Genomic DNA, 71,707 nt, shown 5'->3' on the forward strand with positions numbered 1-71,707 from the left:
TGCAGAAAAAAACTTCTATTGAAGTATGTCATCTATCCCAAACAGACGGAGTATCACTCGACATGACTACCATCTATTTTATTTATGTATTTTAACTATGCTAGCAAAGCCACTCTTTCCTCAACTAAACTTGAGTGTCTAAAGTTAAACTATTTATTTTACACTAACTTTTAACCACTTCCAGACCAAGCCTTTTCTGGCACTTTTTGTTTGCTTGTAACAATCAGTATCTTTTTGCTAGAAAATTGTTTAAAACTACGAAATATATATATATTGTCGCGCGTTATTTGCGCAGCAGTTTTTCAAGCACAATTTTTTGAGGCAAAATACTTTTTAGAATTTTAATGCAAAAACGCCACAATACATATTCCTGTATTTTTATGTAAAATGTTATGCTGAGTAAATGGATACTATACATGACAAGCTTTAAAATTTGTGACAAATGGCATACATTTTGCTATCTATAGGCAACGCTTCAAAAGCCTTTACAGGTTACTAATTTAGATTTATAGAGGTCTACTGCCTATGATCTTTTGCACGGGGGGGGACTTTAAAAAAAATATATTCCTTTTTTAATTGCTGTCACGCGGAAAGTAAACATCCTTGTGACGGTAATAGGCATGTGACAGTTACTCTTTATGGAGAGATCTGGGCACCCCAAATCCCTTAAAAGCATTTAAATCCCCAAGATCTGTGTTTTTTTTTTTTTTTTGTTATGGCTCCGTTAATATTCGAGTAAAGGTCATCGCTTCAGGGCTACCATAGCGAGAGCCAATCCCGATGGGGCGGGAGAGTCTGCAAGCTGCAAAATGTGTCGGTAAGGACATCACCACCCACCCCCCACCCCCGCTTGTAAAAGCAGTCTAGAGGCTAGTTAGCTGCTAGGTTCTCTTTTACAAGGGATCCGATCGTTGGCTCTATAAAAAATGTACCTGGCTATGACTAAGCACTTGTTTCAGTGCGAAACGCGGCAGCAGTCAGGTTTTATTTTATTTTGCTGTGACTTGTAGTGCTGTCCTTTTTTTTTTTTTAATAAAAGGCTACAATTTGTTCAGAGTGCGGTTGTCCAGAGACAATCTTTGTTCCTGCTTTGCTAAGTGCATTGCCTGCACCTGAGTTGTCTGCAACTCATCTGGTTTCCCACCTGGAGCGGCTATTCCCTTTTTACCTGGCAAAACCACCAGAAGTCTGGAAGTGGTTAAATCATTGAGTTTTTAGCATTCTGCAGTATGTACTTTGAGACTGATGCTGTTATAGAATACATTTAATCTTGTGATCGCTGTCAGTTCTCATTTTATTGGCACTTTTTAAACTGTAGTCTTGCTTTGCATCCATCACACATACCATTTGCTCTTCTTTCAGGCCCAGGTCTCCTCTCTAGAGGGAATTGCCTGCGAAGACCAAGTTATTCTTCTTGCTGGTGCCCCCTTGTCTGATGAAGACACCCTTGGCCAGAGTGGAGTATGTGATCTCAGCACTTTGGATGTTGCTGCTCGTCTGTTGGGAGGTCAGTATTTCAGGCGTTTAAGTCTATAATCCCTAATGATGCTTCCCTTGGGCCTATTGGCACATTTGTTTTGGTAAGATAAAATGCATTTTTGTTACATAGGATTAATTTTTCAACCATGAACCAATAACCACACGTCTCTACCAGACATTAATTTCATGATCCCAGTTATACGTTCTCCATATGTTGTAAAATCCACCTTTCTCTAATAGTCAAACATCCATGTGCACAAATTAGCCTTAACACCCAATGAAAACAGGTAAACTTTTAGCAGGAAGATCTAACTGCATATGCTCTTTAACATGTGCGATTTTGGCATGAACATCACTTAAAAATCCCAGAACAATATATTTTTTTAAAAGCATTGGACCAATGGCATAAAGTATGAAAGTTGAAAGATACCCACAATTGTACACATGTGGCAACCATATATGATCATGAAGAAGTATGAAGGCTGCCAGTTTGACCTGGCTGTAATGCTTATTCTTTTTGTCACCTAAATTTATTCAACGGAACCCCCAATGCACTCAAAACATGCAATGTAGCACTGCACAAAAAGACACCTTATTCATCAAGAATAGGCTGCAATAATAAAACGTGCCTTAATGCATAGTGTGACTGGACCCCTAATGTGGTCAGCCCTCCATGTTAGGCATCAGTTGTTTAATTTGGCCATTGTCTTCAGAACTAGGTAAGGATCTGTTCTATGGAAGGTGCCTAACCCTGCTGGTTTACCACTTTCTGGAAGAGAATTTGATTTGACAGATTGGAAAACCCCATCCCTAGTTGGTGTCTTTCACACTGGGGCGCTTTTCAGGTGCTTTGGGGCTAAAAATAGTGCCTGAAAAACGGTTCCCAGACAGAGGGCTTTCACACTGAGGCTATGCACTGGTAAGGACCTTAAAAAAAAAAAACTCCTGCAAGCAGAATCTTTGGAACAGTGAAGGAGCGGTGTATACACCGCTCCTCCACTCCTGCCCATTGAAATTAATGGGCAGCGCTGCCAAACCGCCGGTAGAGTGTTTCTGCATGTTCCTGAAGACAGTACAATTGTCCTTTAATATTTGTCTGGCCTCAGTCTATGTTGACACTTAGGATGGCATTGTTCTGCAATGCAATACAGTCTTCTGAAGAGCACCCCTTCCTCACTAAATAAAATGTACTTATTTTTTAAATGTAATAAATGGTGTGTAAAGTCTACTTTACTCAAATCTGCAAAATTGAAATGTGCTCTGGTAACCTTTTTTATCTGAAGCTTCAGTGATCAATTTTTAGTAAGGCTATCGCTAGACTACTCGTTTTAACAAAATCATTCCTACAAGATCATATGTGCATGTATCTTATCCCTTTTAATTACTTGAACGCTGTCCCTGACTTGATGATCAAAAGTCCTGAGACTTCTATTTTGGATTGCCATCTTGGGTAAGATTTTGAGCAGCCCAGCAGAATATCTGCCACTCTATAATAATTCCCTTTTGATTTATCCCCCAACAGCTACATAAAAGGTTATGTGGGAAGGTGGAGGAGCTGGGCCAGCACAGAGTAATAAACACTACCAGAAGAAAGCTATGATGTGGAGGCAGGGTGGTGCTTGGAATGGACTCTTCCTAAAGTAGTAGTTCTAGTTCAAAGACATGTTAATACAACATTTATGGAAAGGAAAAACACCAAACCTGGGCTCTTAAAGCGGAGTTCCACCTAAAAATGGAACTTCCGCTTAACCCACTCCTCGCCCCCTTACATGCCACATTTGGCATGTAATTTTTTTGGGGGGGAGTGGGGGCTTCAGGAGAAGGGGACTTCCTGTCCCACTTCCTCCTTCCGCCGAGGGGCTGGAAAGGCGATTAGCTTAATCGCCTTCTTGCAGCCCCTCCCTGTAGGCGAACGCCTGTCCAATTGGACGGCGCCGCATGCGCAGTGCCGCTTGCGCATGTGCAGTGGGTGCCCGGCCATGAAGCCGAAAGCTGTCACTGCCCGGTGCCCACACTAGGAATGAAGACGCCGGCCGGCGAGGAGCGGAGACCCGGCAGGCGCGTCGCTGGAGCAGTGGAGCAGGTAAGTGTCTGTTTATTAAAAGCCAGCAGCTACACTTTTTGTAGTTGCTGACTTTTAATAAACTTTAAAAAAGGCTGGAACTCCTCTTTAAAGAGGAAGTAAACCCTGATGGGTTTTACTTCCTCTCACTGCAAATGAAAATCATAATGGGCTAGTATGCATTGCATACTGATTCGCCAGAGCTGTGTGACGTCACTCCTGTGCATGCACAGGAGCCGCCATTAACGGCACATGCTAGGAAAAAATGGCACAGAGTTTTGTTTTAGTTTTCCCCCGTGCATGCGCATTTAACATTTTCGGCGGACGTCTAGAAGATATTTCCACTACCTATAGGTAAGCCTTATTCTAGGCTTACCTGTAGGTAGTCCAAAAAAAGGGTTTTTGCGTATTCGATAGGCTATCATTTTGCTTTGTATTGGTGGATGGGTGGAACTGAGCTTGGAATTCTGGTGAATGTCTTGCCACAGGAATCTGAGATCCGATGATTTTTATTTATTTTTTCTGACTAGGTTTAGTTTTATATCCTTGTGTGATTGTAGTGAATAATGTGTAAAAAATGCTTTCTTCACACAGGTAAAGTCCATGGTTCTCTAGCTCGTGCCGGAAAAGTACGAGGCCAGACTCCAAAAGTAAGTGTTTTTTATCCGTGAAAAAAAAAACATTAGTCCGGTATTTTTTATATTGGCTGTGTGGAGCAAGACTGGAAAGCACTGTTGGCTCTCCAGTTAATACAGAGATTTGTACATTCTAAATGTATACATATAAACAGCTCACTAGTAATGTCATTAGTCTTGTATCTCCTCCTGTTTGTTTTTCAATCTGCTTACTATATATTTTTACTGTGTTTTACAGGTGGCCAAGCAAGAGAAGAAGAAAAAGAAGACTGGCCGGGCAAAGAGGCGCATGCAATACAACAGGCGCTTTGTTAATGTTGTGCCCACTTTTGGCAAAAAGAAGGGACCCAATGCTAACTCCTAAAATGTCACAATGGGTTAATAAACAGATGTAGAACTTCAACCTGTTGTAGTGTTTGAGTTGAGAAAATATTTTATCATAGACTCGTTTCATTGTTAATATGGTTGTAAACCTCAAACAATATTCCTGTTTAGTGCATGCGTGTCTCAATTCAGAGCACTAAGGCTCGGTTCACACCTATGTGCTTTTTGGTGCTTTTTTAACCACTTAAGCCCCGGACCTTTAGGCAGCTAAATGCCCAGACCAGGTTTTGCGATTCGGCACTGTGTCGTTTTAACTGACAATTGCGCGGTTGTGCGACGTGGCTCCCAAACAAAATTGACGTCATTTTTTTCCCCACAAATAGAGCTTTCTTTTGGTGGTATTTGATCACATCTGCGGTTTTTATTTTTTGCGCTATAAACAAATAGAGCGACCATTTTGAAAAAAATTCAATATTTTTTACTTTTTGCTATAATATCCCCCAAAAACATATACATTTTTTTTTTCCTCAGTTTAGGCCGATACGTATTCTTCTACCTATTTTTGGTAAAAAAAAAATCGCAATAAGCGTTTATCGATTGATTTGCGGAAATTTTATAGCGTTTACAAAATAGGGGATAGTTTTATTGCATTTTTATTTATTTTATTTTTTTTTACTACTAATGGCGGCGATCAGCAATTTTTTTCGTGACTGCGACATTATGGCGGACAATTTTGACACATTTTTGGGACCATTGTCATTTTCACAGCAAAAAATGCATTTAAATTGCATTGTTTATTGTGGAAATGACAGTTGCAGTTTAGGAGTTAACCACAGGGGGCGCTGTAGGAGTTATGCTGCACCTAGTGTTTGTTTACAACTGTAGGGGGGTGTGGCTGTAGGTCTGAAGTCATTGATTGTGTCTCCCTATAAAAGGGATCACACGATCGATGCGCCACCACAGTGAAGAACGGGGAAGCCGTGTTTACACACAGCACTCCCCGTTCTTCAGCTTTGGGGAGCGATCGCGAGGGGGTGGCTAGAAACGAATAGCCGCGCCCTCATCCCGGATCGCTCCCTGAGGCTTACCGACCGCCGCATGTACCGGAGAGGGTCCCGATCGGACCCCCGACCCGCGGAAAGGCAGCGACGTGCGGGCATGTCCTGCCTGCTCGTGCCATTTTGGCGATGTATATGTACATGCGGCGGTCGTTAAGCGGTTAAAGAAACACACAACAGTCCGTTTAACATGGTTTCCTATGGGACACGTTCTCATCTATGCTTTTTTCAGTAGCTGAGTTTTTGGAGAGTCAGATGTTTTTTTTTTTTTTACAGGCAAAAAGGTGCATTTTTGCTTCAGTAGACTTAAATGAAGGAGCTGCAGAAAGTGTCCTGAGCCATTTTATAACTTTATTTTTTCCACAAAAAGGTCAGCTTAGTTTTTAAAAACCATCAAATGAAAAGTTTGGTTTCAACTATCATGTGACTCCTCTCCACATCCCTTCCACCACTTTCCTTCTGCAGTTGGTGAATTGGACAGAAGAGGTTAAAGGGTTATTGCTGTGTATGTGCTGGGGTGCCCCCTCCTAGTCTGCTGCCCCTTGACATTGACCTTCCCGGGTCATCATGATTTAAGCTCTAATAGTATCTCGGGTGTTTTGGTGCTTTGTGATTAGCGCTGATGCTTCCAGGTCTGAACAGTGATGGGTTTGGTGCTGCTACAGTCAGACCCCAAGTGCAGCTCTTCATCAAGGCCAAACCAGAGAGAAACACTGTATATTATCCATAGTTCATGCACAAAGTATGATCACAATGTGGTTGATTGACTAAAACTAGAGAGTGCAAAATCTGGTGCAGCTCTGCATAGAAACCAATGAGATTCTAGGTTTGTCAAAGCTTAATTGAACAAGCGGAAGTTAGAAGCGGATTACCATTCACAGCTGCACTAGATTTTCACTTTCCTGTTGTAGTCAATTAAAGTGATACTAAAGTCTCCTTTGTTGTTTTTAAAGAAGAACATTTTTTTATACTTTCCTGCTCTGTGCAGTAGTTTTGCACAGAGCAGCCCAGATTCTCCTCTTCTCTGGTCCCTCTTTGGTTCCCCTGGACCATCCCTCCACAGCAAGCGGCTTGCTATGGGGCAGATGAGCCACACCTGTGTCCATCCACCGAGCTGCAGTTTGGCCCTGCCCTTTCTCTCCTGATTGGCTCCTGCTGCTGTCAGTCAGTTAGCCAATGGTGTTGCTGTCTCAGCTATCGGGGGGGGGGGGGGGGGGGCCTAGTTGGCCGAGGCAGCCGTGGACATTGCTGCATAGAGATGGTGCTCAGGTAAGATTTTTTAGGAGGGCTGCTACACGCAGGTTTTTATTTACATTAAAGTGGACGTAAATCTGATTCATGACATTTTGCCCTGGGCACATATCTGCAGTGCATTATGATCTCTCTTCAAAACCCTAAGGCCCCTTTCAGACTGGGGCGGGAGCTGTGGTATAACGCCACTAAAAATAGCGGCGCTATACCGCCAGGATTGCCGCGGGAATCAGCTGCTAGCGGTGCGGTATTAACCCCCGCTAGCGGCCGATAAAGTGTTAATTCTGCGGTTTCCCATTGTTTTCAATGGGAAGGAGTGGTGAAGAAGCGGTATACATGCCGCACCGCTCCAAAGATGCTGCTGACAGGAGATTTTTTTGTCTCCCGCCAGCGCATCGCCTCAGTGTGAAAACCCTCGGGCTTTCACATTGAGTCTGCAGTGAAGGAGTTTTTCAGGCGGGATAGCAGCGCTATTTTTAGCGCTGTACCGCCTGAAAAACTCCTCAATGTGAAAGGGGTCTCAGTCATGTGTCTTTCTGCTGCTCCGTTCTGTTATCGGCATAACTTCTGCCAAGTTCTCAAACAACTGAGATGACAGCTCTGCACGTTCCTGCCTCTGCTTATGAGGAGTGGGTGTGTGTGCCTTTCCTCCAATCAGCTGTCACACAGTGTATGCCAAGACTACACTTCCAGTGCTAAACAGGAAGAAAAAAAATCTAACACGATGTGCACTTTCTAGAGTTTATATGCTGCTGAAGACAGCAGATAGAAATGTAAAACTTGTGTAGGGAGATTTGTTTCATCCGTGTGTATCATCTGAGGCTGTTCACTTTTACATCCACTTTAATGCATTAGGCTAAAAAAAATGACTTTCCAACCACTGTAACGCCAGTGTGTCACTGATAGATACAACAATGTTTCAACAACAAATAGAACGGGGTGGGACTTTGATTGTGTCGCGAAAGGAGTATAAACAAAATAGGATACAATGTTCTAATTATAGAAAAATAGATACATTTTATTATTTGTCTGCCAAAAGGCAGTGCCTTCTAAAAGTAAAAAATCAAGTTAAGAAAAGTTGCAGACTTTGGTTTGAATTCGGGGTGTGCTGGTCCCATAAATTTACAAAGGTGTGGCCTATGTGTTTTGGACAGTTCCACTTCATCAGGGCCTTGAAAGTAGCACAGTAGGACATCACATGAGGGAACAAAAAGACCGAAAATTTAGAAGAAAAAAGGATTTTTTTTTGTTTCTATTATAAAACATTGTAAATAAGTACGTTTTCTCCTTCACTGATGTTATTGCACTGACGGGCACTGATGAGGTGGCATTGATGGGCACTAATATGTGGCATGGATAGGCGGCACAGATGGGCACTATTGTATGTGTTTTACTAATGGGTGCCAATCAGTGCCAAACAATGCCTGCCAATCAGTGATGCCCATTGTGGGCACTGATTGGCATCCATTTTTTGTGTACTCATCCCTGGTGGTCTAGGGTGGCATACCTTTATTTTTTATAATCCCTGGTGGTCCAGTGGGTATCCTCGGGGGGGGTGCTGATAATCGATCAGCACAAACCCCCCCCCCCCCCTGTCACAGGAGCAGCCGATCGGCTCTCCTACTCGCGTCTGACAGACTTTTCCTGTTTACATCGCGATCAGCCGTGATTGGACACGGCTGATCACGTGGTAAAGAGTCTCCGTGAGAGAGACACCATGCAACAACGATCGCCGTGATGCATGCCCCCGGGGGCGCGCAGCGGCTCAGAATCCTGAGGACGTCATATGACGTCTAGTCAGGATTCTACAACCACTTTGCCGACATCAATATGTCATTGGCGGGCAGCAAGTGGTTAACCAAAGACATGTAGCAGAATACATGTTGGCCAAACTTTATGAAGATTCTTTTTTTATTGGATTTGTTTTAAAGCAGAAAGTAAAAAAATATTTATATTGCAAAAAAATAAACCCAGAGGTGATGAAATGCCACCAACAGAAAGCTACATTTGTGTGACAAAAAAAATAGAAATATAATTTGGCTGACTGCGCAAATACTAGATCAAGCAGCACAGATCTAAATGACAAAACATGTTGTGGTCATAAAGGGGGCAAAACATGAAATTCTGTTACTCAGCAGCACTCGGATTTCCTCTTAAGGAGTCAGTAAATGATACAAGAATCCGCCATATGTTGTCATATAATGTATATTACTCCAAAGCCAACTACTGGAACCGCAGAAGAGTGTGAATGCGGATCAAACATACAGCTCACAACACGTGTAGAGAAACTCCCCATTCTGCGCGTCCTTGAGTGCTGAACTACCTGTCAGATGACCGACATCCTCAGCACATGCGCAGAATGCATAAAGAATGCAGCGGGAACCAGCACGCAGGTAGAGAATACCTGCGTGCTTACGTCGCCGCATCCCGTAGCATCGGGTAACCTCATTGGTTGCAAGTTATTAAAATGGGTACGTCATCTAAGGGCAACGTAAACGTAATGGGTCACTGCTACCTTGTGATTGGCTCGCTTTCTCCGTCGTACGGTCTCAGGTAACATTCCTGCGTGCCTACGTCGACGCAACCCGTAGCATCGAGTAACCTCATTGGTTGCAAGTTATTAAAATGGGTACGTCATCTAAGGGCGACGTAAACGTAATGGGTCACTGCTACCTTGTGATTGGCTCGCTTTCTCCGTCGTACGGTCTCAGGTAACCACGGTAACGTTGCTGCACCATGGAAGCTCCGGAGGCTGAGATTATTATACCAGGCCGCAGCAGTTCTCCCAGCCCAGTGATAACCCCAACACGGGAGGAAGACAGTGGAGGCCCCGGGGTGTGTTCATTGTGCCTCTCCGGGCCCGGGAAATACACGTGTCCGCGCTGCAATGCCCCTTACTGCAGCCTGGCCTGTTACAAGGGGCCCCGGCACACGGCCTGCTCCGAGCTCTTCTACAGGGACTGTGTGCTGCAGACTCTGAGGGAGGACAAGGCCGGGGGTCAGGAGAGGCAACAGATGGAGGAGATGCTACTGAGACTGAGAGAGGAGGAGGAGGCTGGAGAGGAGGCAGCTGTTGGGGAGATGAATGGAGAGGAGGCTGAGCTGTGGAATAGTCTCAGTGCCCAGGAGAAGGCTCAGTTCATCAGGCTTGTAGACAGTGGGGACATCGGGGCCTTGGTCCCTCAGTGGAAGCCTTGGTGGGACCCTGAGGGGATCAGACATGAGAAGATCATGGAGCTCCCGGAGGAGGACAAGTCCAGGAGAGAAATGTCCAATAAAGGCCCCGAAGACTCTCCTATCCCTGAAAATACCAAGGAAGCTGCGGGCCTGAGCGTCCGTGAGCAGACCTCCATGGTGCCCCCGATACTGAGCTCCATCCCACCCCTCAGCTCCCTCAGCCGTAATCCCTCCCCTCTAGTGAAGTACAGTGTGGTCAGTGTCATTTACGGCTACGCCTTTTCCCTTCTGCGGCACAATGGCGATGTGAGCGACCCGGACATCCTATTACACTTCACAGAGACCTTGTTCGCTGTCTCTCCTGCTCTCAGTACCAATGCTGTGTACAACTCCACGGCTCATGCCTTAAGTAGTGCCATCCGCGCCACCTCTGACACACAGCTAGGAGGCGATAGAAGCCTAGCCTGTTCTGCCATGGAGGCCACATCTCAGATTCTGCATGGTGATGAGTCCAAAACCTACTCTCTGGCTGCTCTCTCCCACTTATTCCGTTTGCTGGGAAGAGTACGTAAACAGGTAGCTGGTGATAAAGACATTCGGAAAGGTGCCTTCAATGCCAAGAAGAAATGCTTGTTCCTGGCTGCATGGGTGAAGGAGAATGAGGACTGTTTGGTGGTGTTGTCTAAGGAGATCATGGCGGAGTACAGACAGTATATTGATGAACTCAGTGGGGTGGCAGAAATTTCTGAAGGACTGCAGAAGGTCTGGGGTGGGAAAAGGCCACAGGAGAAGAAGAAACTCATACAAGAAGTTGATCCTCCAACAGATGAACTCTGAGTGTTCACAAATAAAATCTGAATGGCGGATTTTCAAAATGGAACTGCCATTAATGACTGTTTTACAAAGGTGCAAGCTCTGGAGCCATCATCCTTGCTTCACTACATAGGGGGAGATTTAGGCCCCTTTCACACTGGGGTGGCGGTATAGCGCGGCTATTTTTAGCGGCGGTATTCGGCCACTAGCGGTGCGGTTTTAACCACCGCTAGCGGTCAAAAAAGGGTTAATACCGCCGGCGGTATAGCCACAGTTTCCCATTGATTTCAATGGGAAGGAATGGTAAACACACCGCTCCAAAGATGCTGTTAGCAGGACTTTTGGAGCGGTCCTGCTAGCGCTCCGCTCCAGTATGAAAGCCCTCAGGCTTTCACACTGGAGAAACAGCAGCCGCTGTTTAGGGTCGGTTTGCAGGTGCTATTTTTAGCGCAATAGTGCCTGCAAACCGCCCCAGTGTGTAAGGGGCCTTACTAAAACTGGTGCACATAGAATTTAGTGCAGCTGTGCATAGTTACCAATCAGCTTCTAACTTCAGATTGTTCAATTAAGCTTTGACAATAACCTCGTAAACACAGGGCCGATTTTGATATGTCAAATCGCATGCCAAATTGGCGCGTATTGCCAGCAATGGCACCGTCCGAATGGGTACGACGCTCGCCTTGGCTCCACACCGATTCCAAAGAGTAGATCCTGCACTACTTTTGGTGACTTCGGTTGCGATTTCAATAGACATCTGTGCATGATCCCACACAGATGTCTCTCAAATCGCCCCCGAAGTCGGACTGAAATGCCGGCGTGAAATCATGCGAGTTCAGCTGAACTGGCACGATTTTTAACCCGCTTTCAGTGTAAACCTCGACTAAAACTTAGAAGCTGGCTACTATGCAGAGATGCATCAGATTCCGTGTGCTCCAGTTTTAGTAAATCTCTCCTATAGTGACATGACTTTTATCTGGAACAAACATATTCAGGAGTTCTGGCGGTCATGTTTCTTTTTTTTTTTCCTCCTTCTCACTGGAATTTCAGTATTTTTTGTGAATATTAAAAGCCAGCAGCTACAAAATCTGTAGCTCCTGACTTTTAATAAATAGATCCATACCCGTCCCAGGATCTTGGGCTGTGCTCACCCGAGGGGGCTCCGGGGACCGAAGTCAGCATCTTAACTGTGGGCAGCTTGTGGCTTCAAAGCTGGGTGCCCGGTCCGCATTGTGAATGGTTCCCCCCCCTCACAAAAAAGGAGGGGGGAGACGGTCTTTAAGCAGAACTTTCTCTTTTGGGTGGAGTTTCACTAAGTTCTTTCAGGGTCACTTGCTTGGAACAAGCAAGCAGATTAGTATACCGACTCCACGCTGATATCCACTTGCTGCATTCTTGTACCATGCAATTGACTGAAAGTGCTGAAGCTAGAGAATATCGGGCAACCTGCAGTCTGTGACCAGTAATGACACCTCCTGTATTTATTTCCTGTTAAGTTTCATTTAGCGCTGAACTGCAGCAAAAATAAAAAAAATAAAGCTCCCTTGCAGTAGGGCGGTGCTCTAGCAGTAATCTTGCTGGTCTTTTTCCAGTTAATACTGAAATGAAAGTGCTGGTAGCACTTCAACTAATGTAAGATGGTATGATTGTATTTCAATTCCAAATATATTTTTATACATGACTTTTTTCATACATAAATTAAATATATATACATGATTAAGTATCTTTTTCAAGGGTCATGATTATGTAATTTAAAAGGCATAGGCCTCGTCTATAAAAGTATCTTACAAAAAGGCGATGTCGTGGGAATTGTAAGTAAAGAAAACGGAGTACAAAATTCCATATATACTCGTACACACACACACACACATATATATAGGGTTTGACAAATTTGCTTGGAATCTAGGAGCCAGAAACCCGCCCCGTCGAGCTCACGCGAGGAAGCGAACGCATACGTGAGTAGCGCCGGCATATGAAAGTGGTGTTCAAACCACACGTGAGGTATCGCCGCGATCGGTAGAGTGAGAGCAATAATTCTAGCCCTAGACCTCCTCTGTAACTCAAAACATGCAACCTGTAGAATTTTTTAAAGTTGCCTATGGAGATTTTAAAGGGTAAAAGTTTGTCGACATTCCAGAAGCTTGACATGTTGGGTATCAATTTACTGTGCGTAACATTATCTTTCACAATATAAAAAAAAATTGGGCTAACTTTACTGTTGTCTTATTTTTTTTTAATAAAAAAAAAGTGTATTTTTCCCCAAAAAAGTGCCATTGTAAGACCTCTGCGCAAATACGGTGTGAAAGAAAGTATTGCAATGACCGCTATTTCATTGTCTAGGGTGTTAGAATAAAAAATATATATAATGTTTGGGGGTTCTAATTAGAGGGAAGGAAATGGCAGTGAAAACACAGGGGAAGCTCCATTAGTCTTGTCATGCCAACGGCCACCACAAGATGGTGCCAGATCACAGATGGAAGCATAGGCCTGCAGAAGGCCGCAAAGCCGTGGCCTCAATTACCGGCCGGTGCGGCCCAACGCGATAACGCGGTGGGGGCGCATGGAGACACAGGATGGTCCTTTGTCTCCGTGCGCCCCCGCTGTGCGATCGTGTTGGGCCACGCCGGACGGTAATTGAGGCCATGGCTTTGCGGCCTTCTGCAGGCCTATGCTTTCTTCCCCAGGAGCCAGGTTGCGAATTCTAGTCGCAATTGTGACTTGACGCCTGGATTTTGTCGAGCCCTGTGTGTGTGTGTATATATATATATATATATATATATATATATATATATATATATATATATATATATATATATATATATATATATATATATACACACACATACATATCTTTTTTTTATAAATATAAACCCAGACAGTGAGAGGAACATCTTGCACCAGTCTCTCTCTCTAATTTGAGCAATAAAAGTGCACACGGTGAGGGTTAATATACTTAAAACAGGAGAGTGCAAAATCTGGTGCAATCGCTGCATAGAAACCAATCGGCTTCCAGTTTTTTTTTGTGAAGGCTTAAAGAGGACGTGAACCCCTCTTTAAAAAAAAAAAAAAACACCCTGCAAGGCAAAAGGCATAATGAGCTAGTATGCATAGCATACCAGCTCATGAAGTACTTACCTAAGATCAAAGCCCCGGCAGCAGTGCTCGGTCACCTCCTCCGTCGGCGCCATCTCTCCACGATTCACTTCCGCATATCGCGGCTCCAGCAGGTCAAGGTGGTCCCTTTCACATTGGGCAGTGAAGGTGCGGTGACGGTATAGCAGCGCTATTTTTAGCGCCGATATACCATCGTATTTACCGCGATATTCGGGCGCTAGCGATGCGGTATTAACCCTGGCTAGCGGCCGAAAAAGGGTTAATACCGCCCGCAATGCGCCTCTGCTCTAAAGATGCGGCAAGCAGGACTTTTGGAGCGGTCCCGCTACCGCTTCAGTGTGAAAGCCTTTGGGCTTTCACATTAAAGCCTGCAGGGCATGATTTTTTCATGCGGTATAGCAGCGCTATTTTTAGTGCTGTACCGCATGAAAAACGCCTCAATGTGAAAGGGGCCTCAGGGGGCTGGAGTTAGAAGCTGATTGGCTACCATGCACAGCTGCACCAGATTTTTTACTCAGTTTTAGTAAATAAACCCCAGTGGGTCTTCTATATTTTTTTTTCTTTTAGCCGCTAAATGGCATGCAAAAGCCACAAGTGTTCATCCCAGACATGTGCAGTTGAAAGTTTCTACAGCAATGACAATTTTCAACAACAGTTGTCCATAAGAAGTGTGCGCTGCCATTGCTTCTGGCAATAATAACGTTAGGATCCAGTGATCGGTTTTCTGGTCCAGTTGAGAGTTCTTAAAAGTTCTAGTGAAGGCAGGACATCACACGAGGGATCACTCACATGTACCTGGGTGCTGCAGCCGTTGATCAAATAATTTGTTATATGTGGATGGACAACCCCTGGAAATATAAAATAACTTTTAATGTGGCAGACTGGAATTTATGTCCTGAATCCAGAAGCCAGTTGTGGGGGTGGGGGGTAAGGCCTGTGTCCAACCTTGTGTGATCAACTTCCATGCAGTAAACAAGGTTTATCTTTGTACATTTACTGGGGTTGGGGCAGGGCCCTAGTAAGCGTTGCCTGGGGTGCAGAGTAAATGGGCATCCCATGCCGACATGGAGAAACCTTACCACCGACATCCATATGAAACCATATGAAAGAATGTACCAGGGCGCAGATAAATTTCCAAAACATGGCTTGTTGGGGGTCTTCGAGGACTGAGGCTAAGAACCACTGATGTAGGTAATGAATACCTTCTAGAGGCCCACAACTCTGCACTACATTGGGGAGGGAGATGAGCTCTTTTAGTTGCCTAGTTTGCCACAGGGGAGTGAATCCCTGCAACATGGTCAATGCCAGGTCCCAAACCCATCGCTAATGATATCACCAAGCCCGACGGAACCCCATAGGCCATGTATTGCAGCACACAAGGGGTATGGCATAACATTTCACAACGTGCAGCAAAAAAATAAAGATTACAACCGTTGCTGATCCAGCTTATCAATGTGGAATAAATGAGCTACATAGTGACTGTTATACTTGCCACGTCACTGTCTGCACATCATATCTCGTTTCTCTGCTGCATACTGCCCTTTGTCATATGCACCGCATTTCTCTTCTGTCCATACTGCCTGCCTTAACACTTGCTGTGTTTCTCCCCTGCACATAGGGCCTGTCTTTACTCTTCATACACTCTGCACTAATCCATTGCACATACTGTCCACAGTCATAACCCTTCCCTGCCTGTCCTGCATAGACTATCATACCTGCTGCAGTCCTCAAGTGCTCACTGCCATTTGGGTCAAGGTATCAAAAAATACCCCAAATTGGTTACTTAAAATACATTTCAAGGCTGTGCTGCAATCAGCCTATAGGTAGAGAACCTGTGGGAAGTCGAGGAGCAAGGAAATATCACTGCTTCCTGGTTGTTCTGCCAAGCCCTAAGCTTCTTATTGGTCATCTGTAGTGTCTGGAGGCTAATCGGAGGATATACAGAAAGAAAATAGTCCCTGTATCTAGTGACAGGGAAGAAAAGAGTCTATAACTGTGACAAAGAATTGAACATATTGGGTAGAAAAATTAATACATTTTATTAGTAACAAAAATTCAAATAAAAAAATGTGTATACCTAGGGGTTCAAGCTCCCCTGACCAGGAAATACACAGTACCAGTTGGAAATTGCATGTTTGTGTATTTTTGTTGTACCCATTTTTGTGTTCATGTAAGCATGTGAGACATGCAATTTCCCAGTGGTTCTGTGTATTTCCTGGGGGGGGGGGGGGGAGCTTGGTATATTTTATTAATACTAATAAAATGTATACATTTTTGTACCCAATGTGTTAAATTCATTGTCACAGGTATAGCCTCTTTTCTTTCCTGTCACAGGGATTTTTTTTCTGTATGCATAGTTTCGCTATAGTGACAACTCCTAATAGGTGAGTGCAATATTGCGAGTACTACCCTTGATTTAAGGCCCCCCTTTCTGTTTTCCATAATCAGAGGGTATGAAGAGGCATCCCAGATGTATGATAGAATGCTGTGGGAATCGTTTGTGTCTTTTGGGATTCCAGGACACAGTGTAAAGCATTTAATGGTAGAATTCGACTGGAGGTGCCTGCTGTAAGGATCAGGAACTGCTTTGGGTGTTAAGAACTTCCCACATTTCATTATCGTTTGCTTAAAAAAAAGATTTATTGTAGTGTATATATACTGGTATTATACAAATCAAGTCAGTAAAATGTTTAAACAAAAATTCAAATTTTGAGGTATCCATGAAAATCACACACACACTATTGCCAGCATATACACTGCCTGTTTTATGTGTTGCTACGTTATAAAAACAGAACTCTCCCAGTCATTGAAGTCATGTACAGATGTTGTAAAAGCGGTTTCAGGTGCATTGACATTTTAGCCTCACACAGAGATTTAGATCTATGGAGAGGCAGCAAATTTTCAAATTGGGGTAGAGAGGTGGGTCTGTTCTGCAATTCACAACTGAAATGTCACTATTTTAGGAGAAGGTTGCAAAGGTTCCATAAATGTTAAAATGTCAGAACTGCAGCCCCTGGGGCAGATCCACGTACCTCCGTGCATCTTTCCGCCGGGCACAGCGTATCTAAGATACACTACGCCGGCGTAGTGTATCTTTGGAGGCGTAAGGGCGCGGGATTCAAATGGATGTAATGGGGGCGTGTTTTATGTAAATACGTTGTGACCCGACGTAAACATCGTTTTTTTTTTTTTTAACGGCACATGCGCCGTTCATGGGGGGTATCCCAGTGCGCATGCTCGAAATGAAACCGGAACAAGCCAATGTTTAAGACGGTGACATCATTGTACGCAAATCCCTATTTGCGAACGATTTACGCAAACAACGTAAAAAAAATTTAAAATGCGAGGCGGGAACGACGGCCATACTTAACATTGAGTACGCCTCATAATAGCAGGGGTAACTATATGCCGGAAAAAGTCGAACGCAAACGACGTAAAAAAATGCGCCGGCCGGACGTATGTTCGTGGATCGCTGTAACAAGCTAATTTGCATACTCGATGCGGAATTGCCACCTAGCGGCCGCCAAAAAAATTGCACCTAAGATCCGACGGCGTACTAAGACGTATGCCTGTCGGATCGATCCGAGATGCCGTCGTATCTTGTTTTGTAGATACAAAACAAAGATACGACGCGCAAAATTTGAAATAACATGGCGTATCAAGAGGTACGCCGGCATAAATCTTTCGTGGATCTGGCCCCTTGTCTGTATGTGGAAATTGCAAGCCTCTATACAACGTGTCAGTTCTGATCTGTTCAGGTTTAATGAGCATTAAAATGTAAAAACTGATAAACACCTCAGGAACAAAATAAAATCACCTGTTTGTACATTAGTTGCACACCAAAATATAGAGCTTGTATTACACTACCAAACAAATGAAAGCACCTTTTCCAACCTCCTAAGAACAACTTTTGATGAGCTTCTCTAGCAATTAAATAATTACAGATTTTAGAGTCCCCCCCCCCCTCTAAAAATTATCATACATTGGCTTATTACAGCTTCCTATTGAAAGGCAGTTGTTTATTTTCAGAATACTTTATGGTTGACTCCAAATTAATAAATATATGGAAATATCCTGTAGGGGACCCTCCTGCAATATTCCTGCCAGGCAAGTCCATATTTCTTCAAGCACTGGTGTTCATCCCTTGCTTCACGGTGAATCAAAAGGCCAGTGAAATAAATTACGTAGAAGTACGGTAGGATGTGAGAGACACCTGAGGCAACAAAATGTAAAATAATTACAAACATATTAATGTTTTCATGAAATGTGGTATCTTCATTACTGGGTCTTGTACTTGAAGAATATACATTTCCATATATCTGGACTTGGAGCTCTAAACAAGCATGCTATCCAAGCAGGTACATTTGATAAAACTAAGCACACCCATTTTATAATTCATAAAGAAAAAAATCCCAGACTCCATCTAAAGCAGAGACTTCCTTTGACTACACATCATTACAGATACTCACCACAAGGCAAGGACCAGGCTAGAGCCATAATTAAGTCTCCTAAGTAATTGGGATGGCGAACAAGACCCCACCAACCAGATACCAGCAGCCGTTTTCCAGTCGCTGTTGGGATGGTTTCAAGCTCTAAATTAAGGAAACAAATATACCAGTAGATGTGAAACAGGCATATCAACAGAAATTACCATATAGTGTGCCAACAGTAATAAAAACCTGACAGATTTTAATACTACTCCACTCGTTTCAAAACTAAAGATGGGAGAACACTATATACTGTAGGTTTTTCATAGCCAAAAGGGAAAGAATAGTGGAATAACTATTACATCTGGGTAGGTAAACCAGGGTAGATGGACTTTAACAGCAGCAGGAGCCAATGGCACCCCACTGCTGACTAAGCCAATGAGGGAGAGTCCCGGACAGCCGAGACTCTCGTGCAACATTGCTGGATCAAGATGGGCTCAGATTATGTAAAAGGGGGCTGCTGCACACAAAAGGTTTTTTTTATCTTAATGCATAGAATGCATTAGGATAAAAAAAAAAAAAAATTCTGCCTTTAATTGAACAAGCTGATTGGTTACTATGCACCAGATTCTGTGTGCTCCAGTTGTAGCAAATCTCCCTTATGGTTTCACTCATAGGGAGAACCAGACCATAGTACCTATGGGTGGTATATGTAGGGTGAGAGATGCTAAAAAGGTCCCAAGATGCCCATGTTTCAGAGGCACCCAGTATAGGTGGATTTGCATATCAAGTGACAATTAGAGAGCTCTTGTGTCCGTGGAAAATTGTATTTTGTTCCCAGATCTTAATTTGTTTACGTCTTCTGCTGTTCAGAATAAAATATGCCAGGTAAAAAAAAAAAAATATATATATATTACAATATTGTTCCAATTTACTGTAATTTCCATTGTCGGTGATAACGTCCGATTGGACGAACATGCCGGGGTGGAGTTTATAGTGCTGACGTAACGCCGCTGCATGATCACGGATCAGCAGCAGCTTTCAATGGGAGACGGCTCGTGGTGAGATTTATCTGCGCTCGCTGAAATTAATCAGACGGTGCCTTTAAATGCCGATCGCTGCACATACTCCAGAGGGATTTCTCATGTGTCACAGGCATTTGTGCTGTTGTAATGACAGCGAATGGTCGATTTCACTGTTCACGTTTCTAAGTTACTGTGAAGAAAGTTATTTTGGAAGTTTATACACTTATTATTGTTTATAGACTTTTTAGAGTTTGCACTTTGAGTGGCGCTACACACTTTGTTGAAATGTGGATTTGGGTTGTATTATACTGCCTTTATGTGAGAGCAGTCGCACACCATTTATTATTCACAGAGCAGATTATTCTATATCCATTTGGTTTGTTTTAAATCCCATGTGAACAAGGCCTTATGCAGCTTAAACATACCTGTCAGCTGTAAACATTGGGTCCAACAGTCCTATGACCTGGGTGTCATGACGTCACCTGGATCCAGCATGTTAGGGCACAGTTCAACAGCTTTGCATTATATGCACTAATGCCAGCATTCACTTTAAATACATTTCTCTATTGACATGAGTGCCCCAAAACGCTGCCTTTACTACTTCAGACTACATGACACTCACTCTTTAATGGACCTAGGAAGACATACTGTAGAAAGGTACAGCCTTTACAAAATTTATATTTCTTACCAGCTACACTTGGGTCTGAAGGATTTCTTCGGAAAGCATTTTTCTGTGAATTTGAGCCTCTGAAAATAATGTATCCTAAAGCTGGTAGAAATAAAAAAATATATATCTTAGGAATTTATATATTCATTAAGCCAATTATAAACACAAGCTAAAAATGTAACCACAGATTTGTTTTTTTTTTGTTTGACAGTATAGGGAAGCAGCGGTGCACCGAATTGAAATATTGGTGCCGAAAATGCAGAATGCACTTGCCAAAAATTACAGTTTTTAAAAAGAAAATACTGTATATTTTTATACATAATTGTATTATATTCTACTTTTTAATATCCTAAATTTAAATGAATATGAATTTTTTGTTGGCCATTATTAGTACATTTTGCGCAAGAAAAATGCATCCCTTTAAAAATTCTATTATGTCTTTACACTGGTCCGTTGCGCTTCCATTGTAGTGTTAAAAATCTTGCTTACTGCATTTTTGGTAAGTAAAAAAAAAAAAAACTGCACCAAAAAACACACCTCCCCATTGAAATGCAAAGAAAACAGAGCAAGAGTGCATCAATAACACACGTGTGTTAGTGTGTTTTTCATAGGTCATGTGACTCAAAAAACCTAACAGGGCTCGACGAAATCCGGCCACCAGGTCGCAATTGCGACTAGAATTAGCTACCTGGCACCTGGGGAAGGAAGCATAGGCCTGCAGAAGGCCGCAAAGCCGCGGTCTCAATTACCGGCCAGCGTGGCGGGGGTGCATGGAGACGCAGGAAACCCCATCCTGTGTCTGTGCGCCCCTACCTCCCCCGCCGCGTGATCGCGTTGGGCCGCGCCGGACGGTAATTGAGGCCGCAGCCTTCGGCAGGCCTATGCTTCCCTCTGTGATCTGGTGCCATCTTGTGGTGGCCGTTGGCATGACAAGACTAATGGAGCTTCCCCTGTGTTTTCACTGCCATCTCCTTCTCTCCAATTAGAACCCCCAAACATTATATATATTTTTTATTCTAACACCCTAGAGAATAAAATGGCGGTCGTTGCAATACTTTCTGTCACACCGTATTTGCGCAGCAGTAAAGTTAGCCCAATTTTTTTTTATATTGTGAAAGATAATGTTCCGCTGAGTAAATTGATACCCAACATGTCACGCTTCAAAATTGTGTCCGCTCGTGGAATGGCGACAAACTTTTATCCTTTAAAATCTTCATAGGCAACTTTAAAAAAAAATCTACAAGTTGCATGTTTTAAGTTACATAGGAGGTCTAGGGCTAGAATTATTGTTCTCGCTCTAACGATCACAGCGATACCTCACATGTGTGGTTTGAACACCGCTTTCATATGCCGGCACTACTCAGGTATGCGTTCACTTCTGCTCGCCAGCTCGGTGGGACGGGGCGCATTTCTGGCTACTAACTTTTATAGCTGGCTCCTAGATTCCAAGCAAATTTGTCAAAACCAACACTATAAGCACAGTAAAATAACAGAAAAATCGTGTGTGTTTTCAGCGCCATTATCGGCACCTTTTTCTCTATCGGAAAAATGACAAAAACTGTAGTTTTGGCCGCATAAAATTCAGTGCATCTATATAGGGAAGGATTGGAATCCCTTTCAGTTTTTACTGCTATCCTAGGCTACGTTATCAAGATTTCCCCACCATTTTTGTTCGCGGCAGACAGAAAGCAAGGAAAAATCTGCAATATGGGAGCAAACAATAAAAGACTCAGATACTGGCCTTCCTCTACCTAACTTGCTAAAACATTTTTACTTCCATCTGTGTTGCTGTTGGAGAGTCTCCTTCACTTTCTGTCTGGAAAAAAAAAGTTGTCCCCTGGGACAGGAAGAAAGGGGAAATGTATTTAATGGAGTAATATAGCTAGATTCAGAAAGAGTTAAGCCGGCGTATCAGTAGATACGCGGTCGTAACTCTGAATCTGCGCCGTCGTACATTTAAGTGTATTCTCAAATTGAGATACACTTAAATGTAGCCAAGATACGACTGCCTGCGCCGTCGTATCTTAGCTGTCTAGTTCCGCCGGCCGCTAGGGGCGTGAACGCTGATTTACGTCTAGAATGCGTAAATCAGCGAGATACGCCTATTCACGAACGTACGCTTGCCCGTCACAGTAAAGATACGCCGTTTACGTAAGGCGTTTTCAGCCGTAAAGTTAGTCCAACAAAAAGCTGGCCTAGCCAATGTTAAGTATGGACGTCGTTCCCGCGTCGAATTTTTAAAATTTTACGTCGTTTGCGTAAGTCGTCCGTGAATGGGGCTGGACGTAATTTACGTTCACGTTGAAACCAATAAGTTCTTGCGGCGTACTTTGGAGCAATGCACAATGGGATATGTCCACGTACGGCGCAAGCGCCGTTCGTTAAAAACGTCAATCACGTCGGGTCACGATTCATTAACATAAAACACGCCCCCTTGTTCCTCATTTAAATTAGGCGCGCTTAGGCCGGCACATTTACGCTAGGCCGCCGTAACTTAGGACGAAAGTGCTTTGTGAATACAGCACTTGCCTCTCTAACTTACGACGGCGTAGCGTAAATACGATACGCTACGCCGGCTGAAACATACGCCGCCCTACGTGAATCCAGATAATAGACATAAACAGTAGTAAATCCTGACAGGAGTCCTAAAGTTTCTGGTATAGATACACTTTAATGAAAAACTAGCTTTTAAAATAAAGCAACATTGCCTTTAAAACTATCCAGAAAGTGCCAAGGAGATAGATAAGGGGCAGTAAAAATAATTTGACAATTACAGTAGCTATAAATGCTTATTTTTAATCTGCATTATCTGCATTAAGGATTAAAAAAAAGCTCATGGTATTAGGACCCCTCCCCCCTTATACTTACCTGAGCCCAAGCTTGATCCAACACTGTGTCACCTCACAGGACAGAGAGGCAGCCATTGGCTCCTGCTGCTGTCAATCCATTCTTGCGACTTTGCACTTCTCTCTACCCCCAGTGACCACTTTCTAATCAAAGGGAAGAAAAAAAAAAAAGGGGGAGCGATAGCAAGCTGCATCACTCCCTGCAAGGTGACACCGCGATGGGTGTTTGTGCAGTCACTATGCAAAAAGAGCCTAATAAACAGAGGTCCCTTCGTTTTACTAGAGGCACTGTTGGCATATTTATGCGCACAAGTATACAAGGCATAGTGCAGGGCATATATTGTATATCTGGCCAATCATAGCACATGAAGGTCTCAATGCTTACAATACTTTAACTTAATTTGTCTATACAATAAACACAAAAGCGCAGCAACTGAGTGTTTTTAAAGGAAACCACAATGAGAGAAATATGCAAGATGTTCCTGCTGAATTATTTTATCTGGACTTTCATGGTATTCTTTTTTTTCCCCATGTAGATTTATTCCTGATCAGTGACTTGAGTAGTGAAACCAAGATCAGCTTGACAACCTAGAGCCAGCAGAGCAAGTCTGCAATGGCAATTCCAATATTTCCAATATCACATCACTTTCAATCTTAAAACACGTAGGGGTAGATTCAGGTAAGATTGGCTTATTTTTCTGCGGGCGTAGCGTATCTCAGATACGCTACGCCGCCGTAACTTAGTGAGGCAGGTTCTGTATTCACCAAGAACCTGCGCCCTAAGTTGCGACGGCGTAGCGTAAATCTGCCGGCGTAAGCACGCCTAATTGAAATTGTGAAGAGGTGGGCGTGTTTTATGTAAATAAAACATGACCCCACGTAAATGACGTTTTTGACTAACGGCGAATGCGCCGTCGGTGAAAGTAACCCAGTGCGCATGCTCCAAATGAACCCGCAAAAAGCCAATGCTTTCGACGTGAATGTAAATTACGTACAGCCCCATTGACGGACGACTTACGCAAACAACGTAAAATTTTCAAAATTCGACGTGGGAACGACGTCCATACTTAACATAGGATACACCCCATATAGCAGGGGTAACTTTACGCCGGAAAAAGCCTAACGTAAATGACGTAAAAAAATGCGCCGGGCAGACGTACGTTTCTGAATCGGCGTATCTACCTAATTTGCATATTCCTTGCGTAAATCGACGGAAGCGCCACCTAGCGGCCAGCGTAAATATGCAACTAAGATAAGACGGCGTAAGAGACTTACGCCGGTCGGATCTTAGTCAAATCTATGCGTAACTGATTCTAAGAATCAGGCGCATAGATACAACGCCGCACACTCAGAGTTACGACGGCGTATCTGGAGATACGCCGTCGTATCTCCTACCTGAATCTGGCCCGTAGCCTATAAATGACCAGATCTGAGAAGGTTGATTAGGTAATCATACCATCTATGAGGATTATAACCACTGCGACTACAGTGCTTAGCTCCTGTGGGTGACTGACAAGGAAATACGCCTGCAGGGAATAGGTAAATGGAACCCAGCACAAATCACCGAAAGCCAACATGAAACCAAATCCATCATGCACGATATCCATTGTAGTAAGGATCGCTTCCTGCAGAGGAAAAATGAAAATGTGTGAGGCTACAAAGGAAAACTGTTGAATGACCGAAAAACTTGGCAGCACTCTCTAAAGCAGGGATATTCAATTAGCGGACCTCCAGCTGTTGCAGAACTACAAGTCCCATGTGGTATAGCAAGACCCTGACAGCCACAAGAATGACACCCAGAGGCATGATGGGACTTGTAGTTTTGCAACAGCTGGAGGTCTGCTAATTGCATATCCCTGCTCCAAAGGAATTGTATAAGGTTATCCAAGTTAAAAAATGAACAGAGAGATGAAGACAGGAGATTGGGCAATATTAGAACTCACGATTCATAAAGAATGGATCATATAAAGGGGTTCAAATAACTGCTGGACCCCAATATCTAATCAACAATAACTAATGGTTGGTATGTGCAGTCCAGAGACACAGATACATGTGCTCATCACATACTGTACGTAGTTACTGAACCTTTTCTGTGCAAGAAGAGTATTTGGCCAAATCTTATAAAGATCCAGTCAGACAGCACATAGTGCACTGGTTCTGTTATGGTCAGGGATAAAGCGCCATCATTTGCTGGGCATTGTTGCTGCAATTTTTTGGTCTGAAAGAAACATAATTCCCCATTCCAAACAAACACTGACTGGATCAGCTTTACTTGTATATAGAAATGTTTGTAAGGAGTCAACATTGCCCCAACCTATCACTGTTTTCAGAACTTTTTTTTTTTTTACCTGGGTCCACTTTATTTCCATAGTCAGAAATGACTTTGCACACGTTAAATCAGAAGCGAAATAAATAGCCCTTTTAAATATAAAATGTAACCACGTAAGACCTGGACCTTTAGGCAGCTAAAGGACCTGGCCAGTTTTTTGCGATTCGGCACTGCGTCGCTTTAACTGACAATTGCACGGTCGTGCGACGTGGCTTCCAAACAAAATTGGCGTCCTTTTTTTCCCACAAATAGAGGGTTTTTTTTGGTGGTATTTGATCCCCTCTGCGGTTTTTATTTTTTGCGCTATAAACAAAAATAGAGCGACAATTTTGAAAAAAAAAATGCAATATTTTTTTACTTTTTGCTATAATAAATATCCCCCAAAAATATATATAAAAAAAAAAAAATAGTTTCCTCAGTTTAGGCCGATACGAATTCTTCTACCTATTTTTGGTAAAAAAAATAAAAAAAATAAAAAAAATATCGCAATAAGCGTTTATCGATTGGTTTGCGCAAAATTTATAGCGTTTACAAAATAGGGGATAGTTTTATTGCATTTTTATAAAAAAAAAATGTTTTACTACTAATGGCAGCGATCAGCGTTTTTTTTCGTGACTGCGACATTATGGCGGGCACTTCAGACAATTTTGACACATTTTTGGGACCATTGTCATTTTCACAGCAAAAAAATGCTATAAAAATGCATTGTTTACTGTGAAAATGACAATTGCAGTTTGGGAGTTAACCACAAGGGGGCGCTGAAGGGGTTAAGTGTGACCTCATTTGTGTTTCTAACTGTAGGGGGGTGTGGCTGTAGGTGTGACATCATTGATTGTGTTTCCCTATAAAAGGGAACACACGATCAATGACGTCGCCACAGTGAAGAACGGGGAAGCTGTGTTTACATACAGCTCTCCCCGTTCTTCAGCTCCGGGGACCGATCGTGGGACTCCAGCGGCGATCTGGTCCGCTGGTCACAGAGCTTCAATACCCACCTTGAATTGAGGGCTGTCCTCTGTAGGAATTACTATCTATCACTAGATCAGGGATCCTCAAACCAAGACCCTCCAGCTGTTGTGGAACTACACATCCCATGAGGCATTGTAAAACTCTGACATTCACAGACATGACTAGGCATGATGGGAATTGTAGTTCCTGAACAGCTGGAGGGCCGTAGTTTGAAGACCCATGCACTAGATATTCTCAGTATTCCAGACTGAATGATAATCATTATCATTCGATCCATGTCCTCCAAGCTCAGGCTGTCATGGACCTGCTTCCTGGGTCATCATCATTACCCAGCCTGCCCTCAGAATGTTGATGTACTGAATGGTGCACAAAATGTAATAACATAAGCACTGTTCTATGCAGAAGCAAGGGCAGCTCCTCAGTGCAGGTGAAGAGGAATGAACCATGATGTCAGACAGAAGCATGTATTGTTTATTTTAAGTGTATAGGAGAGGGGGCTTTAAAAACAAATACAAATGTGATTAACCACTTGCTTACTGGGCACATATACCCCCCTCCTGCCCAGGTGAAATTTCAGCTTCCGGCACTGCGTCGCTTTAACTGGCAATTGCGCAGTCGTGCAATGTGGCTCCCAAACAAAATTGGCGTCCTTTTTTTCCCACAAATAGAGCTTTCTTTTGGTGGTATTTGATCACCTCTGCGGTTTTTATTTTTTGCGCTATAAACAAAAATAGAGCGACAATTTTGAAAAAAAACAAAATCTATATTTTTTGCTATAATAAATAGGCCGATACGTATTCTTGTACATATTTTTGGTAAAAAAAAAAAAAAAACCAATAAACGTTTAATGATTGGTTTGCGCAAAACTGACAATTGCACAGTTGTGCGATGTGGCTCCCAAACAAAATTGATGTCCTTTTTTCCCCCACAAGTAGAGCTTTCTTGTGGTGGTATTTGATCACCTCTGCGGTTTGAATTTTTTGCGCTATAAACAAAAAAAAGCGTAAATTTTGAAAAAAAAAAAAATCAATATTTTTTACTTGTTGCTATAATAAATAGCCCCATTTTTTAAAAAAACTTTTTTTTTTTTTATCAGTCTAGGCCGATACGTATTCTTCTACATAGTTTTGGTAAAAAAACAAAAAAAATCGCAATAAGCGAATGGTTTGCGCAAAAGTTATAGCGCCTACAAAATAGGGGACAGAATTTGTATTATTATTTTTTTTTACAAGTAATGGCGGCGATCTGCGATTTTTATCGGCACTGCGACATTATGGCGGACACATCGGACACTTTTGACACATTTTTGGCACCATTCACATTTATACTGCGATCAGTGCTATAAATATGCACTGGTTACTGTATAAATGTGACTGGCATTGAAGGGGTTAACACTAGGGGGTGAGGAAGGGGTTAAATGTGTACCCTGCATAGTGTTTCTAACTGTGGGGGAAGGAGACTGACTGGGGGAGGTGACCGATCTGTGTCTCTATGTACAAGGGACACATTTCGGTCTCCTCTCTCCCTGACAGGACGTGGATCTGTGTGTTTACACACACAGATCCACACGTCCTTGTCTCTGTAACTGCCGATCGCGGGTGGCTGGCGGACATCGCGGCCACCAGGCACGCGCATCGGCATCTTAGTGATGCGGCAGGCACGTGCGCGCCCCCCAGTGGCTGGAGGCCGTATATAGAAGGCCTCCTGGAAATTTAGATCCACACTGCGGCCGTATAAAGTTGTACGCCCGTCAGGAAGTGGTTAAATAGTTGGATAAGCTAAGAAGGTAGACAATAAAATTGTTGCTCTAATCATCTATCTATCTATCTAGATATCTAGATATCTAGATATCTAGATATCTAGATATCTAGATATCTAGATATGATTAGAGCAACTATATATATATATATATATATATATATATATATATATATATAAAAATATAAAAGGTCATATCTTGTTATAATCTGATAAAAAAAAAAGGGAATACAAAAATACAGACTAACCTCATGCCAAAGGGCATCGGTGACATAAAGTGCTTGAAATCCACACACCAAGATCATAGAAAGGGAAGGGGAGCCTCGGAGCTCAATCTCTTTCATCAGGAAGCACAGGTTGATCAAACACTGGAGAGTAACATAGCACATGTCAGAAGGTGTGCACAGAGAATGGAAGCAAAGCTTTCCACAATCATTAGCTCCATCTTTGAATCAATCATGCCTTATTCTACTTAATTCTTGAAGAATAAAATTTAAGCTTGGATACCGAAAGAAAAATCTGTAATGCTCACCCAGCCAATGAGTCCGGGACGAAGTTCACAGAAATACTTCAGATCAAAGGAGCCAATACGAGGGTTCAACTCGTGTCCAATGAAAAAGTCATATACAGGATTACCTTAATCAAAAGGGCAAAAAATGGGCAAATACATAGATAAAACAAGTGCAAGTGTACCCAAAGTAAAAAAATGCTAGTTAGTTGCTCTTTTTTTTTTTAATTTGCGCTAGAAATTGCCAGCTGGATGCTAGAAGCAGCAAACACAATCTATACATGTATCCTGACAATTCTACTACTGTGATATACTCCGGACATAAAAATACAACTCTGATTAACAGATATGGTAAGTAGACAGAGCAGGAAAGCCGTGTTGTACCTGAGTTTCCACCTGGCGCCAGTGCAGATTCGGGTGCAGTCAATGATTTCATGTAGAGGAAAATGCTTAGAGCCAGAGACAACAGTGCTGAGGCCACAGCAAACTGAATGAAGTGATCATACACATAAGAGAGAGGAAGCTGGAGCACCACCGCCACTCCTGCCATTATGGCGGTCACCAAGAAGGCCTGAAATGCTGTAGACAGCAAAGGATCATTACACAATCAGAAAGTAGTACGCATTATACCAATAGTAGGAACTCTGCAGGGCACTATTTGCATCTAAACCAGTCACATAACAATAAGGAAGCACGTTACCACTTTTTCTAAGAATATCTGTAAGCAGCGGGTGACAAGTGCAGTACTGGGAACAAGTTACATGTTCCACCCTAAAATCGGGTGGGACATGTCACATGTTCCCAAATGTGAACTTATTCTTTAAGCTTTGTAAAAGGTGAAGCACAGACATCCCAATGGATGATAGTGATTCTGGCAAGACACCCATTGCCAATGTCCATACACTCTAAGACAGTGGTTCTCAACCTGGGGGTCGAATGACAATTTGCCAGGGGTCACCAAATCCTGGGCTGTTCCTGAATCCCGCACCACTCTCCCAACCTTTTCATGGCTACCCATCTGGGCTGTCCCTGGAGCTTGCGGTGGCCCACTCAGCCTCTTCGCAGCCACCCATTCAGTACACGGCATGACTGGGGGGCAGAGACTAGATGTCAGCTGGCTGGTGAGGAATGTGAAGTGGGAGGGGCTGGAGGAGACCCTATCTCCTGCTTTTGGCATAGGTGTCACTGCTGCAGAGACACAATGAGTACCATAAGGGGTTTTAATACCGTACAAGTTGAAGGGACTCAGAGAGCGCTAAGTATCCGTGGGTTAGGGGTGCAAATTACTTGTCTTGCCTTGGGTGCTGACAACCCACGCTACAAAAATAATTTTACTGTTAGGGGTCCCCACAACTTGGGAAATTTTATCAAGGGGTCACGGCACTAGAGAGGTTCAGAACCATTGCTCTATGTAGTGGTTCCCTTTCAGTCATAAACAGGTTTCAGCTAGGCACAAGGCCCACAATACATTTCCTACAAATCCCCTTTGTTTAAGGGGAACTCCCCCCCCCCCCCAAAAAAATATATATATTTAATAAATTATATATATATATATATATATATATATATATATATATATATATTATATATTTCACTTTTGGATATAGTGAAGAGTTCATCCATCAGGTATTATTGCATTCTGTGATACCGTTAAGAGGATCGGCTATCAATCACTATTTGTCAGAAAGTGAGGGAAAAATCTACAATTTTTACAACTGTAACCAAATCACTGTAAAGAGTATATACCATAAAGGGAAAAAAAGTCAGCGCTTCAAAAACCACTGAAGAAATGGGCAGCACACCAAAAATTAACCTCAAAAATTAAAAGGCGTATTGAGGTACACATACATAAAAGTGCTCTAAGATAAAGTGCAAAAAAAAAAAAAAAAAGTGTATGTGTGTATATACATTTTATTATTAACATTTTGAGGTCACGCTGGACTTTTTTCTTAAGGTGACAGACATGACAAAGGGTCCAGCATGGCCCCAAAACATGGGTGGATATGCTTTATTTTTGCACTTTATCCATGTGAACATCAGTAAACCTTTAGACATTTTTGGTGCATTGGCCACTTTTGAATGAGTTATAATACAGTAAAATGGCTTGCAGTGCACTTCTTTTGAAAGCAGTAGGTGATGTATGGATAGATAGATGGATTGAACATCAGCATTAAAACCAGACGCAGTGTCCAACTCTCTTTTAGCCCTGGTTCACACTGGGTACGATTTGGAACGATTTGAGATGCGATTTGACATGTCAAATCGCATCTCAAATCGGCGGCAATTGTCGGCAATGGCACTGTCCTAATCAGTGCGACGCCGCATCTGCGATTTCAAAAAGTAGTTCCTGTACTACTTTTTGCGATTTCGGGCCGCAATTTACATTAAATTGCGGCCGAAATCGCGGCAAAATCGCAGCCGCGAAATCGCGGTAAAATCGCGCATTTTACCGCGATTTTGAATCTGCAGCAGTGTGAACCTAGGCTCAAAGGCTATTTAAAACTAACTGGAGTTATATATTTAAATACATTATAGGTAGCCTTTAAAGTGGTTGTAAAGCCACTTTGTTCCCTTCATGTAATCCCCCCGTGTTAGAGAACATTATGTGCTTTATATAAAAAAAAAAAAATGTATACCTTATTTCAGAGCTCCTCTCTGCACTCATGTGACTGCCCGCTGCTCTCCTTTCCCGATCTGAGAAGTACAGCGGGATAGGAGGAGAGCGGCGGGTGGTCACGTGAGGTATAAAACAGCATTTTTTTTTATAAAGCATGTAATGTTATTTAACACTGGGGATTGTTTTAAAATAACCAAGTTATTTTAGCAGCAGGAGGGGAGGGTCGGGCACTGACACAGCTGTCAGGTAGTAAACAGACCACGGTATCAGACACTCAGCAGACATGATAAACGTGGTCAGTTTACAGAGCAGCACCAGGCAGGTATTTTAGATGATACAAAGGGACAAATTATAGGGCACAAGCACTGTGCTGTTATACCACTTCAAGACCCTATTTCTGACAACTGTTGTTTAAAAGGTAAAAATCTGTATTTTTTGCTAGAAAATTACTTAGAACCCCCAAAAATTATTTATATATATTTTTTTAAACAAAGACCCTAGAGAATAACACGGCGGTCATTGCAATATTTTATGTCACACAGTATTTGCATAGCCATTCTTAAACGCAACTTGTTTTTAAAAAATACACTTTTTTGAATAAAAAAACAAAACAGTAACATTAGGCCAATTCTTTTTCATATTGTGAAAAATTATATTATGCCAAATAAATGGATACCCATTCTTTAAAAATGCACTCACTCATGGAATGGCAACAAACTACGGTACTTAAATATCTCCATAGGCAACTTTTAAACCTTTTAGGCCCCGTACACATGGTTGGTTTGGTCCGATGAGAATGAACCGAAGTTCATTTCATCTGACCAAACCGACCGCGTGTATAGGCTATCGGTCTGTTTTCCTTTGGTCCAAAATTTCTAAACATGCTTCAAAACCGAACCGATGGACCGCTGCCCCATCGAACCAAACCGATGGTTAGTACAGAAAAGCATCGGTTCAAAACCTGCGCATGCTCAGAATCAAGTCGACGCATGCTGGTAAGCATTAAACTTCGTTTTATTCAGCACGTCGTGTGTTTTACGTCACCGCGTTCTGACCCGATCGGATTTTGAACTGTCGGTGTGTACACATATCAGGCCGTACGACCACTTCAGAGGTGAACCGATGAAAACGGTCCGTCAGACCATTCTCATCGGTTTTGTCCGACCGTCTGTACGGGGCCTAACTGTTACCAGTTTAGAGTTGCAGAGGAGGCTTTTTGCTAGAATTATTGCTCTCACTCTAACTATCATGGCGGTACCACACATGTGTGATTTGAACTCCGTCTACATTTGCTGGCGTGACTTACGTATGCGTTTTCTTTGGTGTGCGAGCACGCTTTAAACTTTTATATTTTTTTCTTATTTATTTATTTATACTCAACATTATCCCTTTTAAAAAAATAAAATAATAATCTGATCACTTTTAGGGCTGTCACAAGGAATGTAAACATCCCTTGTCACAGTAATAGGCACATGACAGGTACTGGACAGGACCCCAAATCCCTCCTTTGCACTTCAAAGTATTAAAAAAACACCAAAATCTGCACCGTTTGCAGCCAAGTAAACCGGAAGTGGCCTTGTGATGTTGCTTCTGGGTTACTACATGAGAGACCCAATCAAAGCTCATTCCGGCTTTGTTTGGGACTCCGGCCATCAGGCAGACATGCTGGCTGTTGGCTTGGGTCTCCTGGTGGGACGGAAGACCCCGGGCGGAGCGGGGATGTCCCCTCCAGCTGCTTTTAATAACGGCCGGGGCGGCTCATTAGCCACATTGTTTGTCATCACTTACTAGCTCTAGAAAACGGCTGTGGGCAATGCCTCTGTCTGCAGGCATCACCCGGTACAGTCACTTCAATAAAATGACGTACAGGTATGTGATGTGGTGTGAATTGGTTAAGGAAACAGAATGCTTTTTTTTTTATATAAGGGTAACAAGCACTTTAAGGGGTAAACTTACCATTTATTTTGTATTTTAGGCGTGTGTTGTCCCTCAAAGTAATTCCCTCAGCAATCTGTTTAAAGAGCAATAAAATGAATGCACTTTAAATATAAGGCAATGTACATGTGACAATACAAAAAGAGCACCTTCCCAACAGACACAAATTATAATAAATATTATGTAAGGCAGGGGTCAGCAACCTTTTTCCACTTAAGGGCCGGATTTAATGTATGTAAATGCGTGGAGGGCCACATTGACCTGCTAATAAATGAAGATGATAATAACAGTACAGGTTTACCTCACTAATACAAAGCCAGTCCACCCTGAGAGAGCATGCAGGTCCACTCCCTAAAGGCTCTGGCAACCCTGCAGGGTCTCCCACCCACCTTTCCCTGCAGTGATTAGTTTATTCAACCTCTACTTACCCTCTCCATTGCTCTCATGCATCTCCAGCATGTCTCTCAGCCGGGAGCAGAAAGCTGAATGAGAACACGGGAGGGACACATGTATGTTTTAAAGAAAATGTTATTTAAAGTGTTTCTAAACCCAGGACCTGCAATCACTATATCGGGTCCCCCACAGTACACAGAACATGGAAATGCAATTATTTTATAAATATAAACGGCTGTTTCCTTTTCTCATTAGCAGTATATAGAAGTCTTGTGACTTCTATCAGTGTCTGGTTAAAGAGGGAGTAAACCATCAACCTTTTTGTTAAAAAAAAAAAAACCCTGCAAGAGAAAGTCATAATGAGCTAGTATGCATAGCATACTAGCTCATTATGATTGACTTACCTGAGATCGAAGCCCCCGAAGTTCTCCTCGGTCCCCTCAGCTGCTGCCGCCATGTCTTCTATGATCTTCCTCCTTGTATTGCCGCTCCGGCGCTGTGACTGGCCGGAGCAGCGATGACTTCACGCATGCGCATGGGACCGGCAGATCCCTGCGAATGCGCGCGATTACGGCATTACCCCCCCCATTGCCCCATTCACAAAAACGGCACGCTCAGACATCAGTGCAGTCCTTGCTGAAAATATCTCCTTAACCGTGTAGATTAAGGAGATATTTCTTGCACCTACAGGTAAGCCTTAATCTAGGCTTACCTGTAGGTGCAAGTTGTAAGGAGGGGTAGCTTGTAGGAGGAGTTTTCATTCTCCCACAATTGTCATATGAGAATGCAGAACCCCTGACCCTCTGTCTGGACAGTGCCAATTGGCTCTGTGCTGATTATATGTACTCTCCCAAGAAAAAACAAAAACTCTCTAGCAATACACACCAAACTGAGCACATGCAGCCTGTCCCCTGGCTCTGTAAATATAAATAAATATATTGGGGACATTGGAAGGGGAGGACCAGAGAAGACAGGATCAAACAGCCTTTTTACACAATGCAAAGGATTAACCCCTTAGGTTCCACAGTGAGTATAACAAGCATGCTATGCTGCATATAAAGACTGTTGTGGGTTTAGTGACACTTTTAAGACACTTTGTTAGTGGTGAGAATGGTGATAAATAGTGAAGTACCTTTCCCATAGGCAGCATGTAGAGTAGGGCTTGTAGAGCCACCCAGCCCAGTAAAATCATCAGAGCAAATGGATTCCATAATGATTCCAGGGAAGGCAGAGGGCCGGGCAAACGCAACACGCTGGCATCACCGGTGTTACACGTCAACAGAAGGTACAGCACCGTTCCAGGCAACAGAAAAATAAGAGCTGAGGCACCTAGACATAGAAAGAACTCAGGAATGAAAACGGAAAAATCCACGCAATACCCCCTTGTACCCCAAAGATAAAGTCTTACCGAGAAAACCTCCAAATTCCGTTTCTTTCGTCCTTGGAGTTTTTATCTTGTCCGCCATGTTTATCTACGGCACTCGATTCCCAATGATAGAGACAATCTGGAGTTTAGGAAAAACAGACATACCGTATTTTCCGGCGTATAAGTCGACCCCCTAATTTTCCAGGAAAAATGTTGGTTTTGGGATATACTCGCCATATAAGACTACCCCCTTCTTACTAGTCTTTCTGGAAGCTGAGGGGGAGCCAGAACCGCTGACAGAAACAACCGCTGACAGAAACAGGCTTTTTCAAATCTCACTGTGCCATTACATTACATGCCCCGACTGTGCCATCACTTGCCCCCACTGTGCCATCACTTGCCCCCTCTCTGTGCCTGAGCTTGCCCCCTCTCTGTGCCTGAGCTTGCCCCCTCTCTGTGCCTGAGCTTGCCCCCTCTCTGTGCCTGAGCTTGCCCCCCAGTGCCATCACTCACTTTTTTTTCAAGCGGTGCGGTGCGGTGGCAGTCTCCGTGCTGCGTGCGTCAATGATTTAAAAGCCGCTCCTTCTCCTCCAGAGTGTCCTATGATAGGCGGAACACAAATCTTCCCAGCAGCGCCTCTGTTCTGTGTTCCGCCTATCACGGACGTCTTCTCATCTCGTCCGAGGATGAGAAGGCATCTGTGATAGGAGGAACACAGAACAGAGGCGCTGCTGGGAAGATTTGTGTTCCGCCTATCATAGGACACTCTGGAGGAGAAGGAGCGGCTTTTAAATCATTGACGCACGCAGCACGGAGACTGTCACCGCACTGCACCGCCTATTCAGGAAAAAAGTGAGTGATGGCAGAGACTGTACCCGGCGTATAAGACGACCCCCGACTTTGGATGCATTTTTTTGCATCCAGAAAGTCGTCTTATACGCCGGAAAATACGGTATATATATATATATTACCATCAATTGTTAATACAGTGCCTTGAAAAAGTATTCATACCCCTTGAAATTTCCCACATTTTCCATGTTACAACCAAAAACATGAGTGTATTTTATTGGGATTTTATGTGATAGACCAACACAAAGGGGCACATAGGTGTGAAGTGGAAGGAAAATAATTTTCAACCTTTTTTTACAAATAAATATGTGTGGCGTGCATTTGTATTCCGCCCCTTTAGCCTGGTTCCCATTGGAGCGATTTGTCAACCGATTTGACATGTCGAACTGTGGGCAATTACCGCCTATTGGCACCCTCCAAATCAGGGCACCGCACCCATTCCCAAAGGTAGTTTCTGTACTACCTTTGACGATTTTGGGGTGCGACTAACATAGACATCTGTGCAGCAACCCACATAGACAGTGCCGATCCTGACCTCCCCCCCGATCCTGACCTCCCTGGGGCCCTAAGCAAAATGACATGTCACATTAAAGTTGAGAAGGGGGGGCGCTGCCGACAGTGACATGTCACATTAACCACTTAAGCCCCGGACCAAAATGCTGCCTAAAGACCCAAGGTGTTTTTACAGTTCGGGACTGCGTCGCTTTAACAGACAATTGCGCGGTCATGCAACGTGGCCCCCAAACAAAATTGGCGACCTTTTTTTTCCCCACAAATAGAGATTTCTTTTGGTGGTATTTGATCACCTCTGCGGTTTTTATTTTTTGCGCTATAAACAAAAATAAAGCGACAATTTTGAAAAAAATGCAATATTTTTTACTTTTTGCTGTAATAAATATCCCCCAAAAACATATATAACATTTTTTTTCCTCAGTTTAGGCCGATACGTATTCTTCGACCTATTTTTAGTAAATTAATTATCACAATAATCGTTTATCGATTGGTTTGCGCAAAATTTATAGCGTTTACAAAATAGGGGATAGTTTTATTGCATTTTTATTAATTTTTTTTTTTTTACTACTAATGGCGGCGATCAGCGATTTTTTTCGTGACTGCGACATTATGGCGGACACTTCGGACAATTTTGAGAAATTTTGGGACCATTGTCATTTTCACAGCAAAAAATGCATTTAAATTGCATTGTTTATTGTGAAAATGACAGTTGCAGTTTGGGAGTTAAACACAGGGGGCGCTGTAACATTTAGGGATCACCTAGTGTGTGTTTACAACTGTAGGGGGGTGTGGCTGTAGGTCTGACATCATCGATCGTGTCTCCCCTATAAAAGGGATCACTCGATCGATGCGCCGCCATAGTGAAGCATGGGGAAGCCGTGTTTACATACGGCTCTCCCCGTTCTTCAGCTCCGGGGAGCGATCGCGACGGGGTGGCTATAAACGAATAGCCGCGCCGTCGTCCTGGATCACTCCCCGAGGGAACCCGACCGCCGCATGTACCGGGGGGGGGGCCCGATCGGACCCCCCACCCGCTAGAAGGCAAGGACGTACATGAACGCCCATGTGCCTGTACGTGCCATACTGTGGACGTACATTTACATGCGGCGGTCGGGAAGTGGTTAAAGTTGAGAAGGGGGGGGGGGGTGCCGACAGTGACACGTCACATTAAAGTTTAAAGTTGAGAAGCGGGGGGAGGGGATGTTCTGCTGTCGGAAATGACATCTTACCTTAAAGTGAGAAGCAGGGGGTGTTGACTTGTTACCTCTTCTCCCATGCAGCCAGCGAGTTGAGAAGCGGGGTGAGGGGCCGAAAATGACTTCTCACCAGGCGGGGGCCTCTAGTAATTTGGGGGCCCTCCGCAGCTTTGCGGGGCCCTAAGCGGCTTGCATAGTGAGCCTATAGGGCGGATCGGCCCTGCGGCGCATAGATGTCTCTGAAATCACCCCGAAGTCAGGACTGACATGCAGGAATGAAATTGTGCCAGTTCAGCTGAACCTGGGCTTACTCCGATACCCCAAACTACAATCTAGGGGGACCAATTGCCTTCAGAAGTCACCCAATTAGTAGAGTCCACCTGTGTGTAATGTAATCTCAGTATAAATACAGCTGTTCTGTGAAGCCCTGAGAGGTTTGTTAGAGAACCTTAGTGAACCAGGAACCTGGCTTGACAGCAGCCTCTCCCTCAAACACTGGAAACTGGACAGGGATCATTTTTCCAGGTAACTTGGGCTGCACCACATCCCTGTGCAGCATGGTGGTAAAAAAAAGGCAGTGAAGAGGCAATAATCACTCCTTAGCACTTGTCAAATCACTGCTGAAAAGCGACCTATAGTGGATCACTCTTCAGAGGGCGATATTAATGTAAACCAGTCCTTAAAGGCAAGGAGTATTATCAGAAGGAGTCTAGCAGTAGAGTCCTGACAGGTTCACTTTAATTTTCTTCACCCTACAGAAGTGTGGATAAGCACCATCACCCACCTGTACTACATTCACCTTTGTAGAGAACCCTCCCCTCAGTGCTGTGAGGTGTCCTCTACTCACACATATATACATACAGTACAGGGAGGTCATATCAGGGGGACACTTCCTGAATCCCCCCCATATCACACAATACAGTCCCAGCATGCTCCCTCTACACATACCTGGATGGGGGCGTCTGCACTGTCACGTCGCTGTCTCTTTAAATCTAGATCTGCTCATATCAACTCTTCCTATAGTGTTATAATACATGCAGCCAATCACGGGGCAGATTGTAAGGTCACGCCCCCATTCAGCCAATAGGAAGCTGGTGACTCTCGGGCCATGCGTGGGCTCAGAGGAGGATTGGCTGTAGTGGTAGCTATAGCAACCATAGCTTCCGCCCATTGGATTCCCTCGTGTTAAACATTGTACCGACAAATCAATAAGAAGCACGTGACACACGTCAGTGATGACAGCTGAAGATAGAACTCTATGAGTGATCTCTAGTACTGCTAAGCTGGTTGATCCAGCTCGGCACAGTTTAAAGGGGAATACACCTAACAAGTGTGCAAGCAGGCAGCTGTATATTGAGACATGCTGGGTGTGTCCTCGGAAGGTTTACCCCCCTAATGACCAGGCCATTTTTTGAGATACGGCACTGCGTTACTGACAATTGCGCGATCGTGCGACGCTGTACTCAAATAACATTTATGTCTTTATTTTTCCCCACAAATAGAGCTTTCTTTTGGTGGTATCCAATCACCAAAGAAGAATACATATCGGCCTAAACTGAGGGAAAAAAATGTTTTTTTATATATTTTTGGGGATATTTATAATAAGTATAAAGTAAAAAATATTGTTTTTTTTTTTCAAAATTGTCGCTCTTTTTTTGTTTATATGAAAAAAATAAAAACCTCAGAGGTGATGAAATACCACCAAAAGAAAGCTCTATTTGTGGGAAAAAGTATCAAAATGTCATATGGGTACAGTGTTGCATGACCGTGCAATTGTCATTCAAATTGTTACAGCACTGAAAGCTGAAAATTGGCCTGGGCAGGAAGGGGGTGATAATGCCCTGTAATGAAGTGGTTAATAAAGTGTCTACCAAATGCAGTCTCACCGATGAAAAAAGTCTGATGGAATTTTTTCATCGGATATTCCCGTGTGTGCGCCCCATCAAACTTTTTTCCGTCGGAGTTTAGAAATAGAACATGTTTTATTTTTTTCCTATGGAAATTCCGATCGTGTGTGTGAAACTCCGACGGAGAAAAAAACACGCATGCTCGGCATCAAGTCGACGCATGCTCAGAAGCATTGAACTTCATTTTTCTCGGCTCGTCGTGGTGTTTTACGTCATCGCGTTTTGGACGGTCGGAATTTGGTCTGACAGCTTGAACGGAATTCTGACGGAAAATTCCATCAGATTTTATCCCATCGGAAATTCTGATCGTGTGTACAGGGCATTAGGTGCTTGCTGCAGAGAGAAGAGAGTGGGAACCAGGGCTGTCTTAATGAGAGGGCACACCTGGGCACTGCCCAGGGGCCCTAGCTGCATGGGGGGCCCCTGCACTTTCCCCAAAGCAGCTGGTCCTTGAGCCCACGCTGCCCCGTAATTGGGGACCCCATGATGGCACTGAGAGTGATAGATACTGGATGTCTTTTTACCTGCATTGTCATCATTGTAGGGGCCCCAGAGCATTACTTTGCCCAGGGGCCCATGATGCTATTAAGACAGCCCTGGTGGGAACACCAGTGGCCGGGCACCCTAGGCGGCTGCCTAGTTGGCCTAGTGGTAGCACCAGCCCTGTATACACAGGTAAGTGTGGATGCAACCATTTCCACCATGTAATCTCATAATCACGTAGAAAAATGATTGTGTACACAAAGGGCCAGATTCTTGTAGAATCTGCGGCGGCGTAGCGTAAGCCATTTACACTACGCCGCCGCAAATTACTGGAGCAAGTGCCGTATTCTCCAAGCACTTGCTCTGTAATTTGCGTCGGCGTAGTGTAATTGGCCCGGCGTAAGGCCGCATAATTCAAAGGGTGCGGCTTGTATTTAAATTAAGCGCGCCCCCGCGCCGATCGAACTGCGCATGCGCCGGGCGGAAAAATAGCCCAGTGCGCATGCTCCAGCTCACAACGGAAAACGTCAATGACGCCGACGTGAGCGTCATTGACGTAAAGTCGTATTTGCGAACGACTTACGAAAACGACGTAAACGACGGAAAAAGCCGACGCTGACCCGACGCCATACTTAACATGGCATACGACGGACCTACGTAAACTTGCCCCTCATTATAGCAGGGGCAAGTTTACGCTTACGGAAACGTCGTAAAATCACTGCGTCGTCCGCGCGTACGTTCGGGAATCTCACGTAACTAGCTAATTTGCATAGACGACGGGGAAAACGACGATGCGACACCTAGCGGCGGGAAAAAAAATTGCATTTAAGATCTGACAGCGTAAGAGCCTTACGCCTGTCAGATCTAATGGGTATCTATGCGTAACTGATTCTAAGAATCAGTCGCATAGATACCCGGGGCCAGATTAGGACTTACGACGGCGCAAATGGCGTTGCGCCGTCGTAACGCCTTTGAGAATCTGGCCCATACAACGTATCTCAATGCTGCTGACTGATGAAAAAAGATCGATAATATTCCATTCTAGCTAATCAACTTAAATTCAATCGAAATTGAGGCTAAACGGATCAACGGAAAGTTGTGTCTATTCGATTGTTTGCAGATTCAATCATTTTGATCAAGTTGCACATGGAACAGATAATAAAATAGAGGTTTTTATGGCGACTATGAGATTTACTATGATATATGGTTTACCGTAAGCAGGCATTACATTTCTATATATCCAGACCTGTGTGCTACCCAATTGCTGTTAGATCTGAAGAGGATTGTACAATCAGATTGTAACATGTGGCCCGTTAAGGAGGTGCTGGGCTTCAGCGATCTGCGCAGGAGCAAGCTGCAGGTACCTGATACAAAACCCTGGGCAGGCTTATTGTTTATACATCTTTCTTTCACCCGTCTCTATAAAAACTGGAATGTGTATAGATAATAATACTGTGTGCTGGAATAGCTGAAATGACAGTTTTGGTATAAAATAGGTGACACTGCTGTTCATTGGAGTTCTACATATGGCAAATACAAATGAAGAAAGAAATATTGTGGGTTGTGGAATGCAAATATTCCCCCCCCCCAGTTTCTTTAATGATACTTTGTAACAAAGGTAGTAACATAGACATTGCTGGGGGCTGGAGGTTTATCTCAGTTAGATTCTGCCACCTAGTGGATGAATTGCATTCTGCAACATGTTTCAGTCCTATACTTATAACAGGTATTTACTATATATAGCTAGATTCACATAGAGTAATGCCCCGTACACACCATCACTTTATGTGATGAAAAAAAACGACATTTTCTGTGAAGTAAAAAACAACGTTTTTGAAACTTCAATTTTCAAAGACGATTTTGCCTACACACCATCGTTTTTCTCACAATGTTCTAGCAAAGCGAGGTTACGTTCACCACGTTTTTCCATTGAAGCTCGCTTCATAACTAGCTTCTGGGCATGCGCGGGTGTAAAAACGTAGTTTTAAACGTTGTTTTTTGCTACACACGGTCAATTTCTGTGAAGTAAAAGACGACGTTTTGAAAAACAACACATAAAATTGAAGCATGCTTCAATTTTTCTTTGTCGTTTTTCACAAGACATAAAACGACGTTTTCCCCCACACACGGTCATTTAAAGTGACGTTTTTAAAAACTTTGTTTTTTTTTCATCACATAAAGTGCGGCATTAGGTCGGCGTATCAGTAGATCTTAGGGTGCAATATTTAGGCTGGCCGCTGGGTGGCGCTTCCATTGCGGTCGGCTTAGAATATGTAAATCACTAGATACGCCTATTCACGAACGTACGCCCGGCCGACGCAGTACAGATACGCCGTTTCCGTAAGAGATAGGCCGCCTAAAGATAAACATGCCCCCTAGGTGGTGTAGCCAATGTTAAAGTATGGCCGCCGTTCCCGCTTCGAAATTCGAAAATTTTACGTTGTTTGCGTAAGTCGTCCGTGAATAGGGATTTACATCATTTACGTCCACTTCAAAATCAATAGGACCGTGCGGCGTACTTAGCCGCAATGTACACTGGGAAATGTAGGCGGACGGCGAATGCGCCGTTCCAAAAAAACGTCAATCACGTCGGGTCAAAGCAAATTATCATAAAACACGCCCCCTCAGCCTATTTTGAATTAGGCGCGCTTGCGCCTGCCGCATTTACGATATGCCGCCGTAAGTTAGGAGGCAAGTACTTTGAGAATACAGTACTTGCCTCTCTGACTTAAGGCGGCGTAGCGTATCGTATTTACGCTACGCCGCCTTAAGTCAGAGAAATTGCGCGGGGCTACCTGAATCTAGCTAATAGTGAGCAGACAGTTTAGGCAACACTTTACATATTGTGCATTCACATCAGTTTCCTCTCTCAAGGAACTTGAAGCGGAAGTCCACCCTAAAAACAAAATTTAAATTAACAGTCTCCTTCAAACCTCTTAAAAAACATTAGAATGTTTTTATTTTATTTTTTACTTACCAGAAACCATATGTTGATAGGCAGTCGTCCTAATCTGCCACTTCCTATACCGTGGAGCTCCTAGGTCACTTCCTCCCTTGCCTGTGTCTTCTGGGATCTGTGTGTGTCCCAGAAGACAAGCTGGCCATTCACGAGGTGCCGCGCGACTCGCGCATGCACAGTAGGAAATAGGCAGTGAAGCTGAAAGGCTCCACTGATGGTTTCCCTTAGTTAGAATGGCGGCGTCGCACCCGATCCGATGGATGGATCGGCTTTGGGGGACTGACATTGCAGGCTCCCTGGACTGGTAAGTGTCCTTTTTAAAAGTGAGCAGCTACAGTGTTTGTAGCTGCTGACTTTTAAATAAAAAAGTTTGCGGGTGGAACATCGCTTTAAAATTGAAGGCCTCTACTCCACATCCATTCATGCAAGGGTTTGTTTATTTAGGAGCCAGTTACCCTACAAGGATTTCTTTGGAATGTGGAAGGAAACCAGATTACCTGGAGGAAATCCACACAAGCATAAGGAGAACATACACAAGTAGTGTCCTGGTTAGGATGCGAAAAAAGAAACTTTGTGCTGCAAGGCAGGAGTGCCAACCACTAAGCCACTGTGTAGTTAAAACCTAGCTCAATGCAGATACTGTACCTTCTTATAGAGAGGGATATACTGCGCTTCGCACTGTTTTAGTGGAGGTCTGTTTGGTCCATTTAAACGGAGCTCCATCCTAAAGTGTAACTCCTGCTCATTGGATTCCTCCCCCCTCCGGTGCCACAATTGACACCTCTTGGGGGGGGGGGGCAGGATACCTGCCAAAGACAAGTATCCTTTCCCATTTCCAGGAGACTGGCCGTGGCCGTGACGCCACTGTGGGGCTCCCTCCTCCTCCTCTCCTGGCCACCGGGCTAATAGGAGAGAGGAGCGGGCCTCGCGCATGCGCAGTAGGGTTCCCGGTGTATAGCCGAAAGGCTACAGTACACTGCCGGATTCCCTTACACGCAATGGCAGCGGCAGTGTAGCCTTTCGGCTTCACGCTGGGAAACTTACTGCCGACATCGCTGGACTCCAGGACAGGTTGGTGTCCATTTATTAAAAGCCAGCAGCTGAAGTATGTGTAGCTGCTGGCTTTTAATATTTTTTTTTCCCGGACCTCCTCTTTAAAGCAGGGTTCCAACCACAGTTAGCATTTTTTAAATGTATGTCCTTTCATCATGCGTTTTTATAATATAAATACGGTCACTTACTATTTTACAATCCGCCGCCGCTCCGCATAGTTATTCAAAAAAGATAGTTTATAAAACTATGTCCACACCGTTGTCATTTTGCTTGTGGGCATTGTGAAGGCCACAAGCACTTACTTCCTGGAAGTCTTGGATGGGGAGGGATAATTGGACAGCGCACTGCATCCTGGGAAATGATGACACACATTTCCCAGGAGCATTAGAGCAGGGATCCTCAAACTACGGCCCTCCAGCTGTTGCGGAACTACACATCCCATGAGGCATTGTAAAACTCTGATATTCACAGACATGACTAGGCATGCTGGGAATTGTAGTTCATGAACAACTGGAGGGCCATAGTTTGAAGACCCATGCATTAGAGGGAGATGATGTCAGGATCCTAGGTGATTCCAAAGGCAGATTTCATGGGACCGCATAGCAACAGGCATTTCCAGATGAGTAAAAAAAAATTTTTTTTTCCTTTTTTAGGTCTAATGAGCACAATGATACACTGTTGACCCAGGAGGAGTTAAAAATAATTTTCTGGCCCCACCAAGTATCTTAAAATGACTTAAAGGGGAGTTCCAGCCAATTTGTATGTTTATTAAAAGTCAGCAGCTACAAAAAGTGTAGCTGCTGGCTTTTAATAAACAGACACTTACCTGCTCCAGCGTTCCAGCGACGCGCCGGCCGGGGCTCCGCTCCCACAGTGACATCTTCATTGTCACTGTGGGCACCCCGCCGTGACAGCTTTCGTCTTCACGGCTGGGCACCCACTACGCATGCGCGAGCGGCACTGTGCATGCGCGCGGCGCTGCGCCGTGTAATTGGCCAGGAGATCGCCTAGGACCTGTGACATGTCCTAGGCGATCGCCTACAGCAGCCCTTTCCTGTAGGCGATTAAGCTTAATCGCCTACATGAAGGAGGAAGTGGGACAAGAAGTCCCACTCTTCCTGAAGCCCCCACTCCCCCCCAAAAAAAATTACATGCCAAATGTGGCATGTAAGGGGGTGAGGAGTGGGATAAGCGGAAGTTCCAATTTTGGGTGGAACTCCTCTTTAAATCATCTTGTGATAGTTATGTTAACCGCAAAGGGGTTAATATGGATTATACTGCTGTTCCAAATTAAAAGTTTAGATAACTTTGCGTGCCCGGCTAGGAATAACTCACTGACACACCGTCTCAGTTGAACTACACCGTTATCTCTGCTTTATTGCAGGCAATACAAACTTCTACATACAGCATGATACGTCACTATTATGTTAATGTGAACTAGAAAGCGCATCTAATTGGCCAAGATACAAGAAGAATTGATCCTACATTGGTCCGACATCCATCCGACTTTCATGAACAGGATACTACTTTGATCCGACTTTGTGATAGTCTGACTTGTTCTTTGACCAATCAAAACAATCCCAGTGTGAGATAAATTCCTTTTACTGCTGCTGTAATCACAATGTTGGATGCCACAAGTGGGATGGTTAGGACAAGGATCCTACTTTGATCCGACTTCAATGATATTCAATGGGCTGAAGTAGGATCAAAGTCAGACTAAAGTACTGCAGGAACTTTTTTCAAAGTCAGACCAACTTGTGTCGGAACCAGTAAAGACGGCTTTCTTAGGGAAACATTGATTTTCATATCATTGGCCCAGATTCAGAGAGCAATTGCGCCTGCGTAACCATAGTTACGCAGCGCAATTGCTGACTTGCTCCGGCGTTACGAATGCTCCTGATTCAGGAACATCGTAACGCCGACTGCAGCCTAAAATCTGCGTGGCATAAGGCTCTTATGCCACGCAGATTTTAGGCTGCATTCTTGCGATGACCGCTAGGGGGCGCTCCCATTGTGCTCAGTGTATAGTATGCAAATTGCATACTAACACCGATTCACAATGTTGCGCGGGCCCTGCGTACGCAAGTTACGGAGTTTCCGTACGGCGTCTTTAGCGTAAGGCTCCCCCTTCTAATAGTAGGGGCAGCCAATGCTAAAGTATACCCGCCGTTCCCGCATCGTGAAATTTGAATTTCACGTCGTTTGTGTAAGTGATTCGTGAATGGCGCTGGACGCCATTCACGTTCACTTGGAAGCAAATGACGTCCTTGCGACGTCATTTGCCGCAATGCGCATGCGCTCTACGCTCGGCGCGGGAGCGCGCCTAATTTAAATGATTCCCGCCCCCTACGGGATCATTTACATTAGGCGCCCTTACGCAGGGCAATTTTAAAGAGCGCACACGCAATTTACGGAGCTCCTGCTCCGTGAATCGCGCGCAGCGCAGTTAATTTGCGGGGGCGCAGGGCAAAAACGCTGCCCTGTGCCTCCGTAAAAAAGGGGCAAATTCTACCTGAATCTGGGCCATTGTCATGAGTTGAGCTCCCAATGTCGGAATGTTTGTCGTACCAGTGTGAACCCGACCTCAAGTAAAAATATAAATACCTATAATAAAAAAAAATCTTTAAATTAGGTAAGTTTATTTCTGTGAATTATATCATCCTCTAAACAAATGATATTCTTCTTCAGCTTCAGAAGAGGGTAGGGGTACAGTCTGAATATGTTTTTTATTAGTGAGTTATACACAGTAAATACATATTACTAACATTCATTAAAATAGGCCACCAATGTCATCTCCTGGCTAGGTGAGGACAACCTAAAACATGTTAAATCTCCACTTTGGCTGACATTCACTGTGACATTAGTTGACTTCATCCAGTTCCAAAAGTCAATGAGACCACAGTCACATGCAAGTGTCATTGGCGACAGATCAAGGGTCTGCAAGGAAGCCAGAGATTTAAAACTGGAAGATGAGAGGGTAATAAGATTATTGCTCCCTATATTTAGGGTTTTCAGTGCTTTAAGGCCAGTGAAGAGCTGTTCTGGGATGAGTCTGAGGTTATTTCTTGACAGATCTAAAAATCGAAGGCTCTTTAAATCACGGAATAAATCTTCGGGAAAGGAGTAGATGTAATTCTTTGAAAGGCTAAGAATTTCAAGTAATTCCAGATTCGTAAAGATGTCTGAACACTGTCCAGAGTTCCAAATCTGTCCCAAATCGTTATCAGACAGATCCAAATAATGCAATTCAGACTTGATTATGGGTTTGCTAGCAGAGGAACAACGGGAGAGTTTATTACTGCTTAATAGCAGGGTTTTCAGAGATTTCAGCTGCAGAATATCCCTCAAGGACCTCAGGTCAGTTAGTCGGTTGCTTGAAAGATCCAGGAAAGTGCAGTTTGGGCAGAAAGAGGCTAACCCATACGTGTCTTCGATGCGGTTTTGTTTTAGCAGTACCAAAGTTAAAGCTGGGAGTTTGACTTGAGGTATTTGCTTCAGAGCATTGTCCCTTAAGTTCAGCGATGACAGCGAAACAAGACCATCCATTGCTCCAAACTGGATGGCTCCAATATGATTTACACTAAGATCCAAGGTTTTAAGAGGGGAAGCCCACAGGCTTTCAAAACTTTTGATTGTAATTTCTCCAAGGAGATTTCCAGAAATATTTAGGCTCACCAGTTCTGTTAGACCTGCAAATGTTCCTTTGCTAATGTTACTGATTTTGCTAGAAGACAGATCAAGGGACAATAGCTTGGTGAAAGCAGAAAAGACACCAGGGCTAAGTTGTGAAATAAAACTATGGGACAAATCAAGAATATAAACATTACTTGCGCCGAGACCTGCAAAGGTATTTCCGTCTGGGTTTTTCAGATTTCTGAATCCAAATCCACTTCCCAACACTGCGCTGTGACTCATCTTAATATGCTTCACCTGGGTACCCGAAATCGTCCTGAAATATTGTCCAAACGTGTCTGCATTCCAGGCCATGGATGATAGATCTAGGGTGCCCAAGGTTATGTTCACAAAAGGATTAGCGCACCGCGATGCATTAGACACTTGTAGTGGATTATTTGAGAGATCAAGGAGCTCCATCCTTCTCCCTCTCCAGTATTTAAGATCATTTTCACACAATTGGCTGATTTTGTTGGATTTTAAAATAATGGTAGAAAATGACTTCAGCCTTAGAAAAATGGGATCGGGTTGTAGCCTGTGTATGTTGTTATAAGAAAGATCAAGCTTCCTCAGAGAGAACAGTTCACCAAACAAACTGGATTCCAAAACAGATTCATCAAGTCCATTATAGTCTAGAATTAGGACTTCAAGCTTAAAAAGACCCTTGAAGGCCTCTGGGTGCAGGCTGAGGTTGCGGTTGCCTCCAAGGTCAAGGGATGTAAGGTTAGGTAGGTTGTAGAAAGCACCTTTCCCTATGTGAAAAGGCCCTTTTATGTTCTGTCCACCCAACAACAGGCCTTGTAGCTTTGGGAGGGTCGGGAAAGAGTCATTTGAAATGGATGAGATACGGTTAAAATTAAGCAAAAGTACTTGAGTGTCTGGAGGAGCAGAGGGAACTGTTAACAAGCCTTGGGCCTGGCAGGAATAAATAGAGTGTGACAGGGCCATAAACATGTTACACTCTGAAGAATAAGACATCAAAACTCTACAAGAAAGCGTTGCGAGCAGCAGGAAGACAGATGGAAGGAACATGTTACCTGTAAGATAATAATACAAAAAGCATATTAAAGACTTGTGTAAAACTAAGAGTAGAATAAGTAAATATAAAATACTGTGTTAGAAATTGAAGTGCAGTGTTAATTTCGTCAACTAAAAAGGCCTAAAACATTTTAGTCGACTAACCTAATAACATTTTAGTCAACTAAAATACGACTAAAACTAAAACAAGATGACTAAAATACGACTAAAACTCAAATGCCATTTTAGTCAAAAGACTAAGACTAAAACTAAATTGAAATTCGATGTAAAAAATAACACTAGTCTGTAGTGCATGTCAGTGCCATCTTATTAGCATTAATGGGCCCCTGGGCAAAGAAATGCATTGGGGCCCCAACAATTAAGATGGTGACCTGTGGCATGCTATGCTGTCTGAGTCTGAAGATGGCAGAAGTGGGTGGATGTAGTTTTCCAGCCACGTAGGCAGCGCGCTATGAATGCTAGGGCGGCCGCGGCACGCTCTGAATGCTGGGGCGGCCACTGATATCACTGGTTGCTAGGTGCCAGGCGGCCGGCAATTCTAGCAACTACTGCAGTTAAGTGGCGTGCCACAGCTTTGGCGGCTTGGCGCCCCTTCTCTGCGGCAGCTTACAGCGCCGGGCCGCGGTGCACCTGCCTAGGATCGGCCCTGCCTGTCCTGATGGGGCCCCTGGGTTGTGCCCAGGTGTGCCCACTGGACAGGGCCGTTTCAAGAAATTTGGGGGCCCCAAGCAAAATGAACATGGAGGGCCCCCAACCCCCCCCCACATTCAAAGCCCCCCCATGCAAAGCCCCCCAGTTCTTTTTACTCCCCCCGGGCCCCTCCCTATGTTCTTTTTATGTCCCCCGGGGCCCCCCCCTACCAGGTCCATACCGCGTGGCATGAAATTTAGTTTCCTGTTCCCGGCCGGACTGAAAAGAAGTGAGTACTCAGTGTGCACTTCCTGTCAGTCCAGCCAGGAGTCCGGACTGACAGGAGGAAGGAAGAGGAGCTCGGACACACTACAGAGAAGGGGAAGTGATGACTTGAGGCAACAGTGCTCCAGGCTCTCTATAGAGCGCTCAGGCGGCTGCAGCATATAGGAAGCGCGGCAAGGGCCTTGCTTGGGGCCCCACGCCACCCCACTGAGTTTCCTGCAAAAATTCGTACTCTTCCCCTAAACACTGCTGTCAACAAGGCCTTAGGTAATAACATTGTTACTACTTATGACAGGGGTCTCCAAACTTTCTAAACAAAGGGCCGGATTACTGTCCTCCCGGACTGTGGCCATCAGGAGTACAAAATTCCCCATCATTGGTATCATTGGGAGAAATTCTGCCCCATCACTGGGAGGAATTTTGCCCCATCACTGGGAGGAATTTTGCACCATCACTGGGAGGAATTCTGCCCCATCACTGGGAGGAATTCTGCCCCATCATTGGGAGGAATTCTGCCCCATCATTGGGAGGAATTCTGCCCCATCATTGGGAGGAATTCTGCCCCATCATTGGGAGGAATTCTGCCCTATCATTGTTGTGATTGGGAGGAATTCTGTCCCATCACTGGGAGGAATTCTGCCCCATCATTGGGAGGAATTCTGCCCTATCATTGTTGTCATTGGGAGAAATTCTGTCCCATCACTGGGAGGAATTCTGCACCATCATTGGGAGGAATTCTGCCCCATCATTGGGAGGAATTCTGCCCCATCATTGGGAGGAATTCTGCCCTATCATTGTTGTCATTGGGAGGAATTCTGTCCCATCACTGGGAGGAATTCTGCCCCATCATTGGGAGGAATTCTGCCCCATCATTGGGAGGAATTCTGCCCTATCATTGTTGTCATTGGGAGGAATTCTGCCCCATCATTGGTGTCATTGGGAGAAATTCTGTCCCATCACTGGGAGGAATTCTGCCCCGTCATTGGGAGGAATTCTGCCCCATCACTGGGAGGAATTCTGCCCCATCATTGGTGTCATTGGGAGAAATTCTGTCCCATCATTGGTGTCATTGGGAGGAATTCTGCCCCATCATTGGGAGGAATTCTGCCCCATCATTGAGAGGAATTCTGCCCTATCATTGTTGTCATTGGGAGGAATTCTGCCCCATCATTGGTGTCATTGGGAGGAATTCTGCCCCATCATTGGTGTCATTGGGAGGAATTCTGCCCCACCATTGGGAGGATATCTGCCCCATCATTGGTGCCATTGGGAGGAATTCTGCCTCATCATTGGGAGGAATACTGCCCCATCATTGGTGTCATTGGGAGGAATTCTGCCCCATCATTGGTGCCAATGAATAAAAAAGCACCCCAAGGGCTGGATAAAATCAAGCAAAGGGCCACATCTGGCCCCCGGGCCGCAGTTTGGAGACTACTGATTTATGATAACAAAGTGATACATATATTAGATTTTGGAGCAAACAAGGTTTTTTTTCTAAAATCTGTTTATTGAGCAAAACTTCATCATACAGGGTATACATGCAGCGTATATTTCACAGTAAGTTAAGAACATTCTCGGAGAAACACATGAACAAAACAGTAAGGGAATACAGAGAATGCATTGGTGTGTACTCTGGGGCTCTCTGATGCTGCGACCCACTGCTGACAGACAGGCTAACTAGCCACCCCGGAGTCCCTACCTCCTCCTCCTGGTTCCACCCCGGGCAATAGATCCCTCCGTATCCCTCAGAAATCCCTACACACAGGTTGCATGCGACTTCAGCCATTTATCCCATATTTTCTCGTACTTTTGGGGACAGCCCCTGTGTGAATAAACCAGTTTTTTGTATGGTAGGACCGTGTTGACTTCCACCAGCCAGTGAGAGAGTTCCGGGGGGTCTGGTCTCATCCACACCCTCGCTATGACCTTCCGGGCTGCAAAGAGTGTTTCATGCAAAAATACTTTGACGAACTTGTTCAATTCAGCATTTGGAAAGATCCCCAGCAGGCATGGCTTCGGCTGCAGGGTAATGGGGGACCCCATCTTATCGTGCAGGAATTTCACCACCTGTTCCCAGAAGGCCTGGATCTTAGTACATTCCCATATTAGGTGAAAGAAGGTACCCGTGTTCTGGCCGCACATTGGGCAAGTGGCAGGGAAGTCCCTTCTGTATTTGGAAACGTAATTTGGGGCGTAAGATAGGACCTGTTGATAATAAAGGTTTGTGTAAGGCGATCCGATAATTTTGGGGACACGAGCTTACAGGCATCCAGAGCATCGCTCCATTCATCATCCTCCATGGAGCCCACCTCCCGCTCCCACCTAGGTTTCAGAGCATAGGCCGACACTGTCGCGCTCGGTAGTGTAATCATGGTGTGGAACTGAGTGATCAACTTCCTGGGGTCGGGGTATTTAATTGCTGCCATAAGAGGGTTGTCAGCCAACACTAAGTCGTCCTGTGGGAACTGGGCCCGAAAGGCGTGTCGGAGCTGTGCGTATCGAAATAGCATATGGTCAGGTAAGTTGTATTCAGCTTGCAATACGTCAAAAGATTTCAGTTTGCCGCCTCTGGTGATGTGCGTCAGAGTGTATATTCCCCTAGAGCTCCATATTGTAGAATCCCGAATGAGCTCCATCTCCGGGAGGGCAGCATTGTGCCACAGGGAGGTGTAGCCATGCGGGGACGAGATGGCAAGTCTGGTCGAGACCACACTCCACACCCCAGGTCGGTCGGGTTCTTAAGTCTATGCCAGGGGAGTTTATGTCTCGCGGCGCCCCAAACAAATGGTTTAAGGAGAGTTTCCATCAGTCTAAAACATCTGAGTACCAGATAGACCGGTGAGTGCCACACCATGTACAAGATCTTAGGCAATAAGACCATTTTCACAAGATTTATACGGCCCATGACTCCCAGTGGGAGTCGAGCCCAGGCTTGGGTCCTCTGTTTAATCATGTCGTACAGTGGCGTGACATTCAGTGGGACATAGTCTGCCGGGTCTCTGGTGGCTCGGACCCCCAGATATTTAATTTCGGCAACTCTCTGCAAAGGGAGGAGGGCCCTATCCGCACTCACCGGGTAGCTATCAAGAGGGAGTATTTGGGACTTGTCCCAGTTGATTCGGAGACCCGAGAAGGCGCCGAAGCGCTCTATCAGGGCCAGAGCCACGGAGAGAGAGAGTCAGTAGAGTCGTCTAGGTACAAAAGCGTGTCGTCCGTGTAGGTGCTAATTCTTTCCTCCACCCCGCCCCTCCGCAATCCTGTTATACCTGGGTGTGCTCGTATGGCTATTGCCAGGGGCTCCGCCGCCAGCGCATATAGCAACGGCGACAGGGGGCAGCCCTGACGCGTGCCCCTCCGCAAAGGGAATCGAGCCGAGGGCCATCCATTGGCTAGGACTCTAGCCACTGGTGCCTGGTAAAGCAGCTTCACCCACTGGATAAATTTGGGGCCCAGTCCGAACCCCGCGAGGCATCTCCAGAGGTACCGCCATTCCACCGAGTCGAACGCCTTGGCTGTGTCCAGGGCGACCACTATTCTAGAGCCGGAATTGTCATGTTGGGCCTGAAGGTTGATGAATAGCCTCCTGAGGTTAAAGGAGGTATTCCGCCCTGGCATGAACCCCGCCTGGTCAGTGTGCACCAGGGAAAGGATCACTGAGTTGAGGCGCGCTGATAGCACCTTAGCCAGAATCTTGATATCTACTTGTAGCAAGGAGATGGGGCGGTATGACTCCGGTAGGTGTGGGTCCTTCCCTGGCTTGGGAATCAAAACTATAGTCGCTTCCCTCATTGAGGGCGGGAGCTCGGAGCCGTCAAAAATGGAGCCGTAGAGGGCAAGGAGTCTGGGCACCAGTATGTCAGCGTACGTGGTATAAAATTCCGCCGGCAGACCGTCGGATCCCGGCGCTTTGGACCTTGGGAGGCCAGCCAGTGCAGCGGAAATCTCCTCTGCCCTTAGTGGTTCCTCCAAGGCCTGTGCTTGCGAGGTGGTCAGACGGGGGACCCGCAGATCCGTCAGAAACTCTTCTGCCAGGGAGTCCCCTTCAGGGGCAACCGTGTCATATAGGGAGGAAAAAAATTCGCGGAATATGCCTGCCACCCGTTCTGGGTCACTCACCAAATCTCCCTCTGGAGTGCGCAGGGAAATCACCACTGGGGGTCTCTCCTCACAGTGTATTAAATACGCTAGTAGTTTCCCCGTTCTTTCTCCGTGTTCAAATGTCCGTTGTTTGAGAAAAAAGAGCTTCTGTTTTGACTTTTCGTATTGCAACTGATCTACTACCCTGGTGTATAGCTTAAGGTCAGCGGCCAGTTCAGCTGTCGGGTTAGTGATGAATTCTCTCTCCTTAGCTATGGCAAGGTCTGAGGCCCTGTTCAACGCCTCAGCAGAACCGGACTTGAGGGTGTTTATGTGGGCTGAGATTGTCATGCGGGCATGCAATTTAAAGGCCTCCCAAACAGCCCGAGGGGACGCAGACCCGGAGTTGTCGGAAAAGAAACGCTCCCACTCCGACGCCAGGTCCGCATCTCCCGGGAGCAGGGTCAGCCAGAAGGGGTTTAGCCGCCAAGCAGGCGGCGGATGGGCCCGGGGCAGTGACAGTTCCGTCCAACATGGGCAGTGATCCGAGAGGGATCGGGGGGAGAAGCCTGCGCCTCTCAACCTAGGGACAAGGGACGTAGATGCTAGTATTAAGTCGATGCGGGACATCGAGTGGTGTGTGGCCGAGAAGCAGGAGTATGCCCTATCCGTGGGGTGGTTATATCTCCATGTGTCTACCAGATTGAAATCCGCCAGAAGCCTCGCGAATCTCGTGGGTCGTGTTTCTGCCTGCCCGGTCTGAGCCCCCGTCAACCTGTCTAGGGAGGGGTCCAGTACCTCATTAAAGTCCCCCAGCCAAATCGCCGGTACGCCTACATGCAGGGCCATAAAGTCAAAACCAGATATCAATATTGTAGAGTGGAACGGAGGTGGAACATAGAATGCCATCAGTAAGAGCGGGTCCCCATACACTTTTGCTTTTAAGAAAATATATCTGCCCAATGGGTCTATCACTGAATCCTGCAGTTCAAAATTAACTGTTTTAGCAATTAACAGGGAGACCCCCCTGGAGTGGGATGTGTGAACCGAGTGAAATCCCCAGCCCACCCAAGGCCGCCCCAGTGCCCTCTGGGCTCTAGTACTGACTTTTAAGAGTTAATTCAAGTGTATGTATAACTAAAACTTTTTGTTGTACTTTAGGCTTGAATTAGTATCCCCTTCAGGTTCTATTGTGGTCTTTATCCCTGCTAGGTGCATTTACCTATTTTTCCTGGTGACCACTGTCACTGAAACAGGAAGTGATGAGAAATTCTAGTCAGTGGTAAGGGTAAATCTTCCAATGGGTCAAATGTTCCAATGACAACTGTCTAAAGCCTCGTACACACGTTCGGATTTTCCGCAGACCAAGCCTCTGACTTTTTTCTGAAGGGCGTTGGCCGTGTTTTTTCAGCTCTTTGGAGCCACCCTTTGGGCAACTTCTGCTAATGTTGTGTTATGGTGAGCATTGCTTCTGAGCATGCGTGTTTGTACTTTGGAATTTTGTAAGAAGGACTTGTGTACACATAATCAGATAATCGGACAACACACATTTGTTATCGGAAAATCTTAAAGCATGCTATCCAACACTTGTTGATGGAAAATCCGACAACAGTTGTCTGATGGAGCGTACAAACGGTTGAATCATCACACAATTTCCGCCTGAAAATCTGATCGTGTGTATGAGGCTTAAAAGGTTGGATAGCACTCCTCTGCCACATTAAGTGGGATCTGTTTACCTCAGTAAATGTCCAAAGGCGCCATATACATCACTAAACAAAGTTTACACATCACAACCTAGAAATGACAAAAATATATATATTTTTTATTCATATAATTTTCAAAGCAATAGTTTCAATTTTTGTAGTGCACAGTATGGGGGGGGGGGGGGAGCAGTCTACAGTACAGCAGCGGTTTCACCCTATTCACCCTCCCTTAGGGCTATAGGTGTAACTATTTAAATCATTTGTCTTGTGTGAGGTAATAGATTTGTAGTACAAATACAAGACATATTTGGGGGTACAGTGCTAGGGTGGTATAAAGTTATCTAGGGGGTTGTTTCAGGTCTAGGAACTTAAAGCGATATTAAACCTAAAACCAAAAATATAGGGGCAGATCCACGTAGATCGGCGCATTAATCCGCCGGGCGTATCGTATCTAAGATACACTACGCCGCCGTAACTTTTTTTTTTTTCGAATCCTCAAAGAATTTGCGTCGTAAGTTACGGCAGCGTAAGGGCATGGAATTCAAATGGATGTGATGGGGGCATGTTTTATGTAAATACGCCGTGACCCGACGTAAACAACATTTTTTTTTAACGTCGCATGCGCCGTCCGTGGGGGTTTCCCAGTGCGCATGCTCGAAAATAAACCGGAATAAGCCAATGCTTCCGACGGTGACGTCATTCTACACAAATCCCTATTCGCGAACGATTTACGCAAACGACGTAAAAAATGCAAAATTCGACGCGGGAACAACGGCCATACTTAACATAATAGCAGGGGTAACTATACGCCGGAAAAAGCCGAACGCAAACGACGTAAAAAAAATGCGCCGGACGTACGTTCGTGGATCGCCGTAACTAGCTAATTTGCATACTCGATGCGAAATTCAACGGAAACGAAACCTAGCGGCCGGCGGAAAAAATGCATCTTCGATCCGACGGCGTACTAAGACGTACGCCTGTCGGATCGATCCGAGATGCAGTCGTATCTTGTTTTGTAGATACAAAACAAAGATACGACGCGGGAAATTTAAAATTACGGCGTAATTCTTTTGTGGATCTGCCCCATAATATTTTGCAGCTTACCAATTATTAGATAGTGGCTGCATTTGTTTTTGTTTTTAGTTCTAGTTCACACCAGATGCAGTTCTGTTCGTTTTTTTTCCTGCACTAAAAATGCATGCACAGTGTTTTCCATGTATTCCAAGAGCTCCAGTTCACACCATGCAGTCAGTTTGTGCAACGAAAACTGACCTGAAACTGACTGCATTGGTGTGAACTGGAGCCATTGGAATACATGAAAAACACTGTGCATGCATTTTTAGTGCAGAAAAAAAGCTCACGGATCTGCGTCTGGTGTGAGCTGACCCTAATGTCGCGTACACACGATCGGTTTTCCCATCTGAAAAAGTCTGATGTGAGCTTTTGGACGGGAATTCCATCCAAAATTCTGGAAAACCTGTTTTTCTGTATGGAATTCAGACGCGCAAAAAAAAAAACCACGCATGCTCAGAATCAAGCAGAAGAGCTGAACTGCCTATTGAACTTCATTGATCTCGGCTCGTTGTATGTCACCGCATTCTTGACAGGCGGAATTTGATGTGACCGTGTGCATGCGAAACAAGCTTGAGCGGAATTCCGTCGGAAAAAACATCCAAGTTTTTTTCCGACGGGAAAACCAATCGTGTGTATGCGGATTGGGGGAGTGATACGAATACCTAATCATTTTTTACCTTCATGCAAAGAATGCACAAAGGTAAAAAATATTTGGGCTTTAGAACCACTTTAACTACTTGCCAACCTGCCGCCGCAGTTCTACGGCGGCAGGCCGGCTCCCCTGCGCGAGAGCCCATTCAATAACATCGGCTCTCTTAGCGGCCACTAGGGGCGCGTGTGTAAACACACAGCTCCCGGTCCTGTCAGGGGGAGAAATGCCTGACCGTCTGTTCATACAATGTATGAACAGCAATCAGTCATTTCCCCTAGTGAGGCCACCCCCCCTACAGTTAGAACACACCCAGGTAACATACTTAACCCCTTCCCGCCCCCAGTGGCATTTTTATAGTAATCCAATGCATTTTTTTAGCACTGATCACTATAAAAATGCCAATGGTCCCAAAAATGTGTGAAAAGTGTCCGAAGTGTCCGCCATAATGTCGCAGTACAGAAAAAAATCGCTGATCGCCGCCATTACTAGTAAAAAAAAAATATTAATAAAAATGCCATAAAACTACCCCCTATTTTTGTAAACGCTATAACTTTTGCGCAAACCAATCAATAAACGTTTATTGCGATTTTTTTTTAACGAAAAATATGTAGAAGAATACGTATCGGCCTAAACTGAGGAAAAAAAATGTTTTTTTATATATTTTTGGGGGATATTTATTATGGTAAAAAGTAGAAAATATTCATTTTTTTCAAAATTGTCACTCTATTTTTGTTTATAGCGCAAAAACTAAAAACCGCAAAGGTTATCAAATACCACCAAATAAAAGCTCTATTTGTGAGGAAAAAAGGACGCCAATTTTGTTTGGAAGCCACGTCGCACAACCGCGCAATTGTCAGTTAAAGCGACGCAGTGCCGAATCACAAAAAGTGCTCTGGTCTTTGACCAGCAATATGGTCCGGGGGTTAAGTGGTTAATATACTGTAGCTTATCCTCAAATGCTGATATCAGTTGTTATGTGTCACTGCTCTTGTTGATCCTTTGGATGGATTTGGTTTGGTGGTCAGTCCTCTGTGCTGGGTAACTTCCCATTGTTTATGCGCCCCTGCGCCCACCCTGGATCGGCTTTTACATTGACGAGATCCTGGTATGGTCTTATGAGAAATAGGATGTAATGACTTGTTCTTATGATGATCTCAATTTAAAGGCTATATATAACTACAGTATACAAAACTGGTTCCTAATTGTAGATTTCTCATGCTATGTTCTTTTGTATTTGTCATAAAATTAGCCCGTAGTAAACTCCTAAAGAAGCAGATTAATTCTGAGAAACGTGGTGAGTAATCCCCATGTATTCAGCATATATTAGCAGAAATATACATGGAAGTTACTAGTACTATAATAATGCTGTATGGCTGTGATAGCTCAGAGGTGATGAATGGGGATTGTACAAGTACGGGGGTTTATTATTAGAAACATGTACTGCTGATCTAACTATTTCTTTTATAAATTATATTAAAGTGGGGGTTCACCCTAAAAAAAAAAAAAAATTCTAACATGCCATCTAGCATACTAGCACGAGCTACAGTATGCCTTTATTTTATTTTTTTGCGCTGTACTCACTGTTTAATCCTGTAGTCAAGTTTCAGTCTAGTAGGCGTTCCTATGCAGGGGGGACATGATTGAATGCCGGCTATGCCGCGTCACGCTTCACGGAAATAGCCGAAATAGGACTTAGCTCTTCACGGCGCCTGCGCAGTCAGCTCCTAGTCTGTGCGCAGGCGCCGTAAAGCCCCGTGAAGAGCCGAGTCCTATTCGGGAAGCGTGACGCGCCATAGCTGGCCGTCAATCATTGTCCCTCTGCATAGGAACGCCCATTCCCCGCGGGGAGTCTGAAACTTAACTCCGGGATTAAACAGTGAGTAAGGCGCAAAAAAATAAAAATAAAAGGCATACTGTAGCTCACGCTACTATGCTGGAAAACATGGTAGAAACTTGCATTTTAGGGTGAACCACCGCTTTAATAAAAGATTTATATTTTTGTAATTTATACATTGATATTGTGATGTAGATATGGTGGATGGTGCTGGAAAGATTGGGTTATACCCTAACAGCAAAGTCCATAAGTAAAATGTTCATAAACATGCATGCTTTGAAGCAATGCTAACCATAACACAACATTAGCAGAAGTTGCCCAAAGGGTGGCGCTAAAGAGCTGAAAAACCACATAGTTTTGTGTTTGTTGGCTGACAATTCTTTGCCGTTTGTATGCAAGACAAGTTCATGGCCAACGCACTTTGGACAAAACTCGTACACTTTGTTCGCAGAAAATCCGATCGTGTGTACAAAGCTTTAGAATTCTGCTCTCCAAAGCAATGAAGTAATGGTATTTCATCTATACAACTAATAATGTTAGTAATTTTCTGATGTCAGAATGAAAAATTCCTCTAAGCAGATCAATTTTGCCGCTGTCTGTGCAACACCATTGGGTTTATTCAAACAATACAAGTGCTAAAGAAGTGCATTAACCCACAGCAACCAATGAGAATGTATCTGTGGCTATGTTCCTGGCCTAATAAAGTGTCCATATTGAAAATTGTATTTGCCGCTTTGCAGCCAGTACTTAGGATCAAATGTGTCCTGGAAAAAATCAATTAAACCTGAATCTAATCTGACCAGTCCCATGGTTGCTAACACTGCCCACTCTTTGGTACATAAACTGGGAAAGTAAAACAGATTTGTACTTACTGATGTCTCAGCCACAGGACTCTAAACTGGTGAAGTCTCCAACAAGCTGACCTTCCAGTGCAGAAATGCTTAAGTCTCTGCTTATCCTCTATTTAACTATTTGGCAGATGCCAACTTCTCAATGAGGAAACAAATTGCTGACGTCAGAGAATCACGTTTATGTTTGGCAACAGAGAATAGGAAATTCCCACATCCGACCGCTCACCATTTACTACTTCTACTACTGAACAAATATCATTAGGGGTTTCTCTCTAATTAACATGGGGACAAAAAACTTCCACACCCTGCTGCTAATTAATTCCAAGGATATCAAAGTGTTGTTACACACACACAGTACCCAGAGCTGCCAGCGCTCCTTTATTTCCATGAAGGGTCCCAGCTTTATTTTCTGGAAATTTCTATATTCTATCATTTTGACCAAATTCTTGTCAAGTCTCACTTTATAATTGATCTCTGTGCTGAAATACCATAAATTAGGGTTGTCCCGATACCACTTTTTTAGGACCGAGTACAAGTACCGATACTTTTTTTTCCATGTACTCGCCGATACCGATTACCGATACTTTTTTGAAGAATGCCCCTTACATTGGTGATCATTGAGAAGAATTTTCCTTACATTGGCGGTCAGGGGGAAGAATGCCCCTTACATTGGCGGTCAGTGGGAAAAATTACCCTTACATTGGCGGTCAGGGGGAAAAATCCCCCTTACATTGGCGGTCAGGGGGAAAAATTACCCTTACATTGGCGGTCAGGGGGAAAAATCCCCCTTACATTGGCGGTCAGGGGGAAGAATGCCCATTACATTGGCGGTCAGGGGGAAGAATACCCCTTACATTGGCAGTCAGAGGGAAGAATACCCCTTACATTGGCAGTCAGAGGGAAGAATACCCCTTACATTGGCGGTCAGGGGGAAGAATACCCCTTACATTGGCGGTCAGGGGGAAGAATGCCCCTTACATTGGCGGTCAGGGGGAAGAATACCCCTTATATTGGCGGTCAGGGGGAAGAATACCCCTTACATTGGCGGTCAGGGGGAAGAATACCCCTTACATTGGCGGTCAGGGGGAAGAATACCCCTTACATTGGCGGTCAGGGGGAAGAATGCCCCTTACATTGGCGGTCAGGGGGAAGAATACCCCTTATATTGTCGGTCAGGGGGAAGAATACCCCTTACATTGGCGGTCAGGGGGAAGAATACCCCTTACATTGGTGGTCAGGGGGAAGAATGCCCCTTACATTGGCGGTCAGTGGGAAAAATTACCCTTACATTGGCGGTCAGAGGGAAGAATGCCCCTTACATTGGCGGTCAGGGGGAAGAATGCCCATTACATTGGCGGTCAGGGGGAAGAATACCCCTTACATTGGCAGTCAGAGGGAAGAATACCCCTTACATTGGCGGTCAGGGGGAAGAATACCCCTTACATTGGCGATCAGTGGGAAGAATGCCCCTTACATTGGCGGTCAGGGGGAAGAATGCCCCTTACATTGGCGGTCAGTGGGAAAAATTACCCTTACATTGGCGGTCAGAGGGAAGAATGCCCCTTACATTGGCGGTCAGGGGGAAGAATGCCCATTACATTGGCGGTCAGGGGGAAGAATACCCCTTACATTGGCAGTCAGAGGGAAGAATACCCCTTACATTGGCGGTCAGGGGGAAGAATACCCCTTACATTGGCGATCAGTGGGAAGAATGCCCCTTACATTGGCGGTCAGTGGGAAAAATGACCCTTACATTGGTGGTCAGGGGGAAGAATGCCCACTACATTGGCGGTCAGGGGGAAGAATGCCCATTACATTGGCGGTCAGGGGGAAGAATACCCCTTATATTGGCGGTCAGGGGGAAGAATACCCCTTACATTGGCGGTCAGGGGGAAGAATACCCCTTATATTGGCGGTCAGGGGGAAGAATACCCCTTACATTGGCGGTCAGGGGGAAGAATACCCCTTACATTGGCGATAAGTGGGAAAAATGCCCCTTACATTGGCGGTCACTGGGAAGAATGCCCCTTACATTGGCGGTCAGGGGGAAGAATCATCCTTACATTGGCGGTCAGTGGAAAGAATGTTCCTTACATTGCTGGTCAGTGGGAAGAATGTCCTGCACTCCTGAAGAGTTAGTTCTTATTCACCAAAGAAACGCAGGTCTCCCCTCCCCCTGGGCCCTTCTTAGTGCACTGCTTATCAAAACTCCCTGCCCCAGCATTGAAACAAACAGGCAGGAGTCACATCCAGCAAAATACCTGCCTGAGTGATGGGATTTACACAGCGGGACATACTTTGTTTTATCTGTTCAAAAATTCTGAGCTGTCCCGTGTCCAGTGCTCAAATCCTGCGTTAGCTCAAGCAGAGAAACAAGCCTTCCCAAATGGCACCCTAAGCAGAGAAAATGCGTTGCACGGAGGCACTCCTTCCACCATATTCCTGGGTAAGAGAGACATCACTCGTTTCCTTCCCCAGAAAGGGACACCCAGGCAAAAAAACAGCAGAAGACACGCTTGTCATGTCACTTTACTTGCCCGCCTGAAGAATGCTCTGTTCTCCGCTCTGATCCCTGTTGCGCACTCCGCCCCTCTCCACTCAGATCCCCGCAGCGCACTCCGCCCTGCTCTCCGCTGTACGCCAAGCACTCCGCCCTGCTCTCCGATGTACGCCAAGCCACGCACTTCGCCCCGCTATCCGCTCTACGCCAAGCCACGCTCTCCAACCTGATCCCCTCCCCGCTCTCCACTCTCCGCCTGCCGCCCGCTGACTTCTCTCATCTGAAGTATCGGGTGAAGCATCGGGAGCATTTGCGCGAGTACAAGTACTCGTGCAAATGCTCGGCATCGGTCCCGATACTGATACTAGTATCGGTATCGGGACAACCCTATTTATATACTAAGGTGAGTTGTAGCTTTAAAGGCCCGTACACACGGTCTGACTTTTTGCCAACAAACATCAAAATCTGCAAGTTTTCAAATTTGTCCGATCGTGTGTACGCTCCATCGGACCAACTTTTTCGGGTTTCATCGGACATAAAGTTTGGTCTGCAAACGGACAAACTTTACGTCAACAAAAGTCCGATGGTGCCTAGTCCGACCGTGTGTACAGCAAGCAATCAGACTTTTGTACAAAGTACAAACGCGCATGCTCAGAAGCAAAGACCAGCCGAAGCATTCTGTCTAGTAAAACTAGCGTTCATATTTGAAAGACCACATTCGTGACGCATCAAGTTCTGAAATCAAGAAAAGCAGCGCACATTCTCTTCTTCTTTATAATGTGATAATACTAAAAGCATATGGGGACATGCAAGTATGCGTCCTTGATGTCCAAGGATGCCAGAAAATCCCCCGGATGGAGTGCAGCGACCACAGAGCAAACTGATTCCATCCTGAACTTCCGAACCTTCACGAAGGCATTGAGGGCCTTGAGGTCCAGGATTAGACGGACCCCGTCCTTCTTTGGGACTACAAACAGATTCAAGTAGATCCCTGAAACCTTTCCTGTAGCGGCACAGGTATGATTACCCCGCGCCCCAGCATCCTGTACTGCCCCCTTTAGGGAGTTCCGACGAGCTGGAAGGAGAGGGAGTTTTGAAGGAAAGAATCAGTTTGGTGGACAAGAAAGAAACTCTATCTTGTATCCTGATGAAACCACTTCGCAGACCCATTGGTCGGAAAGCAGGGAGGTCCACTGAGCTACAATCTCGCAAAGACGTCCCCCCACCCGGTAGATTCGGGAGGGGGCAAACCTTCATGCGGTAGCATTTGTTTGCAGGCTTGTCTGGCTTGCAAACCCAGGGACGCTTCTGTCCTTCAGCTGGACCTTTGTCGGTCTGGGAAGGTCGCCTGTGGGCCCTGACTGACGAAAATACCGCCTTTGCACGAAAAAGGAGGGCCCTGGCCTACGGCGCGGCTCCTTCCCTTTTCTGGACTGAGGGAGGAGCGTGCTCTTACCCCCAGTGACATCCTTAATAATGTCATCCAGTGAGGCTCCAAAAAGCCTCCCTACCTTGAAGGGCAAGTCCACCAGAGCCTTCTTGGAAGTCTGGTCCGCAGACCAGCATTTTAGCCAAATCAGGCGTCGCAGTACCACCGCAGATACTGAGGCTCTAGAAATCAAAGGAGCTGCATCCAGGGCTGCATTGCAGACATATTTAAGGCCATGCACCAACTGGTCGGCCAGTTCCACGCAGGGGGAGCGTGATGCTCCTCCATTTCCCGGTGTAACAATTTTTCCCATTCAGTGTCTGTGACACCAATATAGGCCGCAAAGTTGATCCCAGCATGGCAAAAATAGACCGACCCACTGCTTCAGACCTCCTATCTGCAGGGTCCTTAAAAGCAGGGGTCCCCTCTATCGGAATCGTGGTCACCTTATTCAACCTAGATACCGGGGGTCCACAACCAGGGGAGATGCCCATTTTTTCAGAAGGCTCTCCTCAAAAGGGTAACGGACCACCTTGCATTTTGGGACCGAAAACGACCTCTGTGGCTGTTCCCATTCCTTGTCTATGAACTTGTCAAAATAAGTCACATAAGGAAATACTTTAGCAGTTCGGGCTGGCCTTTGGGACCCAAAAGGGACTGATGCTCCAGCGGTATCCTCCAGCTTGAGGGTTTCCCGCACTGCCGTGATAAGTGTTCCAACGAGTGCCTTGTCCTGCGTTGACCCGGACATGGAGTCCTCCTCACTGTCCGAATGGTCCTGGTCATTAGTCTCTGACCCATCAGAACAGGGGTACTGTGCAACAGCCAAGCCCAAATCTGAGTTAGAACTTTCCCCAGAAGATGGTGAGGGGAGGGGGCGCTCTTTAGGACCATGGGTCCAAAGGGAGCCAGGTCCTTCTCCTCTACTAGGCAGAAAATAACTGAGCTGCAGTGTGCAGGGTTATGACCAGAGGGACCGCCCCCTGGGCGGGGCTGTTCAGCTTTGTAAAGTTACATGTTTTCTAAATACTTAACATGTCTGCCTAGTCCTCTCCTATAGAACAGGAACATAACCCACAAGTCAAGATTATAAGGAGCTTTGTCCGTCCATGGACGAAAGAGAAAAAACTGTTTCATGAATTAAAAAATAACAAATCAGTAAAGTTAGCCAATTTTTTTGTATAATGTGAAAGATGATGTTACGCCGAGTAAATAGATACCTAACTTGTCACTGTTTAAAATTGCGAACACTCAAGGAATGGCGCCAAACTTCGGTACTTAAAAATCTCCATAGGCGACGCTTTAATTTAAACGCACGCGGCGATACCTCACCTTTGTGGTTTGAGCAGCGTTTACATATGTGGGCGGGACTTACGTGTGTGTGCGCTTCTGAGCGCGAGCAACCGGGGACTGGGGCGTTTAAAAAAAAAAAATGTAACTTAATTTTTATTTATTTTTACACCTTTTTTTACATTTTTTTTTTATCACTTTTATTCCTATTACAAGGAATGTAAACATCCCTTGTAATAGGAATCACTGTGACAGGTCCTCTTTATGGAGAGATGCAGTGTCAATAAGACCCCGCATTTCTCCTCCAGACTTGAACGCATGAGAGTGTGAAAAAAAAATTCACAGATCTCTTGCCAACAGCCGCGATTGCGGCTTTGTTTACTTCCGGCTACCCGGGCGTGATGTCATAACGTCACACGCCCGGACCTCCAGCGGTCATAGAGATGACCGGTGACCATCCTCCAGACTCTTGGAGGGCCGGACTTTGGCCAGCGGGAGTAGAAATTTTCCTGGCATCATTGTTAGTAAACATCTGGTATTAGGGGGAGGAATAGTGCCCCATTGCTGGTATCATAGGGAGTAATAGTGCTCTATTAGTTGTGTCAGTGGGAGAAATGGTGCTCCATTGTCGGTGTCAGATGGCAGAATAGTGTCTCGTATCAGTGGGGGGGATAGTGCCCCAAGGGCCGGATAAAGGCAAGCAAAGGGCCGCATCCAGCCCTCGGGCCGCAGTTTGGAGACCACTGCTCTAAATAATTCATAACACACCGGTATACTTTATTACCCAAAATGACAATATTGTATTGTTTCTCGTGTGCACTTCTTTTAATTCCGAATCGAAATTCAGACAACATTGTTATTTGGAGATTTGGATGTATCCAAATTTCTGAATTACAATGGTAAAAAATTTAAACAAATCTGAAATAACAAAACAAAATTTTGTCTGAAATAACAAAATATCCTAATTCGAAACGCATTTGAAAACTAAATTAAAAGAAGTTTGGGAATACTTGCATTACAGCCTTTGGCACCTTTTACACAATTGGTCCAATCGGATGCGCCTGTCCATTATTCAGACGGACCCACTCATACCCTCCATTCACATCTATGGAGCGGCAGATGTAAGTGAACTTGTGTCTGTTTATACCTGCCTATCTCCAATCCGATCCGCTAAAAAATACGATGAGGTCCTCTTCCGTCTGGGAAGATTAGATCGGAGGACCCATAGAGTAGAACCGGTGTTCTGTCGATATGGGTCCCCTGTCGGATAATGCTTGGGCTGGACTGCACAGGCGCAGCGCATACGGAGCCGCCGAAAATCTCTGAGGATGATCAGCTGTTCTGTACCTGTAGACAGCGCATGCGCAATCAACACGCTGCTCGCTTCCGATACTCGGGGCGGGTTATTCATTGCATACAACAGGGGACAGAATACAACGAGGGGCGGATGTATTCTTGAGCAGTGCTCTTTTGGGAAATGGTTTTCTTAATAAACTACACGTCTTTGCGGGGCAGGTTTTCCAATGTTGATGGGCGGGTTTGCAGGACCTATTTAACTAAATAACACAAGCTATTTCCCACAGTATTAGTGCGAATTTTGATGTTTTGTTGCAGAGGACCCTCTTATTTGTACGCCGTCGTATATTTAAGCGTATGCTCAAACTGAGATACGCTTAAATATTGCTAAGATACGATCGGAGTAAGTCTCCTACTCCGTCGTATCTTAGCTGTCTATTTACGCTGGCCGCTAGGGGCGTGTACGCTGTTTTACGCCTAGAATATATAAATCAGCTAGATACGCCTATTCACGAACGTACTCCCGGCTGTCGCAGTAAAGATACGCCGTTTACGTAAGACGTTTTCAGGTGTAAAGATAAACCACCAAAAAGATGGTGCAGCCAATGTTATGTATGGACGTCGGAATCGCGTCAAATTTTTCACGTTTTACATTGTTTGCGTAACTCGTCCGTGAATGGGGCTGGGCATAAGTTACGTTCACGTCAAAAGCATTGACTTTTTGCAACGTGATTTGGAGCATGCGCACTGGGATACGTCCACGGACGGTGCATGCGCCGTTCGTTCGAAGCGTCATTTACGTGAGGTCACGAATAATTTCCATAAAACACACCCACCTCTTCCACATTTGAATTAGGCGGGCTTACGCCGGCCAATTTACGCTACGCCGCCGCAACTTAAGGAGCAAGTGCTTTGTGAATACTGCACTTGCCTCTCTAACTTGCCGCGGCGTAACGTAAATAACATACGTTACGCCCGCACAAAGTTAAGCCACCGTACGTGAATCTACCTAATGTAGTTTATTGATAAAACTATTTCCCAAAAGAGCACTACTCAAGAATACATCCGCCCCTTTGATAAAAGCATACGCCCCTTGTTGTATTCCGTCCCTTGTTGTATGCAATGAATAACCCACCCCAAGATTCGGGAGCAAGCGGCGTGGTGATTGCGCATGCGCTGTCTACAGGTACAGAACAGCTGTTCATCCTCTGAGATTTTCGACCGCTCCGCTTACGCCTGCGCAGTCCAGCCCGGGTATTATCCAACAGGGGACCCATACCGACAGGACACTGGCTGTGTTGTGGACTATAGATTAATTATTCTTAGAGGAACAGATTGATCAGAAAATAAATTGATTGTTTATCAAAGCATGTATGGGGGGTATAACCTGTTTCACACCTAGTACAGGTGCCCTCACAGTTCTGCCAGGGCAATGCTTGAACTCTTTATTTCCTCCTAAACCCACCATTTCAGTGTGGATCCCAGTCTCCAAGGTTCCTTGTACACTGCTTTACAATATCCCAATATTGATGACAGCGGTCCTGCAGTGTAGCGTGTGTCATGATGGTAGACTTTAGTGTGCTGGCGAGATGCCAACACATTTCTTCTTACACCTGAAGACTGTCAGGGTCCCGGTCTCTATCAGATGAGTTTCTATCCTTGAAAAGTTTAGATATTTATTTAGTACATGTAATAGGGCTGCACTGCTATCATTACAAGTCCATGGAGTTGATAGTCTAGTTACATATAGACTTAGGGCCAGATTCTCAAAAGAGATACGACGGCGTATCTCTGAGTCGCGCCGTCGTATCTATGCGCCTGATTCTTAGAATCAGTTACACATAGATTTCCCTTAGATTCGACAGGAGTAAGTCTCTTACGCCGTCGGATCGTAACTGCATATTTACGCTGGCCGCTAGGGGCGTGTACGCTGATTTACGCGTCAAAAAATGTAAATCAGCTAGATATGCGAATTCACGAACGTACGCCCAGCCGACGCAGTACAGTTACGCCGTTTACGTTAGGCTTTCCCCGGCGTATAGTTACCCCTGCTATATGGTGGCGTAAGTGCGGCGTACCAATGTTAAGTATGGCCGTCGTTCCCGCGACAAAATTTGAAAATTTTGCGTCGTTTGCGTAACTCGTCCGTGAATGGGGCTGGACGTAATTTACATCAACGTCAAAACCAATACGTCCTTGCGGCGTATTAGGAGCAATGCACACTGGGAGATTTCCACGGACGGCGCATGCGCCGTTCGTGAAAAACGTCAATCACGTCGGGTCACAGAACATTAACATAAAACACGCCCCCCTGTCCCACATTTGAATTAGGCGGGCTTACGCCGGCCGATTTACGCTACGCCGCCGCAACTTACGGAGCAAGTGCTTTGAGAATACTGCACTTGCCCGTCTAAGTTGCGGAGACGTAACGTAAATCAGATACGTTACGCCCGCACAAAGTTACGCGCTCCTACGAGAATCTGGCCCTTACTATTGTATTTGTATTACTGAACATTTTCACATTTAAAGCAACAAAGCCTGATCAAGCTTTTGATTCTGAGGCCTTCACATCAACCTTCCTGACCCAGGCAGTATAGAATAGCTGTAACAATATTGGGGATGGTTACTGGCCAGACCATCTGCTGTGATAAAAAACAATGATCGTGTGCAATACCATAACATGGGAAGTGGTTGAATGTCCTGTCCTATCGGCAATGATGTCATACCTGTGTTTACATAATGGTTTCCTTTATTTAAGTACAGGCGAGGTTCAAGCAGGATGTCTGCAGAAGGAATTACTGTTATAGCTGGGTGGGTCCAATATATGTACGAAAGTAACAGACCTTATAGAAATAAAAGGGGTAAGAGACCATTACATGACATGTAAGGCATAACCAGTGTGAGTGTGTCTACTACATGCCAAAGGCAATAACCAAAGTTTATGTCTGATCAAATGCAATACATTAATGCTTCCCCATGTTTTGTCTCTTCAAAAATACTGCCAATAGAGAAAAAAAATTGCTGTTGATCCTGCCAGAAATCACCCTAACTTCCTTCAGGGAACTATGCTTCCTCTCTGCTGCACTGGAATCTCAAACAGTGTTGGCAGCAGTGCCTGAAGTTTCCCATGTCAGACTACAGAGCACCTCCCTGGTATATCCTAGAGAATGAGAAAATGGGCTTTAGCCCTGGTTTACACTGGTGCGATTTGACATGTCAAATCGGTGGCATTTGCCGGCAATGGCACCGTCCTAATCGGTGAGACGCCGCATCTGCGATCTCCGATTTAAAAAAAAGTAATTTCTGTACTACTTTTTGCGATTTCGGCCCACGATTTACATTGACATCTGTGCAGAAACCTGCACAGATGTCTCTGTAATCGCGGCCAAAATCAGGACTCACACGGCTTCACTCCCGCAGCCCAGTGTGAACCTGGGCTTATGCCGCGTACCCACGATCATTTTTCGGGTTGTAAAAAAATAAGTTTTTCAGGCTCTAAAAAAACAACGTTTTTTTCAACTTGATCATCAAAGGGGCCTTGCCTACACACGATCGTGGGAAAAAAATGCTCTAGCAAAGCGCGGTGACGTACAACACGTATGACGGCACTATAAAGGGGAAGTTCCATTTGGATGACGCCACCCTTTTTGGCTGTTTTCGCTGATTCCTTGTTAGTAAAAGACGATTCGCGCTTTTCTGTCTGTTACAGCGTGATGAATGTGCTTACTCCATTACAAACGGTAGTTTTACCAGAACGAGCGCTCCCGTCTCATAACTTGCTTGAGCATGCACGGGTTTTTCATGTCATGTTAAAGCCCACACACAATCATTTTTTAAAACCTGAAAAGCAACAACGTTAAAAAAATCGTTAAAAAATAGAGCATGTTCGAAAAAAAATTGCCCGCTTTTCAGAACCCGAAAAATGCTCTGAAGCCCACACACGATCGTTTTTAATTTTTTACAACCCGAAAAATGATCGTGTGTACGCGGCATTAGTGTTCTTTAGTCCAGCAGGGGAGAATTTAGAGACGGCTGACAACTCTGCTTGGGATTTCAGGGTAGTTTTTAATTTTGCACAATAGTGCTAGGATACTGAAAGAAGTATGGTAGGTGGGAGGGGCATTTTTTGGAGCCATGGCAAACCTCTAAGTGTGTGCATTTAAAGTGTTACTAAACCAACAACAGTAAAATCTGTCTGTATATGCAGCATAGCATGCTTGTTATACTCACTGTGGAACTTAAGGGGTTAATCCTCTGCATTGTGTAAAAAGGCTGTTTTATCCTGTATGCACAGATCCTCCCCCTCCTGCACTGTCTATCTGGGGAAGGCCAGCTAACGCAGGAAGGGTAGCCAACCTGCACATACTCAGTTGTGTCTTTTATGCTGGAGAGAATAATTACTTGTTGATCGGAGCTAGCCAGGTCACATGATCTTGACATCACACATGTGGGCATGTATACAGGCTGCAGTGAAAATCTCCTCCTACCTGAACTCTCAGCAATGGATTAACTGTGCAGTTCATCACTGACTGTGGTATACAGATCATCCAAAAAGGTATATAGTGGCAGCATTTTAATGAAAAAAGATTTTAAGCTGTGGGCACTATTTTGCTATTACTGGGATCAGTAACACTTTAACTTTTTTTTTCGATTGGACTTACCTGGCAGGTGATGTATCCTCTTGTTTGTGGATTCTGCAACAGTCCAGGCAACAGATCTCAGAAAAGAAAAACTGCGTAGTTATCAGACTTGACAGCCAAAGAAAACACAGTTTGTAATATTATTTATGCACTGGGTTTTGCCTACGTCCCAAATGAAAACCCAGCAGTTTTCCGCTTCAAATTCTTTTGAACTATTGACCCATATTATGTATACAGCAGGTGCAATCAGAATGCAAGGCGCGCGATTCAGTAGTCTGCACAGTTGTTCCAGGATACTGACTCAGAGGGGCAGATCCTCAAAGAAATTACGCGGCGTATCTCTTGATACGCCGCGTAATTTCGAATTTTGCGCGTCGTATCTTTGTTTTGGTATCCACAAAACAAGATACGACGGCATCTGTGTTAGATCCGACAGGCGTACGTCTTCGTACGCCGTTGGATCTTAGATGCAATTTTTCGGCGTACGCTAGGTGGCGTTCACGTCGTAATCCGCCTCAAGTATGCAAATTAGCTATTTCCGACGATCCACGAACGTACGAGCGGTCGTCGCATTTTTTTACGTTGTTTCCGTTCGGCTTTTTCCGGCGTATAATTAAAGCTGCTATATGGTGGCGTACTCAATGTTAAGTATGGCCGTCGTTCCCGCGTCTAATTTTAAAAATTTTACGTAGTTTGCGTAAGTCGGCCGTGAATGGGGCTGGACGCCATTTACGTTCACGTTGAAAACAATGACGTCCTTGCGACGTCATTTGGAGCAATGCACCCTGGGAGTTTTTATGGACGGCGCATGCGCAGTTCGCTCGGCGCGGGGACGCGCTTCATTTAAATGAAACACGCCCCCTACCCGCCCAATTTGAATTCCGCCGTGAGAGATACACTACGCCGCCGTAACTTACGACGCAAATTCGTTGAGGATTCAAACCAAAGCCAGGTAAGTTACAGCGGCGTAGCGTATCTTACATCTGCGCCGGGCGCAGTGTATGTATGTGGATCTGCCCCAGAATG

At 44.8% G+C, this 71,707-nt stretch overlaps 4 protein-coding genes across 5 annotated transcripts in view; 2 read left to right on the plus strand and 2 right to left on the minus strand.

The window, feature by feature from the left end:
- The window catches only part of FAU (FAU ubiquitin like and ribosomal protein S30 fusion), a 9,099-nt gene extending 4,520 nt beyond the window's left edge, over positions 1–4,579 (plus strand). The window contains exons 3-5 of the mRNA XM_040328548.1: positions 1,363–1,507; positions 4,136–4,191; positions 4,415–4,579. Of these exons, the coding sequence (XP_040184482.1) occupies positions 1,363–1,507; positions 4,136–4,191; positions 4,415–4,540 (327 nt within the window). The 3' untranslated portion in view covers positions 4,541–4,579. The remainder of the gene's footprint in view (positions 1–1,362; positions 1,508–4,135; positions 4,192–4,414) is intronic.
- A 4,711-nt stretch (positions 4,580–9,290) lies between these two features.
- Positions 9,291–10,987, plus strand: ZNHIT2 (zinc finger HIT-type containing 2). Its single transcript, XM_040328550.1, has 2 exons — positions 9,291–9,362; positions 9,521–10,987. The coding sequence occupies exon 2, from the start codon at positions 9,546–9,548 to the stop codon at positions 10,821–10,823; it is 1,278 nt and encodes a 425-aa protein (XP_040184484.1). The 5' UTR covers positions 9,291–9,362; positions 9,521–9,545; the 3' UTR covers positions 10,824–10,987.
- A 6,910-nt stretch (positions 10,988–17,897) lies between these two features.
- On the minus strand, positions 17,898–38,364 carry TM7SF2 (transmembrane 7 superfamily member 2). Of its 2 annotated transcripts, none has more exons than XM_040328552.1 (11): positions 38,257–38,364; positions 34,793–34,889; positions 34,517–34,704; positions 33,013–33,067; positions 28,824–29,018; positions 28,464–28,567; positions 28,180–28,299; positions 24,332–24,500; positions 20,051–20,131; positions 18,380–18,502; positions 17,898–18,123 (listed from the first exon to the last, which is right to left on the minus strand). In XM_040328552.1, exons 2-11 carry the CDS (start codon positions 34,848–34,850, stop codon positions 17,963–17,965), a joined length of 1,254 nt encoding a protein of 417 aa, XP_040184486.1. In that variant the 5' UTR covers positions 34,851–34,889; positions 38,257–38,364; the 3' UTR covers positions 17,898–17,962. The 2 variants fall into 2 exon arrangements, with proteins under 2 accessions (XP_040184486.1, XP_040184485.1); XM_040328551.1 differs by having other exon boundaries at positions 34,517–34,713.
- An 8,053-nt stretch (positions 38,365–46,417) lies between these two features.
- LOC120917332 (toll-like receptor 5) lies at positions 46,418–59,651 on the minus strand. The gene is made up of 2 exons (XM_040328553.1): positions 59,548–59,651; positions 46,418–48,419 (listed from the first exon to the last, which is right to left on the minus strand). Exon 2 carries the CDS (start codon positions 48,412–48,414, stop codon positions 46,471–46,473), a length of 1,944 nt encoding a protein of 647 aa, XP_040184487.1. The 5' UTR covers positions 48,415–48,419; positions 59,548–59,651; the 3' UTR covers positions 46,418–46,470.
- Between the last annotated feature and the right edge of the window lie 12,056 nt (positions 59,652–71,707).

Source organism: Rana temporaria, chromosome 11 (assembly GCF_905171775.1).
Source record: "Rana temporaria chromosome 11, aRanTem1.1, whole genome shotgun sequence".
Classification (NCBI taxonomy): domain Eukaryota; kingdom Metazoa; phylum Chordata; class Amphibia; order Anura; family Ranidae; genus Rana; species Rana temporaria.

Bases quoted from the DNA above. Each gene is read 5' to 3' on its own strand.
- ZNHIT2 (XM_040328550.1), top strand. From the start codon at position 9,546: ATGGAAGCTCCGGAGGCTGAGATTATTATACCAGGCCGCAGCAGTTCT.
- TM7SF2 (XM_040328551.1), bottom strand. From the start codon at position 34,850: ATGGCGGACAAGATAAAAACTCCAAGGACGAAAGAAACGGAATTTGGA. The intron at 28,300-28,463 runs GTGAGCATTACA...GTTACTCTCCAG, and splicing joins GTCCCGGACTCATTGGCTGG to TGTTTGATCAACCTGTGCTT. The intron at 24,501-28,179 runs GTTAGTCTGTAT...TTTCCTCTGCAG, and splicing joins CCGATGCCCTTTGGCATGAG to GAAGCGATCCTTACTACAAT.
- LOC120917332 (XM_040328553.1), bottom strand. From the start codon at position 48,414: ATGTTCCTTCCATCTGTCTTCCTGCTGCTCGCAACGCTTTCTTGTAGA.